This window comes from Vulpes lagopus, chromosome 2, assembly GCF_018345385.1.
Source record: "Vulpes lagopus strain Blue_001 chromosome 2, ASM1834538v1, whole genome shotgun sequence".
Lineage (NCBI taxonomy): Eukaryota > Metazoa > Chordata > Mammalia > Carnivora > Canidae > Vulpes > Vulpes lagopus.
The window spans coordinates 161,905,308-161,976,005 of NC_054825.1; the positions used below are offsets into that span (position 1 = coordinate 161,905,308).

At 47.1% G+C, this 70,698-nt stretch overlaps 2 protein-coding genes and 2 long non-coding RNA genes across 8 annotated transcripts; 2 read left to right on the forward strand and 2 right to left on the reverse strand.

The window, feature by feature from the left end:
- Positions 1-4,500: 4,500 nt before the first annotated feature.
- Positions 4,501-12,569, reverse strand: LOC121485031. Its single transcript, XR_005986184.1, has 4 exons — positions 12,389-12,569; positions 11,287-11,324; positions 8,295-8,373; positions 4,501-5,473 (listed from the first exon to the last, which is right to left on the reverse strand). It is a non-coding gene; the product is annotated as an uncharacterized LOC121485031 (long non-coding RNA).
- Positions 12,570-17,101: 4,532 nt separating this feature from the next.
- HAS1 (hyaluronan synthase 1) lies at positions 17,102-26,574 on the forward strand. Its single transcript, XM_041744569.1, has 5 exons — positions 17,102-17,409; positions 21,108-21,812; positions 23,219-23,444; positions 24,034-24,166; positions 25,892-26,574. Exons 1-5 carry the CDS (start codon positions 17,401-17,403, stop codon positions 26,565-26,567), a joined length of 1,749 nt encoding a protein of 582 aa, XP_041600503.1. The 5' UTR covers positions 17,102-17,400; the 3' UTR covers positions 26,568-26,574.
- On the reverse strand, positions 26,098-40,919 carry SPACA6 (sperm acrosome associated 6). 5 transcript variants are annotated; one of them, XM_041744571.1, is made up of 9 exons: positions 40,517-40,919; positions 40,146-40,223; positions 34,804-34,872; positions 34,216-34,239; positions 33,799-33,876; positions 33,573-33,680; positions 32,776-32,986; positions 32,098-32,136; positions 26,098-26,740 (listed from the first exon to the last, which is right to left on the reverse strand). In XM_041744571.1, exons 1-8 carry the CDS (start codon positions 40,728-40,730, stop codon positions 32,103-32,105), a joined length of 816 nt encoding a protein of 271 aa, XP_041600505.1. In that variant the 5' UTR covers positions 40,731-40,919; the 3' UTR covers positions 26,098-26,740; positions 32,098-32,102. The 5 variants fall into 5 exon arrangements, with proteins under 5 accessions (XP_041600505.1, XP_041600507.1, XP_041600508.1 ...); XM_041744574.1 differs by lacking the exon at positions 26,098-26,740 and adding an exon at positions 33,065-33,221 and having other exon boundaries at positions 32,032-32,136; positions 33,571-33,680; XM_041744573.1 differs by lacking the exon at positions 32,098-32,136.
- Positions 40,920-44,549: 3,630 nt separating this feature from the next.
- Positions 44,550-45,357, forward strand: LOC121484829. The gene is made up of 2 exons (XR_005986127.1): positions 44,550-44,816; positions 45,022-45,357. It is a non-coding gene; the product is annotated as an uncharacterized LOC121484829 (long non-coding RNA).
- Positions 45,358-70,698: the final 25,341 nt, after the last annotated feature.

Genomic DNA, 70,698 nt, shown 5'->3' on the forward strand with positions numbered 1-70,698 from the left:
TTTAATTCTTTTTTAATTAAAAAGATAAGTGCACCCTTGGGATGCCTGGGTGGTTCAGCGATTGACCAGCTGTCTTTGGCTCAGGGCATGGTCCCGCAGTCCTGGAGTCGAGTCCCACATCGAGCTCCTTATAAGAACCTTGCTTCTCCCTCTGCCTACATCTCTGCCTTTCTCTCTGTGTCTCTCATGAATAAATAAAATCTTTTTAAAAACCATAAGTACACCCTTATATTTATTGCAGTGTTATTCACAATAGCCAAGATATGGAAGCAAAGTGTATCAATAGGTGAATGGATAATGAAGATGTCGTATACTTATATAAAGGGATATTATTTATCCATAAAAAGGAATGAGATCTTGCCATTTGCAAAAATATAGATGGATCCAGAGGGTATTATGCTAAGTGAAATGTCAGAGAAAGACAAATACCATATGATTTCACTTAGATGTAGAATCTAAAAAACAAAAATGAACAAATAAAAAAGCAGGAACATACCCATATATACAAACAAACTGGTTGTTTTGGTGGGGGCGGAGATGGTGGTGTGGGGATGGGCAAGATGGGTGAAGGGGAGTTGGAGACAAAGGCTTACAGCTATGGAATGAGTAAGTCATGGAGATGGAAGGTACAGCATAGGGAATATAGTCAATGATATGTAATAGTGTTGTATGGTGACAGATGGTAGCTACGCTTGTGGTGAGCATAGCATAATGTATAGAGTTATTGAATCACTATGTTGTGTACCTGAAACTAATATAACATTGTGTGTCAACACACTTCAATTTAAAAAAATGTTTTGAAAAACCAAAACAGGAGGGGAGCTTGTCAGATGTATGCTTTAGGAAAATCATTGTCCTAGAGTTCTGCAAAGCGATAGATTTGAGAATGTTCCCAATTGGAGGCAGAGACTTTAGAGTGAAGGATGTAGCAAGAGATTAAAGGAAAGTTGTTGAAGACCAGCCCAGGACAGATCTAGGGTCATAGACAGGAGGTGTGGTCTGGGGAGAGATGTTCCTGTTACTATTGCTACATAATAATCCACTCTAAAACATTAGCAATGTCAAACAACCACTTTATTATGCTCATGAATTATGTGGGTTAGGAATTAGAACAAGGCACAGAGGAGATGCTTCTTTCTGCCCCCAAAGACCCAAAGGCTTTGGGGTGACTTGAAGGTTGGGGACTGGAGTCATCTGGATGTTCCTTCATCCACATATCTGGTACCTGGGTGGGATTGACTAGAATGCTGAGGACCTACACAAGGCCTTTCCAGCATGGCAATCTCAGGGTAATCAGATTTCTTGCACAAGATCACCTTCCTCCAGAACAAGTGTCCCAAGAAAGCTGGTTAGAAGCTTCATGGCCTTTTCTGGCTTAGCCTCAGAAGTCACGCAGTGTCATTTCTGCTACATTCCATTGGTCAAAGTTGTCCCAATCCCACCGAGATTCAAGGGGAGAGGGCACAGACCCTACCTCTCAATGGGAGAAATGTCAAAGAATTTTGTGGCTGTTTTCTTTAAAATCACAAGGGTAATTTGGTGAATTTGGGGGCTATGAGAAGAAGCAGAGTATATTCGGATGCTAAGGCTGCCTTAACAAAAACCACAGACTAGGCAGTTTAGACCATGGAAATTTATTTTCTTAGATTTCTGGAGGCTGGAAGATCAAGGTGTCAGCAGGGCTGTTTTTTTCTGAGGCCTCTCTCATTGGCTTCTAGATGGATATTTTTCTTCTGTGTGTGTCTGTATCTTAATTTCCTCTTCTTATAAGGACACCAATCAGGGGACGCTTGAGTGGCTCAGTGGTTGAGCATCTGCCTTTGGCTCAGGTCATGATCCTGGGGTCCTGAGATCAAGTCCTACATCTGGCTCCCTCTGCCTATGTTTCTGCCTCTCTCTCTCTGTGTGTGTCTCTCGTGAATAAATAAATAAAATCTTAAAAAAAAAAAAAAAGGACATCAGTCAGATTGGGTCAGGGCCAAATGCTCTGTCTCCAAATACACTCACATTCTGAGGTAGTGGGGTTAGGGCTTCAACATATGAATTTTGGAGGGACACAGTCCCTTCCATCACATGGAATTATCAGAGGAGGTAATGAGATAAAATTCTGGAAATAGGCCTAAAGAGACAAATGAACCCAGGATGATGTGCCTGGAATTCAACAGCAAGGTTTGAGCTGGAGGCAGGGATTTGGGGATTATTAATGAGGTGTGGTTGAAGCCTTAAGTGTGGATAGGTTCACCCAGAGAGAATGTAAAACAGGGGAGGAAGAGATTCTTTTCTGATTACTAGCATATGGTAATATGTATTACACAAGAATCCATGCTAACTAATGATAATTCTTGCTAACTAATCCGTGCTAATCCAGGATAATTTTGCATTATTTATCTTACTTGTTTTGCTCTAACATGTCCTCTGTGAACATTATTATACTTAATTTACAGATGGTGTAACTGAGGCATAGTAAAGTTAAAAGAGAGGTCAAATCCAGCCCTTCATCTATTTTTGATTGGCTCATGAGCCAAGAATGGTTTCTATATTTTTTAACAGCTGAAGAAAACCAAAAGAATAATATTCTGTGTCAAATAAAAATCATATACAATTCCAATTTCAGTGTCCTTAAATAAAATTTTTTTGGCACATAGTCATGCTCATCATTTATGTATTGTCAATGGCTATATTCGTACTATAACAGCAAGGTTGAATCGTTGTGATAGAGACACTATGGCCAAAAAAATATAAAATATTAACTACTGTGGCCCTTTACAGAAAATGTCGGCCAATCCCTGGGTTGGATGGCTTGATCAACTGCAGAACTAATAAGTGGTAACTTTGAATTTCTAGCCCAGGCCATTTGGCTTCACCATCTCAGGCACTGTGATTTATTGAAAGATTTTGCTGTTCACAAAGGCTATTTCAGATATCAGCTACCACAAGGGTCAGAGATTTTTGAAACATGGGCAGGAATTTGCCTGACCAAGGCCAAGCCCAATATCATTTCTCATTTGGCCTTACACAGATTAGATACTGAGGACACTCAGAAATCAGTCCACTTGAACTCCTTTTTCCCACCTTAGTCACTTTGCTTCTGTCAGTTTTGCAAATCCTGGTGTGTTAATCTGGGCCATTTGGTAGCAAAGAACAAAACTCACATATGCTTCAGTAAAGAGGGCTTATGGGAGACATACAGGGGCACCCAAGAAGCCCAGTTTCAGAAGAACACCAGACTTCCAAAGACCTGGAAATTTTTCTGGGAGTTAGTCTGTGGGGTCCCATGTCTCATTTTCTCTCAGCACCTAAATCCTTCTCTATGCATAGTAGTGCCCTCTGCCATTCTTCAGTTTAATTTCCAGTAAAACTATGACTTTCTTTTGATTCTTGGTCACATCCACACTTGTTACCCTTCCTCCCTTGGGGACCTTCTAAAATGTGTCTTATATGTAGGACCCCAAAGAAATTTCTATAAGACATAAATCTGAACATGCTCTACTTCCAATTAAAAATCTTCAGTGAGGGGCACCATGGCGGCTCAGCGGTTGAGCATCTGCCTTTGGCTCAGGGTGTGATCCCGGGATCTAGGATCAAGTCCCACATGGGGCTCCCTGTGGGAAGCCTGCTTCTCCCTCTGCATATGTCTCTGCCTCTGTGTGTGTGTGTGTGTGTGTGTGTGTGTCTTTCATGAATAATTAAATAAATCTTAAAAAAAATCCTTCAGTGATTCCCATTTCATCCTCATCTTCCTGGCTTGGGATGCTGTGTGTGAAGTTTGGAGCTGTGGTAGCTATCTTGCAGCCATTAGGTGGCAATCTCCAGGAAGAAAGCCACCAATTAGGGATGATAAAGTGGAAGGATTAAAATAAATGTGGTTCTCGATGATGCTTTTCAGACAGAACCTAACTTGCCAAAATTCTTGTAAAGTAGACCATAAATGTTGTGTTGGGTTTAGATGTTGTTAGGTGTAATTATAAACTGTAAATGACTTATAACTGAAAGCACCCTAATTGATTCAGGGTCTTGGGAATAAGGTTTTTAGGATGACTGTCTTTATTCTTCACAGGAGACCAGAACTTATGACTGTCCAGAGCCAGTACAACAGTCTGTGGAAAGTCCAGGTGGCAAATGTATCTCTATGACTGGGGAGCTCGACCATGGCACATCATAATCGTGGGGACAAGAGACTCTTTGGAGTGAGTTATAGAGGAATGCAAGGTGAAGAAATAAATATAGTGAATATACAGTATTCCTTCAGTATGTTTTGCCGTGAAAGAGAGCCAAGGAATTTGTTAGAAACTAAAGAAGGATGTGGAGTAGAAGAATATATTTTTTTTAAGATTTTATTTTTATTTATTTGAGAGAGAGAGAGAGAGAGTGAGCATGAGTCAGGGGAGAGTGGGGGCAGAGGCAGAGGAAGAGGGAGAAGCAGGATACCCAAGGAGCTGAGCAAGGAGCCCAATTCAGGGCTAGATCCCAGGACCCTGGGAACCAAAGGCAGATGTTTAACCGAGCCACCTAGGCACCCCTCAAAGAATAAATTTTTTATAAGATAAGAGGTTCTAGACCATATTGGGGTGCAGGTGAGAATGATGGAATAGAGAGAAAATATTGTTGCTACAGGAGAAAGGGGGAAAGTGAAGGAAGGTAGTTCTTGAGAAAGTGGGATGGGGTGAGATTCAGAAGACAAGTGGAAGGATAAGTCTTGGGAAGGGGTACTTGCTTGTTGGTCACGGAGGCAAAAGCAAAGAACAGCCATGCAGGAGCAGACAGAAGGGTGGATTTGGTGGAGTACAAAGCAAGGGCATCAGCTGTGAGTGGGCATGCTAGAGGAGGTTCAGGGCTTTAAGGAGAAAGCAGAAGGGCCAAAGGAATTATTATGGACTATGGGAAATGCGGGTAATAGGGAAGCAGTAGTCTTCCAGAGCAGTGATGCCTGGTCTCCACATGAAGAGACTGGTGCAGGCTATTCCATGGGACCCATCTTCAGGACTCAGCTCTGCCTCCTCAAAGCTGCAGCCCTAGATCTTAGGGCAGTCGCCTCCCCTCTCCAAGCCAAAGTTTCTTCTTCTGTCATTTGGTGATGATGATGTTTAGCCAGTTTGGAACTTGCTGAGCTCAGAGGCAAGAAGAGTGGGGATGCTGCAAAGTGATGGCCCGTCGTAGAAGAGGCTCAGTAAATGGGAGCCACCATGACTTGTACTGGTTGCAGATAGCAGGCTTCCTGTCCACCCTCAAACTGTGGTGGAGTAATAGGTGCACAGTGTATCCTCTCCTGTCATTGCAGAATCTTCCTTATTCATTGCTTTGCAAATGACTGCCTTAAAGATTCTTGAGGACAAACAGTTCTCAGGGTGTCTCTGTGGTTAGTTGGGGCAGAGAGGGGCGGAGGAATATCTGCAAGTTACTTTTCAGACTGTAGGGCATTGAAGTTCCATAGAACCATGAACCATGTATGTAACTTTAAATGGTCTGGAAGGTACTTTGAAAAGTAAGAAACAGATGATGTTAATTTTTAGAAAATATTTTACTTAATCTCCAGTAGCCAAATAACTGTCATTTCAATATGTAATCAATATAAAAATTACTAAGGAAATGTTTCACACTGTTTTTTTTTTAACATTCTAAGTCTTTGAAATCTTATGGGTGCTTTTACTCTTACAGCCCATCTCAAATAATACTAGCCATGTTTTCCTCAAAATATGGGGGTGAATGGCTGTTGTACTAGACAGCTCAGGTGCAGAGGCAGGATGACAGAGCAGGAGCAGACGGAGACTTTGGCTACAATCTGATAGCCAGAGCTGCTGAGTGACGGTAGGCAATTAACTTAAATGCTCTAAGTTTCAGGTTCCTCAAATGCAAAATAACTGTAAAAACCAAACATTATTCAGTACATATGGTGTGTCAAGCACTGGCTCAGGTTTTGTGGTATTAACCTATTTCATTCTCCAACAACCATTTGAGAAAGGCTGTCACAAAGTTTAGAAGGGAAGTAAAGCTCTTGGCAAGAGCTCACATGTATTTTGCACAGCCAATCTAACTAACTCTTATCCCCAGCAACGTATTTGTGCTATAATTACTACCATGCTCTTCTTCATTCCCAAGATCATCCCCACACAAGGGATGGAGAAGGGCACCCCTTCTGTATCTGGTCAGGATAACCAAAGAGACAAGAGCCTGACTTCCTCTAGCACAGAATCCACAAGATATAATGCTTGATGACACATTGTTATCTCTCACAGATCCATTTTGCCTATCTTTGAAAACCATCTGAATATTGTGCCTGACCTCTCCCAATGGCAGAGGAAAGGGAGGCTCTCATGCCCCTTTAGAGAGAGGAGGGTAGGATCTGAGACCGGGAATTTGCAAGGCTTGTAGCCCTCAGGCAGAGAGTCATGGGAGGAAGAAAGTCTTAGCTCATGTCTGTCTGACTGTGAGTCACCGGAGTTGTCTCTCATCAATCAATCATTAACTAGATGTCTGTACACCTTTGTTTTTCTTCACATTTTAAAAATTGTGGTAAAATAGCACATAATATTTACCATTTTAAGTACATATGTTAGTGGCATTAAGCACATTCGTATTGCATAACCATCACCACTCTCTAGTTCTAGAATTTTCTCATCACCCCAAACAGAAACTCAATACCCATCAAACAGCAATTCCCCATTCCCCAGCCCCTGGCAATGTGAATCTGCTTTCCAACTCTGAATTTGCCTGTTCTGGATATTTCATCTACATGGAATCATATAATATGTGACCTTTTATGTATGGCTTCTTTCTCTTTTCGAGGTTCATCCACATTATAGCAAGCATCAGTGTTTTGTTCCTTTTTATGGCTGAGTAATATTCCACTGTGTGGATGGACCACACTTTGTCTCTCCATCCGTCCATTCATTAATGGATATCTGGCTTGTTTCTACCTTTGGGCTACTGTGAAGAGGGCTACTATGACCATTTGTGCACGTTTTTGATAGAGTTTTTGTTTTCTCTATATACCTTTTGCCCAGTCTTTTCTCTTGGAGGGCAAAGACACTATCTTCCTTAGCTAAGTGATTTTGTCAGTAGGTGGCTTGTGTGTTAGCAACTGTGGAAATGTCTGTGATCATGTGATTTATAATTAGAAATATATATTTGGTCTTCACCCCTGTTTCCGGCACAGAGTTCCCAAATCTCTTGGAATTCCCTGTGATGGGAGTGATGAAGTTGATGTTATGTTAATGAGGTGATTTTTGAAAAGCACCTAAGGATGGAGGCCAGTCACCAGAGGAGCCAACTTTCAGTACCCACCCCATCTGTCACCTCCTGGGAGGGGAGAGGGGCCTGTAGATTTAATTCAGTCACTAATGACCAAATATTTTTTTTTTTAAGATTTTACTTATTTATTTATTCATAAGAGGCACAGAGAGAGAGGCAGAGACTTAGGCAGAGGGAGAAGCAGACTCCTCGGGGGAGCCTGATGTGTGACTCGATCCCAGGACCCTGGGATCACACCCTGAGCCAAAGGCAGATGCTCAATCACTGAGCCACCCAGGTGCCCCATAACCAAAGATTTAATCAGTCATGACTATGTAATGAAGCTTCTATTAAAGCCCAGAAGGGTGGGTTTTGGAGAACTTACAGTTTGGGGAACCAGAATGCTTTCACATGCCACCATGCTCGGCCCCCAAACTCCATGGGGACAGAAACTCCTTTGATTGGGACCTCTCCTTACATTTCACTTCATCTGGCTGTTGATTCATATCCTTTAATATCCTTGGTAATAAGATGGTAATCTAGTGAGTAAACAGGTTTCCTGAGCTCTGTGAACTACTCTCGCAAATTAATCGAACCCAACGAGGGGGTCATGGGAACCTGATTTATAGCCTGTTGGTCAGAAGCAGGTGACAATTTGGACTTGCACCTGGCATTAGAAACAGGCGGGCAGAGAGGAGGAGTCCTGTAGGACTGAGCCCCCCCGCCCCCAACCTGTGGGGTGTGACTCTAACTCAGGGTGATTAGTATTGGAATTGAGTTAAACTGTAGGACACCAGCCATTGCCAAAGAATTGCTTAGTGGTGTGGGGAAAACCCCACATGTTGAAATGAGGTTCAGATTCAGTCACTCTCACTTTCTGCTTCCTTGACCCACTCTTTGTCATGGCAGCCATGCATCCAGCCCCAAGTCTAAATCTCCAGTGGAGGAATTGGATTATAAATTTAATTTTAATCCATTTAAATCTAAAGAGCTGTATGTGGCTAGAGGCCACAGGCTTGGCTATGTTGCTCTAGGCTGACTGAGGGTCCCCCTCCCCCTCTCCTCACCTCATTCTGAGCTCATCGAGACTGTTCTGAATCCTGTCTGCGTCTGTATTCTGGCCACAGAATCTGGCGTGTACAGGCCCTAGGGAATATGAAGGAATGAGTACCCTCACACTCTCCTGTTTGCCTTTGTATTCCCAAATTTCTCTCTGCTTTTGACAAATGTATTTGTGAGATAGCCACTGGTGTTTTCTGATAACCTTTAAAACCAGAGAGACCTGTATGTCCTCAGCCCAAAAGATCACAAATCAACCTAACATGCAGGGCCCAGTGAAAGGAGCATGGGGCTAAGGGGCTGAATATGTAGATTCCTAGGAGGCTCTGGCTCAGCCACAAATGGTGCCAACACAGGCATCACATCATTGACTGTTTGGAAATCAGGAAAGGCTTGGTTCCTATTACTCAAGCGGCCCCTGATCCACTTCCCCTTCTGGCTCAGCTTCCCCCCTCAGCTGTGCTCCTTTGGAAATCATGGAAGATTGAGAAGTTTTGCCTCTTCAGAATATAGATCCTGTGAGGGGTAGAGAACAGAGAACCTCAGCTCTAGAGAGACTAAGGGGGAGAGCTGGGGACCCAGACTCCTGGCCCCGAGGACTTCATGGCTTTGAGCCTCTGCCTTCCCACCTGTAACATGGGTCTGTGAACAATCCCACTGTAGAGGATTGTCTGCAGAATGAAGGGAGATACAATATTCACACAACAAAGTATTCCCCTACAGAAATGAGAATGAGCCACTCATGACAACACGTGTGCACAACTGTGGATGAAACTCATAGTGTTGAGCAAAAGCCAGGCACAAGAGGTGCCTGGGTGGGTCAGTCAGTTGAGCGTCCGACTCTTGATTTCGGCTCCGGTGATGATTTGGGGGCCTCTGGGTCTCGGGGTCATGGGATCAAGCCCTGCCAGCAGGCTCTGTGCACTCAGTGGGGAGCCTGCTTGAGATTTTCTCCCTCTCCCTATGCCCCTCCTTCCACTCATGCACATTTGCTCTCTCTAAATAAATAAAATCCTTTTTTAAAAAAGAAGAAAAGCATAAAAGAGGATGCACCATATGAAGTTTTTAAATTTTATGTTAATTTTTTTCTTTGAGAGAGAGAGTGAGACAGAGAGCAAAGCAGGCTTCTTATTGAGCAGGAGGCCCAATGTGGGGCTTGACCCCAGGACCCCAGGATCATGACCTGAGCCAAAGGCAGATGCCTAACCACCTGAGCCACCCAGGCACCCTGCACTATATGAAGTTTTAAAACAGGGGTCCATTAGACTTGGGACACTGCCTCTGGCATGGGGGCAAAGGGGAGGGGGTGGGCTGCATGCACAGGGTGAGGGTTAGGGGATGGTGAGATGTCCTCCTTGATCTTGTGACCATTTGCTGATGCTACATTTATGATAAGTATGCTCTGTACATATATTATACTTTGGTAAAATTTTCATTGAGAGAGAAAAACAAAGGAGGGCAAAGAGAAGAAAGGAGGGAGGAAGAGGGGATGGAGGGGCCCAGGGACAGAGCGAAGAGAAAGGGTGAGGGAGTACTTTCCTGGCACAGGAGAGGTAAAGGTAAAGTGTGGGTTTCAGGGTTTTTTCAGGGTTTTCTGCAGCTGCAGAGTTGAGGTGGGTGCGTTGACATAGGGCTCAGTGAAGACAGTGAAAATCATTTCCAACCTTTCCCCACCCCACCTCATTCACACAGAGGGGCGCTGTGAGAAACACCAGCACCGCACACAGAAATATCTGGATTCCAAGCACAATCGTCAGTGACCTGAAGCATCTGGTTAGTGCCTGAGGCAGAGACCACCACAGACAAATGCCCACTATAGGCAGTATTGTTTCCACAGGCTACAGATGGCCTCAGTCCCCCAACCCTCAAAGTAGGCAGAGACCATGATTTCTGGAATCTGACATGGTGGAGGTCTCAGGTCTCAGATACATTCTCACAAAGAGACAGCTGTTAAAATTTCAGGAATTTTATAGCTATTATTAGAAATCTAGCATATAAAATTAAGTCACATTTTAAAAAGACAACAAATTCTTAAAATCCATCACTTCCTAATTTCTTTGCTATAGTGGATGAACAAATCAAGTTCCAACATCTTTGTTTCACGTTTGTCTCTCTCAGTAATGTAAGTAAAAATACCACCCAACATTCATGTCAGACCTATACTTGTTCATCAGTGACATGAGCTATGTCTTTGCTGGGTTAGGTAATAATCAAATATTCCTTTGCAGTCTGATATTGTGATATTACTGTTGGCGACAGAATTATAAAAATCAGTGCTGGGTTTTTCAAGAAATAGCAAGTCTCCTGAAACTACAGTTGTATGGATTTTACAACAAAGAGTATCGTGTATTGTATTAGTATTATTATTTTTAAAGATTTTATTTATTTATTCATTAGAGACATAGAGAGAGAGAGGCAGAGACACAGGCAGAGTGAAAAGCAGGATCCATGCAGGGAGCCCGACATGGGACTCGATCCAAACCCGGGTCTCCAGGATCCCGCCCTGGGCTGAAGTCTGCACTAAACCGCTGAGCCACCAGGGCTGCCCTATGTGTTGTATTATTATTGGTAACTGTGTGCCACCTATCGTTTATAATCAGAAAATCTTTTATTGTAAACACATTGTCTTTCTATACTTTTATATACTTTTTTTTCTGGAGCCAGATGCTAACATTTACCAGCACAGGGCAGTGCAGAAAGCACATGGACTTCCCATTCTGTAGAAGCCATGTTCAAATCCCAGCTCTTCTGCTACTTGTGTGACCCTGGATGGGTCACTTACCTTTTTTTTTTTTTTAATTTTTTGTTTTTTTAAAGATTTATTTATTTATGATAGACATAGAGAGTGGGAGAGAGAGAGAGGCAGAGACACAGGAGGAGGGAGAAGCAGGCTCTTTGCTGGGAGCCCGTTGTGGGACTTGATCCTGGGACTCCAGGATTGCACCCCGGGCCAAAGGCAGGCGCTAAACCGCTGAGCCACCCAGGGATTCCCTCACTTACCTTTTTGAATTTCAGTTTTCTCTTCTCTAACACAGGATCTGTAATAACCATCAGAGGGAGATCTTCAGTTAGAGCTAATGAATGTGAAGTGGGTGGCCCAGGGAGTGGCATAAATCATGGTCACCACCATTTTGGCTCTTTCCACCTGCCAGAGACAAGCATGCTCTCCCTCTGCTTTCTCCATCCTCTGAGATCCAGACCACAGTGACATGGCCCTTCCCCTCAGACCTGCCCTCGCCCATCCTCAATCCTTGTTCCCCATAGCACCTCCCTTTGGCAATCAGCAGATCAGGGGATCATTCAGCAGACTCTGCTCTGAAATCCTTGGACCATGGTTTTCAACCTTCACAAGCTAACAACCATCTGGGACATTTGTTCAAACCATTTCCAGGGGCCCTGAACTCACGGAGACAGAATATAAGGGGGTGGGATGACTGGGATGCTGGGTGGTGCCCACAGGCCCATGGGTAGGACTTCCCGAGGTGCTGCCCAGAGTAGCTGGTGGTCATGTGCTCTTGGGCACCTTCCTTCGTCATCTCTCTGAGTGCTCATTTCATCCTTTGGAAGATGGAACCCCTCTCTGGCATCAGAGGCACAGGGCCAGGATAAGAGCTGGGGTAAGCCCACAGCCTGGTGCTGGCAGTAGACAGCAAGTAGAGGCTGCGTGGTTTCCTTTCCTCATCTCCCAGCATTGCCGTCGGAGCCCCCAGAAGACGGGCGCCTGCAGCACTGACTACAGAGAGAAGGGCTACAGGCCTCTGCTCCTCCAACTTCTTCCATTTGGAGCCCACAGGGGCACCCCTTCATGGCACACTATCTGTGCTGCACACTGTCCACTCCACCAACTTTTCCAAGCTTCTTGAAATAGTCTGGAGTGGCCAGGTCTTTTCACCCTCCTCCAGAGATGAGAAAGCTGGGACCCAGAGATTCGCTCTGTGGCCAGCACAGTTCCATCCATGCCCATCAGTGTGGTCATGGGCTCTCCTTGCCTGTGGGTGGAAGAGGGACATGTTGCCAGGGTTGGACATGACTTGCCTAAGGCCAACAGCCTTGGAACCCAGGTGCAGCTGACTCCAGACCATGGGCCCCTCCCAGACCCTACCTGGCTGATTTCCCAGATCACAACTGAGGTGGCCAGGGCAGGCGGAGGGTCCCCTGTTGCCACCGGAATCATTCATGGAGATCCTCATACTGCTGGTTCAGGAATAGTTGACACGTATCTCAAATTGCAGTGTGCCAGGCAGATGCTCTTTCTCCCTTAATCTGAAGGGACAACTTGAGATACTCCTATTTTACAGATGAGGAAAGAGAGGCTCAGGGGAATGAAATGGCTCCTTGCCAAGAACACACAAGTAACTGCTTCCTCCTTGAGGGCCCCAGACTGTCCCTCTGACTCCACATCCTCCCATCTGTCTTCTGACTCAGACAGCTGTATTCCTTCCATGGAAGCTCACCAGGCCCTGGCCTGTGCTGAAAGTGGACTTAGGTTCACGGTGGACTGCTTCCAGAAGGAAGTGGTAGACACACAGAGCCAAAGCCATGTGAGCAGGAGTAAATTTTGGGTCTCATAAAATTTTCTGTCAGAGCTCAGAACAAAGTGGAGCCCCAGGCCTCCTCTTCAGCACCCAGGAGTGCAGATCCCTCCCTCTAACCCAGGAGTCCAGGTCCCCAGGCCCCCCGCCCCTCCTCCCAGACCCAGAGGTCCAGCCCCCAGCCCTTCCTCCCTCGGTGACCTCCTTTTCTGCTGCCTCCCAGCTGGATCACACTGGCTATGAAACTGCTCTTCTTGGGGCCTCAGGCTCCCTCTCTGTAAAAAGAGACCCCTCTCTTGCTTCCCTGGGAGAGGATAGAACTCTAGAAAAAGAAGTCTCCTCCTTCTTCTCCCTCTCCCTTCTCTGTCTCTCTGTTTCTGTTTCCTCCAGGGACACAAACAGGAGCAGCAGAGGAGGCTGGGATGAGGTGTCCCCAGCTGCCAGGACAGGGTTAAGGGCAGGCAGGCCAACCCCGCCCCCCACCCCTCGGTGGCCTCACAGCTTCCTCCTAGAGGCAGAAGGAGGACAGGCAGTCTCTGGGCCTCCCTCCCTCCCTCCCCCTCAGGATTTTTGCTGAATCTTAGAGGCCTAGGTGTTTCCCAGAATGAAGTGGGGAGTGGAGGAGGAAAGGCCCTGTGGGCTGCTGTGCTGCCAACAAGGCTGGGACCCAAGCCCTCTGAGTTCCCCGAAGTCCAGAGGCAGTCTGCTTCCAGATTTGGATCTTTGCTGATCCTGGGGCACCTGGCTAGGGTCCCTCCTCCTCCCTGGGGCTCTGAATCCCATCCCTCTCAGGTCTGCCACTTAGGGATGCCCCTCCAGTAGCTGGGCAGGGATGGGGGAGGGTCCCTGCACTGGGATCTCTCCCTTGTCCTCTCCCCTCAGCCCTGTCTTTCCTCCTCTCTCCATCCACCCAGTTCCTTCCTCTTCTCTCCTCTTCCTCCTCCTCTTTCTCTTTCCTCTCTCCATCTACCATTTTGTCTTCCATCAGGATCTCACTCATTCATCTGACACAAGTTTGTTGAACACCTACTATGTGCCAGCCTCAGGTCCAGATCCTGAGGAAACAGTCATGAACAGCAGAGACAAAGGCCACTGCCTTTATGGAGCCTGCCTCCTGACAAGAGGGACGCACAATATACGAGGAAGACAAAAGGTGGGCAACTTATAGTTCATGTAGGAAAGTGAAAAATGCAGTGCAAAATAGGAAAGAGCAAAGGGAGGTAAAGGGGAACAGGAGGGGGTGGCACAGTTTCCATCTAGACATCTTTGGCCAGGTAAGCCAGCCTCCCTCTTCCCCTCTCCCTTCTCCCTTCCTTCTCTGATTCCTCCTCTCCCTCCATCCTCCCACCCCTTGCCCCCATCCTCTAACTCTCCCAAAGCACTTCCTTCCCACTCAGGACACAGGGCAGATTCCCGCCCAGATGTGCCTGGACTCAGGTATTTAACAAAACCCCATCACTTCCTCAGGTTATTTCCTGGGGGCCCTTGTTCTCTCTAGCTCCTCAGGAGACAAGTAACCATGGAGAAGGGGGACCTGCCCCCGAAATGAGACAGATGTCTCCAGAAGGAGCTCGGTGAGCTGGTCTCCTTGCTCCTCTGAGTTCTCAGGGGCCTCTGCTCCAGCCCTGCAGCTACTGCCTGCGTCCCAGCTCAGACTTGCTCAGAGAAGACCCTCGCCACTCAGACACCCCTGCCACTCAGACACCCCTGCCAGGAGTCCCTGATCTCTCCATCCAGTTTGTCTGGCACAGCCTCCGCTCCCAGCCTTCCCTTGCACCCTCAGAACCAAATGTTGACCCCCAAATCTGCCCATCAAAACCCTGCATGGGGTGAACCCTGCTATGCACCCCACCCCTAGCCCAGTGCTTCACCCTTTATGCCTCTACAACATCAACCCACCTGTACTTTGCTGACCAGGACATTGCTTGCCTTGCCTGCCCTTCTACTCCACTTTTGAACCACCAGCCACATCCCCACCCTTACCTTGGCTAACTCCTCATTGGTTAGGATTCTGCTCCTCTAGGACATCACCTCTTCCAGGAAGCCCACCCTGATTCTCCAGCTGGGTTAAAGCATCCTTGCACTGCTCTTTGATCCTCTGTTTACACAGCTGTCTCCTTCGCAAGATTGGCATCTCCACAAGGGCAGGGCCCAGGTCTGAGTCATCTCTGTGTGCGTGGCATCACCCAGCCGAGAGCCTGGCCCACCAGCGGGGCAGGAGACATCCCTACAGTGAACAAATATTCTTTTCCTCTGCCCTTTCTCCACATCTGCCTTATTATCTCCCCACTCTTCACTCCTTCTGTCCTGGTTTTCTGTAAACCAAACTCTGATGTTTTCTGGTGAGGATGGAAATCTTGAGAGGGCCACTGTGTACCCAGGGCACAGAAGAGAAATCAGCCTCCACTGGAGTGGAGGGTTCTGGAAGAGATGGCTGTCAGTGAGGGGAGCTAGAGGTGATCCTGCCACTACCTCTTGCCTCCTGTGGGAGTGCCTGGTTTCATCTGTCCTTGTCTTGGCTACTACCAGCCATGGTCATCTCTCCCTGCAAGGAATTCTGGGACACTGGACATGTGAATCTGAGGGAGAACGGGGTTGGGAGCTTGGACTTTTGGAAGGGAGGAGGGACTAGAGGTCTGGGCTCCTGGATCTGAGGGAGGAGGGACTGGGGTTCTGGACCCCTGGGTCTGAGGGATGAGGGGACTGGGGGCCCCAACTCCTGGGTCTGAGGGAGGAAGGGGTTGGGAGCTGGACTCCTGGGTCTGGGGAGGAGGGGCTGGGGGCCTGGACCCCTGCATCTGAGGGAGGAAGGGGCTGGGGGCCTGGTCTCCTGGATCCTGGAAGAGGAAGCCATTGGGGTTTAAAGCCGTGATCCCTCCTTCCTCATTCACACTCTGGTTTTAGAAACATCTGGTTTTATACAGCTGCTCCACCCGGGCAGGGTGGGGTGGGGGTTGGGCAGCCAAATGCCCGGCTTCTGAGTGGAGCCTAGGCTGCCCCCACCTCCACCCTGGGGTAAAGGAATCTCCCTCCCCTCCTGCTCTGGGCTCAGCTCCCATCGGGGGATCCATCATCCTGACACAGCCAGACACCAGGCAGCCAGGCTCCTGGCAACAGCGTCAGAGACGCGGCCCCACCCTGGTGAGGTGGGCGGGGTGCCTCTTACTTGGGCCCCAAACTGGCCTTCTCCCTGACAGCCAGGCTCAGGCAAGACCCAACCTAGCCATGGTTCCTCACTCCCTGCCTCCCAGGGGAACCCAGGGAGTGAGGACTTGGTGTCCTGCAGGGGAAAGCTCCAGGAGAGGCTGGATGAGATGGACCAGCAGGGAGAAAGGAGGACTCGGAGGCAGAAAAAGGAAGAGAGAGAGACTTAGTAAGAAAGTCAGGGAGACCAAGTCAGAAATAAAGAGACACAGAGCCAGAGAGAAGCAGACAGAAATGGACACAAAGAGAGAAAGAGAGAGAAAGAGAGAGGGAGGCATGGAGAGAAACAGGAACCTACAGGGGGAGCAGACAGACAGGTGGTCAGAGAGGCAGAGCCAGAGTGACAGGAGCTCAGAGAGAGGAGGAGGTGGGCATGATCAGCTCCCAGAGGAGAGACAGAAAGAATTAGATATAGAGGTGCATTTTTTGTTGTTTTTAATCATGGAGAAAGGGGGCACCTGGGTGGCTTAGTGGTTGAGCGTCCCCCTTTGGCTCAGGTCCTGATCCTGAGGTCCTGGGATCGAGTCCCGCATCAGGCTCCCCTCAGGCTCCCTGCTTCTCCCTCTGCCTAGGTCTCTGCCTCTCTCTGTGTCTCATGAATAAAGAAATAAAATCTTGAAAAAAAAATCATGGAAAAAGAAGGGCATGGAAACAGTGACATTTATCACTGAGTGGGGATACTGGTCTCGAGATGCCCCAGGACCCCGTGTCTTTGGCCTCCAAACGAGGCCACTGCCACCTTCACTGTGACTCAGGTTTCCTGAAGGCTCCCCGGGGCAGCGGCGCCACTACGCTGTGAGTTCTCCCCGCGCCCTTAGGGGGACCCGTCTCGGCGCCCAGCCCCCTCCCCGGCCCTGGCACAGCGCACACATGCAGACCCACAAGCACTCACAGCTCTTTCCAGACGGCAGGCCTCGCCGCCAGCGCCCGGCCACACCCCCAAGCACGCACGTGTGCGCATTTCCTCCATCCCTAGGGCTTCGAGGGGAGCGGCTGGCGTGCGGGAGAGGGGGCAGAGGAATCGGCAGACGTGAGGAAAGACGCAGCGGGGGAGACAGCGAGGGAGAGGAAGGCAGGAATGGAGGGAAGAGAGCGCAGAGAGCGCAGAGCGGGAGAAGGAGGCCTGGGAGGGCAGGGGAGGGCGCGACTGCGGCCCTGGGAACCGAGGCCGTCGGGCGCGGGGTGGCGGGCAGTGGCGGGAAGCGGGTGGAGCTGCCCGGCTCATCCGTGACCTCAGAGCCCCTGGCCCAGCTCCGCCCTGACGTCAGCCCTCCTCCGCCCCCGCCCGCATCGGTCTTCAAATGACCCCCGGGCTCCCGGGCCACAGCGAGACCCGGGAGCGAGGAGCAGGAGAGGAGCGCACGCTGGACCCGCAGCGATGACACAGGTGCGTGCGGGCCTGCCGGCACCTGCGCGACCACGTGGGTGGGGACCCGGGCGCGCTGCTGTAGTGACGGCGACCCCCGCTGGGGCGTCCGGCTTCCATCCCCCCTTGTAGGTGGCCATCCCACCTGTAGTGTATGAGAGGGGACAGGCCCACGCTGATCCTGCAGTAAGCCCGCGTCCGTGTGCGGGGTGCGGCTGCGCGAGGCAGGGCTGTATTCGCTTGACGTGGGGCCCGGATTCCTTCTGTTATGGCTGTTCAATAACTATGAAGTTGAACCAAATGAAATCGCGGCTATCTGGTCACGTTTGCCCTTTGAAAATGGTCATTTCATATGGCTCAACCTTAACTGTTACCGTTTTCTGAAACTCTGTCCCTTTGCTGGGACCCAAGGGTGAGTGCCTAAGTGTTTGTGGCCCTGAGGGCATCCGATCCCTGGCTTAGCTCCTTTCTGCTCAAGGGGGTGTGTTTCCAAATTCACCTGTGTGGCTGTTGGTGAGTCTCAGGGTCACTAAGTTCTAAGAACAGAGGTTCTTAGAGGACATGAATGTTTTCTTTTGTGGGCACGCTGTGTGTCTCTTGGCAGAGACAAGAATATATGTGGGAATATATGTGTGGGGCTGTGTATGTGTGTTTCTGAGTGTTGACATTAGAGTCCTCCAGTGGCCCAGCTATCTCAGTGACCCCCAGCATGAATTGGGCCACTCTCCAGAAACTCAGGCAGGGCCAGGTTTGGATCAAAAGGACATAGAAGGAGAATTCCAGAAATAATAATAATATAATTATTAATATTGAGTGATTACTATGCTAAAAACTCTACCTTATAGAAGTTAAAACTGTGTCCTATAATGTGAGCCACTTACATAGTTAAAAATTTTTTAGTGGCCACATTTTAAAAAGTAGAAAGAAAAAGATGAACTTAATTTCAATAATATATTTTATATAACCCAGTGTATCAGGGGTCATCAAACTTTTTCTGTAGAAAGGTAGATAATCAATATTTAAGTTTTTTGTGTGCATATGGTCTCTCCTGCAACTACTCAACTTCGGTGTAGCATGAAACCAGCCATAAACAGTATGTAAACAGATGAGTGTGGCTGTGTGCCAATAAAACTTGATTTAAGGATGCTGAAGTTTGAATGTCATGTAATTTTCATATGCCACAAAATATTCTTTTGACTTTTTTCACCCATTCAAAAATGCAAAAACTAGAGATGCCCAGCTGGCTCAGTTGGTAGAGCATATGACTCTTGATCTCCGGGTTGTAAGTTTGAGCCCCACACTGGGTGTAGAGATTACTTAAAAATAAAATCTTTGAAAAAACAAAAACAAAAATCTTAAAAACTAGTCTTAGCTTGCAGAGCTGTAGTGAAAAGGGTAGCAGGCATTTGGCCCGAGGGATGTAGGGTGCTGACCCTTGCTATCTCAGACATATCATATGCATGAATAGATGCATCAGACCATATTTACTACAAAGTAACATAAAACTTCATAACAAGATTTTTAAAACTGTCATTTCAGTATGCAACAATACAAATAATTTTTTAAAGATTTTATTTATTTATTCATGAGAGACACAGAGAGAGAGAGGCAGAGACACAGGCAGAGGGGGAAGCAGGCTCCATGCAGGGAGCCTGATGTGGGACTTGATACTGGGTCTCCAGGGTCACACCCTGGGCTGAAGATGGTGCTAAACCACTGAGCCACCTGGGCTGCCCCAATACAAATATTAATGAGATATTTAACTCTTTCTTTTCTCAACAAAGCCTTAAAAATCCAGATGTATAGCACATCTCACACAGATGCTATATACTTTCATTGGAGATACTTGATCTGGATCTCTATTTAGGTTTCATAAGATTGACAGGTGAAAAAGAAGCTTCACACACCCTACTTGTTTCAAACATACTTAAAAACTTTCCAATATTGAATCAAGTATCAGTTTCTATAGTTAAATATTTAAATAAAATTAAAAAGTCAGCTCCTCTGTCATACTGGCTGCTTTTCAAGCACCCAGTAGCTACATGTGGCTGGTGACTCCTGTATTGGACAACACAAGTCTGAATCCTAATGACTCATTTAACTCATAAAGAAGCCCATGAGATGGAAGCTGATGACACAGGAGGCAGTTTAGCTTAGAGGACCATGGAGCCAGACTGCCTGAGTGGCCTTGGGCAAGAGAATCACCTCACCTATATAACAGGAACAAGTAACAGTATCTGCCACACTTGGAGCAGTACTTGATGTGTAGATGGGGCTAAATCCCCAATTTACAAGACGAGAAAACAGAGGCATGTCTCTCTCTGATTCTGAGGTCTTCCAGCAATGTGTATTAGGCACCTGGGCCTGTTGGAGACCTGAGCAGTGAAGGAGACCATGGCCATGCCCTTGGGAAGTTGGAGAAAAGACTCCCCCTACCTGTGAGCTTCATGACCTTGAGCAAGCCACTCTTCCTGACTAACCAGTCCTCGGTTTTGCTATGGGTATGATGGCACTGAAAACATTATCTGTTGCCTCCTGCACCCTCAGGCTCTCCTGGGGAGTAAAGCTTCAATATATAAGCTGATGGTTCAGTGACCAGATTCTTAGGGTTCAAACCCTAGCTTCTTTGCTATCCAGGTGTGACCTTGGGCAGGTTGCTGCATCTTTCTCTGACTCAGCTGCCTCATCTGTAAAATGGGGATGATTGTACCTACCTCATAGGGCTGTCGTGAGGACTAAAATAAATTAAATTAAATTAATAAAATAAATAAAATAAAAGGCTTATCTGGTACATACCATATTGCATTATTTTTAAGATGATGATGATTAACAATCTCAACCCTAAGAAACCTCTGTGAGATGAGTGATTATTTCATGTACCACTAAGAAGCAGGAGGGGAGGAGAATCCTTATTAATTAAACATTCCTTCAGTGTAATCCTCGTGGATTGAAGAGCTGTTTAAAATGTGAGGAAATGTCCCAGATCGAGCTCCTCTCCCCCAATTGGACACTCTGCGGAGAGCCTGGTTCTTCCTCTGCCTAGGTCTCTGCCTCTCTGTGTCTCTCATGAATATATAAATAAATCTTTAAAAAATAATAATAAAATAAAATGTGAGGAAATGGGTGCCTGGGTATCTCAGTGGTTGAGCCTCTGCTTTTGGCTCAGGTCATGATCCGGGTTTCTGGGATCAGTCCCGTGTGGGGCTCCTCCCAGGGAGCCCACTTCTTCCTCTGCCTATGTCTCAGCCTCTCTCTCTCTCTCAGGAATAAATTAAAATCTTTTTTTTTAAATGTAGGGAAAAATATATTAGAATCAATATAATATAATCAGGCATCAAGCCTTGCTGTTTGCCACAATTACTTTCATTGGTGAAAATAACTTTGCAGGGATCCCTGGATGGCGCAGGGGTTTAGCGCCTGCCTTTGGCCCCGGGCGCGATCCTGGAGACCCGGGATCGAATCCCACGTCGGGCTCCCGGTGCATGGAGCCTGCTTCTCCCTCTGCCTGTGTCTCTGCCGGCCCCCCACCCTCTGTGTGTGACTATCATAAATAAATAAAAAAAAAGAAAATAACTCTGCAGTACCCACAGGATTTTCTTTACAAAAAGGGCATGTTGTATTGACTTGGGGCGGGGCGGGGAGGCACTCGGGGGAGACCTAGGTCTTCGCTTCCCGGAGGAGGACTTCAGGACTCTTTCCCCTTTGCTATCCCCCGGCAGGAGCTGCCCAAGCCCACCCCGGCCGCCCGCCACTGCTCCGGCCTGGCCCGGCGAGTGCTGACCGTCACCTTCGCGCTGCTCATCTTGGGCCTCATGACCTGGGCCTACGCCGCCGGGGTGCCGCTGGCCTCCGACCGCTACGGCCTCCTGGCCTTTGGTCTCTACGGCGCCTTCCTCTCCGCGCACCTGGTGGCGCAGAGCCTCTTCGCGTACCTGGAGCACCGGCGGGTGGCGGCGGCGGCGAGGCGGGCGGCAGCGCGGGGGCCCCTGGACGCGGCGGCGGCGCGCAGCGTGGCGCTGACCATCTCGGCGTACCAGGAGGACCCTGCGTACCTGCGCCAGTGCCTGGCGTCCGCCCGCGCTCTGCAGTACCCGCGCGCGCGGCTGCGCGTCCTCATGGTGGTGGACGGCAACCGCCCCGAGGACCTCTACATGGTGGACATGTTCCGCGAGGTCTTCGCCGACGAGGACCCGGCCACCTACGTGTGGGACGGCAACTACCACCAGCCCTGGGAGCCGGCGGCGGCGGGCGCGGCGGGCGCGGGCGCCTACCGGGAGGTGGAGGCCGAGGACCCCGGGCGGCTGGCGGTGGAGGCGCTGGTGAGGACGCACAGGTGCGTGTGCGTGGCGCAGCGCTGGGGCGGCAAGCGCGAGGTCATGTACACGGCCTTCAAGGCGCTCGGCGACTCTGTGGACTACGTGCAGGTGAGTGCAAGGCGCCCGCGCGCACCGGCGCGCACCGGCCCGACCCCGGAGTGGGGCCGCCCCCTCCTGTAGGATTCTTGGTTGGGTGCAGGGATTGGAAGGGACCTCGTTCGGACTGTCTTTGTTTATCCAGCCATTCAGTGTAGGGACTCTCCGTCACTCGTTCATTCCTACATCCCTCCATCCGTCCACCCAGTAAGGAGACGGCTCATTTGTTTCAGTCATTCGTGTAGTGACTCATTAATTCCTCCCTTTCTTCATTCATTCATCCTCCAGCTGCATACTCTTCCTTTCACTCCGACTCACACATTCTTTTTTAAATTGTTGTTGACATCACTCATACCTTCTTACATCCATCTTCCCAGTTGGAGGTCATTCATTTATTTTATTCATTCATTTGTTGGATGCAGGCTCTTTCCTTCTCCCTCACCCACCCACCCATCCATCTAGTCATCCACCCAATCTAAAGATTTGTTCATTTATCCATCCAATGTAGAAGTCGCTCATTGCTTTGTTCATTCACCTTTTCAATGTAGAGATCTCTTCTTGTCTTCATCCAGTATAGGAATTGGTTCAGTAATGCACCACATTAGTTACCTATTGCTGCCTAACAAATGAAAACCACAAATTTGGCAGCTTGAAAGAAAACACTTATCTCCTAGTTTCCATGAATCAGGAGTCTGGGCAGAGCTTAACTGGCTCTTCTGTTCCGGTACCATCAGGCCATGATCATGATGTCAGCTGGAGCTGGGTCGTATCTACAGCTCAGGGGCTTCTCCCAGGCTCCTATGTTTGTGGGCAGGGTTGATCTTCTTGTAGTTGTAAAACTTCTTCCAGGCAAGCAAGAAAAAGTCTCTAACTTCTAGACCTTCTTTTATAAAGGGCTCACCTGATTAGGCCAGACCCACCCAGGAGATCTCAACAGATTAGGGATCTTAATAACATTGCAAAACTCCTTTACTATTTGTGTATTGGGTAATATAATCACAGGAGTTATGTGTCATCACTTTTGCCATATCCTATGGGTTAGAAGCAAGTTATAGATCTCACCCACATGCCAGAGGAAGGTATTGTACAAGGGTGTGGATCTTAGGGAGGCCATCTTGAAAGTGACTACAAAATTGGAAGTTAGGGCAGCCCTGGTGGCCCAGCAGTTTAGCGCCACCTTCAGCCCGGGGTGTGATCCTAGAGTCCCCCGATCTAGTCCCATGTGGGCTCCCTGCATGGAGCCTGCTTCTGCCTCTGCCTGTGTCTCTGCCTCTCTGTCATAAATAAATAAATAAAATCTTTTTTAAAAATTGGAAGTTATGTTCAGATTGGGTGCAGTGTCCCAGCAGTTACCTACCCTGTGATGTCCTCCCCTCAAGTACCAACCTGGCCTGATCCTGGCTCCTTCCACCCCACAGGTGTGTGACTCAGACACAAGGCTGGACCCCATGGCACTGCTGGAGCTGGTGCGGGTGCTGGACGAGGACCCCAGGGTAGGGGCCGTTGGGGGGGATGTGCGGATCCTTAACCCCCTGGACTCCTGGGTCAGCTTCCTAAGCAGCCTGCGGTACTGGGTGGCCTTCAATGTGGAGCGGGCTTGTCAGAGCTACTTCCACTGTGTGTCCTGCATCAGTGGTCCCCTAGGTGAGCAGGGGTAGGGCTGGGGAGGGCCATGGATAGAGTGGAGGGGGTGAGAGAGAGTCAGAACCGGATGTAATTGAGATTGAGGACAAAGATGGAGCTGCAACAGGGATGGGGGATAGGGATGAGACTGGAAGTTGGAGGTGGGATGGTGTTTGGTGAGGTTGGAGGAAGGGTGTGGATGGGGATAGGGCTTGGGGCTGAGGAAAGGTTTAGAGGAAGAGAATGGGTTGGAGTTGGAAGTCAAGAACAGAGCTGGGGCCAAGTTTGGGGTTGGTGGTGGGTTTTTGGAAGGAGATGAGTAGGGAATAGGGCTGAGAATGGATATGGGGTTGATGATGGAGTTGGGATAGTTTTGCTGTCAAAGTGGATATGGGTCAGGGATAGGATTGGGGCAAATTTTGGGATGAATGTGGGGTTGAGGAAGGATTGCTGTTGAGAATGGGATTGGGGCTGGAGTTGTCGCTGGAGACAGGGCTGAGGACAGGATTGAGATGGTTGAGGATGGGGCCAAAATTGGAGGTGAGTCGGGTTAGAGATAGGATGGGGGACAGTAGAGGCTGATGCTCCTGTTCTCCCCACCTCCACCCAGGCCTGTACAGAAACAACCTCTTGCAGCAGTTCCTCGAGGCCTGGTACAACCAGAAGTTTCTGGGTACCCACTGTACCTTTGGGGATGACCGGCACCTTACTAACCGGATGCTCAGCATGGGCTATGCCACCAAGTAAGCTGAGGGGATCAGGTGGTTGGGTGTGTGTGGAGGCCAGTGACTCTGTGTGTGTGTGTGTGTGTGTGTGTGTGTGTGTGTGTGTGTCTTTTGGGAATTCTCCAAACCCAAAGTATCTGGCAGGATAGTGGGCTCTACCAAGTGAGACATTAGGGGAGAATGGAAGATACTGGAAGAGGCAGGGGTGGCTGATTGTGTGACCCAGTGGACTCTACTAAGTGAGGCAAGGTCGGGGGTGGGGAATTCCACCTAGAAGGTACAACATGAGATGGGGCACAGTGGCTCTACGGCAGCCTCACAGATTACTCCGAGTGAGGTGGGAAGGGAGAGTGGGATCTAGTGGGAGAGTGAGCAAGAAGAATGGAGTACTTCAGGAAGAGTCGTAATCCAGTGAGACTGGTCAGGTTCAGGGGAAAGAGATTTCTACAAAACTAGGCCCCGTGAAAGGGCCGGAGAGAACTTAGGGTATACCAAAGGAACCCATGCATTCATTCACAAGGCAAATATTTATTACAAAGTGGGTTTTTAAAAGTTTAAGTAACCTCTATGCCCAGTGTGGGGCTTGAACTCACAACCCCAAGATCAAGAGCGGCAGGCTCTTCCCATGTAACGAGCCAGGCGCCCCTCATTACAATGTTTTAGGCTCTGGGGATGCAGCCATTAACAAGAGACACAAACTCATGCTTACGCATACTGCTTACTAGGGAGACCATGACTAAGGAGTATCCAGTAGTACACTGGATAATGCACATGCCAGGAAAGGGGAGGTAGAGTCTGGAAGCAGGGAATGAAATGTTAACTAGGATGCCCTTCCTAGGCATAGAGGTTGGATATGATGTGGCCGGAACCCTAGCAAGGGAGAGAGCATCCGGGAAGGAGGACAGAGTGGTAATGGAGTGCACTCCAGAAAGGCTTACAGGCCACCCAAGAACTTTGAATGAAGACAGGGAGCCATGGGAGGATTGTGGACAGAGGGGTGATGTGTCGTTTAACAGGATGCCTCTGGCAGCTGTTTTGGGTACGGACTGCAGGAGACCAAGGGCAGGGCAGGGAGGCTCCTGAGGATGCCTGGCAGCCAGGGTTAAGAGACTGGACAACAATGTCGAGTAATACCCTTGGGGAGAGAATAGTGGGACGCCTCCTAAGAAACGCAACTGTTAGCGGCCACCTGATGACATTCCAGGAGCAGGATTCTAGCCTTGTGTGGGCTTTGCCGCACACTGGGTGGGGACTGACTAGGATGTCTGCTGCGGCTGCAGGAAGGAGGCTTGATGGGTCCCTTGAGCTCTAACACATGGGATGCCCTGGGTAGGAACAGCGCCTGGCTTATTCCTCACCACAAGGCCTGCCAGTAAGAGCAAGCGCTAGAGTATTCGTAACAGATTAGTGATAGCATTAGTAATAGGTCAGTAACTGTGACGATATTAGTAATGGCAGTAGTGATATTAGTCATAGCGCAAACCGTAGTAGTTGCTAATATTTATTGAGCAAGTACAACATCTATCCTAAGCACTTGGCCTCTAATCCCGATTCAGTTCTCACAACAGCCCTGTTAGGTAGGAATCCTGGTCAGTCCCATTTTACTTAGGAGAACATGAGGCCCAGGGAGGTCAAGAATGCTTGCAGCCCAGCAGTTGTCCGGCAGTGGCCTCTTCTGGCTCTGGTCTCTGTCCTGGCCACCGAGAGGGCCGTCCTGATGCCTGTCCTGTCCCTTCCATCCAGGTACACCTCCCGGTCCCGCTGCTACTCTGAGACTCCCTCGTCCTTCCTGCGCTGGCTGAGCCAGCAGACACGCTGGTCCAAATCATACTTCCGCGAGTGGCTGTACAACGCGCTCTGGTGGCACCGGCACCACGCGTGGATGACCTATGAGGCAGTGGTCTCGGGCCTCTTCCCCTTCTTCGTGGCGGCTACTGTGTTGCGGCTCTTCTACGCGGGCCGCCCATGGGCGCTGCTGTGGGTGCTGCTGTGCGTGCAGGGTGTGGCGCTGGCTAAGGCGGCCTTTGCGGCCTGGCTGCGCGGCTGCCCACGCATGGTGCTGCTCTCGCTCTACGCGCCGCTCTACATGTGCGGCCTCCTGCCCGCCAAGTTCCTGGCGCTGGCCACCATGAACCAGAGTGGCTGGGGCACCTCTGGCCGGCGGAAGCTAGCCGCCAACTACGTCCCCCTGCTGCCACTGGCCCTCTGGGCTTTGCTGCTCCTGGGGGGCCTGGTCCGCAGCGTGGTGCATGAGGCCCGGGCTGACTGGAGCGGCCCTTCCCGGGCTGCCGAGGCCCACCACCTGGCCGCAGGGGCTGGCGCCTACGTGGGCTACTGGGTGCTCATGCTGACGCTCTACTGGGTGGGTGTGCGGAGGCTCTGCCGGCGGCGCTCAGGTGGCTACAGAGTCCAGGTGTGAGTCTGGGTGTGCAGGGTGCCCACCCAGGGGACTTCAAGGGAGGCAAAAGAGGAAACCAGCAGGGGCCCCAGGAGCCACAGACTTGCTGGGTGATTCTCTGGAGCTCAGTTTCCCTCCTCTGTGAAGCGAGGGGGTGTTGACCCAAGATTCTTGAGGCTGGGACTTCAGGGTCTCTGGGAAGGGGGTATTTATTGATCAGGGCATGGATTTTTAGGGGTGGGGGACAAGGGTCTCCACATGCTGTCCTGGGGCCTGCTTTCTCCCTGTTTTTATTTAATATCCATTTGTACTGTGTGACTAGGATATAATAAAGAATTTTATTTATTTTCTCCTGAGTCTCCCCCTTTTCTTTGAGACCTGAGGGGTTATAGGGCTGAAGGCTGGGGACTTGTGGCTCTGTCCTAGGTGCCAGCTGTTTGAACCTAGAAGGGTCCTTCTTCGGGAAACAGAAATAATAATCCCATGGGTCGGAGATGTGAGGGTGAAAATTCTCAGCACAGATACTTAATGGAGTACCTGCTATGTGGTGACACTGTTAGGTACTGAGGAGGGCCTTTTCCTGGTCTACTTGGCTGCTAAGAAAGGGAAGCCATACCTCATCTCCTCAAACCCCTAGCACCTCACCCTTACTTTGCTTTCCATCTCACTGAGAAAACAAAAGTGACAAGAAAAAAACCAGTCCCACCTGCATATCTTTCCACTGATCTCCATCTGTGCCCACACAGGCCACACCTTCCTCATTACTGAACGCAAACTGACTGTGCTCCAATGCAGCCCTTCAGGTCTACTCAAAGATCTCACTCCTTCCATTCTTCCCACATCATCAATTCTTCCCTCCCCACAAGGTCTTTCCCACCAGCATCCAAATGTGCTATCACTCTGTGACTTTTAGGACACCCTGTCTTGACCTATTTCCTCCTGAGCTACTGTCTTTTTTTTTTTTTTTTTGTCTTTTTTTTAAAGTAATCTCTCCCCCTCAGTGGGGCTCAAACTCATGACCAGGAGATCAAGATCTTTTGCATGCTCCACTGACTGAGCCAGCTAGATGCCCCATACTGTTTCATTTCTAACAGCAAAACTCCTTGAGAGCTGTTTATCTTTGTCTCCAATTTCTCTTCCACAAAGTTCAGCCACATTAAGTGCCTAATTCAATGGTCTTTAGTAACTTTATAGACTCCTGCAGCCATTACCATAATCTAATTTTAGAACATTTTCATCAACCCCCAAAAGGAACTCCACATCCACTGGCAGTCACTTGCATTCTTCACCCCGAACCCACCTCCATGCCCTAGGCAACCATAATCTATGCTTTATCTCCACAGATTTGTCTCTTCTGGACATTTCACATAAATGGAATCATGCAATATATATTTTTTTGTGACACAAAGTTCATCTGTGTTGTTGCATGTATCATTGGCTCATTCCCTTTTACTTCCAAATAATATTCCTCTGTAGGGATATATTACATTTGGTTTACACATTTATCAGTCAATGGATATTTGGGATGTTTCCATTTTTTGGCTGTTGTGAATAATGCTATAGACATTCACAGACAAGTTTCTGTGTGAACAGAAACTGTGTGTTAGATGTGTGTTAGATTCTCTGTGTGTTAGATTCTCTCAGGTGGGCTTCTCTAGGAGTGGAGTTGCTGAGTCATATAGTGGTCCTGTTTAATATCTTAAGAAACTGACAGGTGGTTTTCACAGTGCCTGTACCATTTTATATTCCCATTAGCAAAGTAGGAGGGTTCTGATTTCCCTATATTGTCACCAACATTTGTTATCACCTGATTTTGTTTAAAAAAGATTTTATTTGACACAGTGAACATGAGTAAGGTGAGGAGTAGAGGGAGAGGGAAAAGCAGACTCTGCTGAGCAGGGAGCCCAAGGCGAGGCTTGATTCCAGGACCCTGGGATCATGACCTGAGCCCAAGGCAGATGCTTAACCAACTGAGCCACTCAGGTGCCCCTCACCTGACTTTTTGATTATAGCCTTCCAGGGGGTGTGAAATGGTATCTCATTGTGGCTTTGATTTGCATTTCTCTGATGACTAGTGTTGCCTCCCACTGACTTTCAAATCCATGCCAATCACATGGCTCCCAGCCATGGCTCTTTGGAAATGGCTCCAGTCAAGTTTATCAGTGATGTCCATGTTGCTGAAACCAATGGCCAATTCTCAGGCCTCCTCTCTCATGATGCAGCAGCATCTGACCAGCTGATCACTCTCTTCTTGAAGTGCTTTCTTCATTTGGCTTTCAGGGATGCCACAGCTGCCTTCTCAGCTTCTCATGGTTCAAATGGCTTAACTTTGGAGAAACTTCCTCCTATCTACTTCTCTTATGGATTTACACTCATTTCCTCTGTGCATTCAGTGGCATGGCTCTGAAACTTGTATCTTCAGATCAGACCTCACTCCAGAATTCCCGACTTGTATACCCAATTGCCTCCAAGTCACTTCCTCATCACCAGACCCAACGCCTCATCTGTCCTCCTCTTCCTCCCTCCTTGAAACCTTCCAAGAAAACTGCTCCTCCCACAGCATCCATTATCTCAGTAAACAGAACTCTGACATTCTAGCTTCTCACATCAAAAATGCTAGAACTGCACTGCACACAACATATCCCCTACCATAGAGGACTATTTAATTTTTTAAATTCATTCTTTGATGATATCAATCAGTCATGAAACCATTTACCAAGTATGTACTGAATTACACATTTTGCCAGGTTTGCAAATGCAGAAATGAATAAGAGGCAGCCCCTGCCTTCCAGGAGCTCCTTGTCAAGTAAACAAAGAGTGTGATCCAGAGTTACACAAAGACACATGCCTCTGTGATTTCTATTTTCACAGCTGAGGGACAACTTAAATTATTAGCTATAAAAGATTATAAATTTAGATCCTCAGTTGCACTGGCCACATCTGACCCACTTCATGGCCACAGGTAGCTGGTAGCCACCGCAATGGACAGTACATATCTAGAACATTGCCATCATGGCAGAGGATTCTACTGGACCCTCTGCTGCCCTGACCATGGACACTGCCCCTTCTCTTTTCTTCCTCTCACACCTAACATTCCAATCCATCAGCAAACCTCACTGATCCTACCTTCAGGACAGATCTAGAGCTCCTCACTGTCAGGGGCACCTGGGAGGCTCAGTCAGTTAAGCATCTGCTTTTGGCTCAGGTCATGATCCTGGGGTCCTGGGATCAAGCCCCACATTGGGCTTCCTGCTTGGTGGGGAGTCTGCTTCTCCCTCTCATGCTCTGCTCTCTCTCAAATAGATAAAATTTTAAAAAAAGAAAAAAAAAAAACAACCCCAAACTCGTCACTGTCACCACAGTTGTCCCTGAGCTGCATCTCCTTCCCAGATTATAGCTGTCTAGATGATCACAGCACCTCATAGTGGTTCCTGCCCCCTACAGTTCATTGTCCATGCAGTAGCCATACAAATCAAATCAAATCAAATCATGACTTTCCTGGCCTCAAAAACTGCCCATTACTCTCATCTTAGAGGGAAATCCAGACCTTACAGTGGCCAAGGTCCTGCACATTCTGACTTCATTGTGTACTCGTTTCCAAAAGTCCTGCTCCAGATGCCTCCTGGCCATGTCTCCAATATTAGGTGCACTAGGGGGCTTTTGCCCTTGCTGTTTCTCATTTGATCCATGTCTTATTTTGTTTTTCTTTTTATTGTCTGACCATCCATTACAATCTAAACTCCACAGGCACCTGGCTAGCTCAGTCAGTTAAGCATCTGACTCTTGATTTCATCTCAGTTCATGATTTCAGGGATATGAAATTGAGCCCCATGTTGGGCTCCACAAGATTTTCTCTACCTCTGTGCACTGGCCCCTCAAAGAATCTAAACTCCTTGAGGGAGCAGATTTTTGTCTATTGTGATTTTTTTAAAAGATTTTATTTATTTGTTCATGAGAGACACAGAGAGAGGCAGAGATACAAGCAGAGAGAGGAGCAGGCTCCCCATGGGACTCAATCCCAGCACCCCGGGATCACAACCGTAGCCAAAGGCAGACACACAACTACTGAACCACCCCAGCACCCCATCTGTTCTGATTTCTTCACTGCTATCTCTACAGTGCCTTGAAAATGCCTGGCACAAAGAAGTACTCAGTAAAAAAAAAAAAAAAAAAGAAGTACTCAGTAAATATTCTCTGAATGAATGAATGAGTGAGCAAAGGGGAATATATTAGTGAACAAGAATGAGCAGATGCCCAGAAGCAACTTATCTTTTAGGTGAGAGGACACAAACCAAAATAAAAAACACAGGTTGACATCAAGTCCCATGAGTAAAATGCACAAGTGAAAACAGGGAGGGGGATGTCAGCTGACAGGGAGGGAAATGGTCAGTGAAGATGACATTTGAGCTGGGACCTGTGCGGTGAGAGGGAGGTAGCTTTGTGAGTTTCACAGTCAAGTCACATCAAGTATGAAGAACATCATGTGCAAAGGCCGGAACGTGGGACTGAGCTTTGCATGTTCAAGAGACAAAAAAATGACTAGTGGGGCCAGAGAGTAAAGAGGACAAAAAAAGGGAGGTGGAGTCCAGCTGCCTGCCAGACACAGAGTTGTCAGAGGGATGAAATTGGTTAATACATGTAAAGGTTTTTCAGAGGAAATCATAAGTGAGTTTAGACACAGAAGGGAGAAAACGTGATTCTAGGCAGGAAACAACAGCTAACCAGGTCCTGAAGAGGGTGACAAGAATCATGACAAATTTAAGGAATAAGCAAAGGCCAGACAAACTGCAGGGTGGAAAGATCTACCCATGATGCCTGCAGGGTAGAAAGACAAGGCTCACCAGATCAGCAAGGGCCAGAACCTGGGGCATCTTGGAGGCCCTAACAGGGAACTGGATTTTGTTCCAGTGGCAATAGAGAGCTAAAGGGTTTTGATCAAAGGAGTGACCCGATCAGACATACTTCAAAATATTCCCCTGGCTGCTATGTGGAGGATGGACTGTAGTGCACGGAGTCAAGGCAGGGAGGTGAGTGGAGATGCTGCTGGAATAACCCAGGCAGGAGATGATGGTAACTGGGACCACAGAGAGAGGGCGGCTGCACAAGATGTTTAGGAGTTAAAAAGGCTGAGGCATGGAAGTAGAAGTGGAGGAGGAATTAAACTCTTAGGTTTCCAGTTGAGCAGCTGGGTGGTTGGTGGTACCCTCAGTAGGAAAGCCTTGGGGAGGAACAGGCTTTCAAAGAGACAGCAAGGACTCCATTTGAGTGTGTGTTCCGCAGGTTGAAATGTCAAAGTGATTGCCAGAAATCTGGGGAGGGGCCTGAGCTTGTACCCAAAGTCCTCAGCACAGAACGTTGCACTGTGTCAGCTCTACACGTTACTGTTATTAGGGGAATATTCACCTATTCACCTGGGTATATTTGTGGTCTGGTGCCCCTCCTTCTACCTGCATTAGTAGTGAACACCTTCAAAGATGAGATAATCTAGAGAGCTGACATATATTCTTTATTATAGGAATGAAAACAGGATAAGGAAGTAAGAAAAAGATACCTTTGTTAATTGCCCTTGAAGTACCATCGAAAGAACATCCTGGGGAAACAAGGAGGTACTTGTGTTAGGGGGAAAGGTTGGGGACTAGATATCTGGGTCACAAAGGTAGATAAGGCCTGCACTCTTGGATCTGAGGGAAAAGGGCCTGGTGGCCTGGGGGCCTGGACTCCTGGGTCTGAGGGTCTAGACTACTGGGTCTGAGGATGGAGGGCACTGGGGGCCTAGACTTCTAGGTCTGAGGGAGGAGGGGCCGGAGCCTGGACTCCTGGGTTTGAGGGAGGAGGGGCTGGAGGCCTGGACTCTTGGGTCTGAGGGCAGAAGGGTCTGAGGGAGGAGGTGGCTGGGGACCTGGACTCCTGGATCTGAGGGAGGAGGGGCTGGGGGCCTGGACTCCTGGGTCTGAGGGAGGAAGGGGCTGGGGGCCTGGACTCCTGGGTCTGAGGGAGGAGGGACTGGGGGCCTAGCTTCTTGGGTTGGAGGGAGGAGGGGGCTGGGGGCCTAGACTCTTAGATCTGAGGGAGGAAGGGTCTGAAGGAGGAGGTGGCTGGGGACCTGGACTCCTGGGTCTGAGGGAGGAGGGGGCTGGGGGCCTGGACTCCTGGATATAAGGGTGCAGGACACCAGGTCTGAGGAAGGAGAGCAGATAGATGCTGGGACCCCCGGGTCCCTGGGACTTACCACACCACAAGGGTCGCACTGGCTGATGCTAAGGCCGCGGCGGCGGCGAGCAGACACTGGTTGCTGGGCGTCAGAGCCCCGGAACTGGCCAGCAGCTCGCCCAGGCTTGGGCTCCAAGATTCAATCATCTCCGCCTCCCGGGGCGCCCAGTCCAGCACTTTCCGAAAGGAGACCTGCAGCTTGGTCTCCCCACGCGGGGGCGCACCTGTCACTGCGGAGGCGCGCACGTCAGTCGCGCGCGAGCCCCACCCCTCGCAGAGGCCCCCTCCCCGCGCAGCCCCGCCCGCACCGTTAAGAAAGAAATAGACCCGCGCCACGGGGAACTGGTCGTGCGAGATCTCGCAGCAGTAGGTCCCGCGGTACTTGAGCTGCACCGGCCGGATCCGCACCAGGTTTCCTCGGGCCTGCAGGATGTCTCGGAAGTAGGACTGGTCCTGCGTCCGGACCTGCGAGACGCTCGGGCTGAAGCGGCGGGAGGAGAGGAGCCTCGCCCGAGCCCAGGTCAGATTCTCTGGGCCGGGCGTTGCCGAGCCACCGAGCTCAAGTCCCGCCCCGAGCGAGACCACGCCTTCTGGAGCCCTGGCCCCGCCCCACCCCTCTGTTTCGCTGACCCCTCACGCATGACCACGCCCCTCCAAGCCGCCTCCCGAGCCTTGCCTGCGCTTCCCAATCCCCGGACCTTCCCCGGGCACGAAGCCTGAATCTAGCCCGAGCTCCCCTGCGTCCTGACCCGCATTTTCTAGAAAACCAAAACCCGCCTCCCACATCCTTCGCGCTGGCCCCGCTCCGACTCACACCTCCTCCTGCGAACTTCCAGGAATACGTGATTTCCTCCTGAGGCAGCGAGAAGTTCACAGAGCAAGAGAACTTAGCCTGTTGACCTCGAGTCACTGTCAAGTCCTGGACTGCAGACAGGTCCGCGTCACCGCCGAGCCCGCCCCGTCCGGCCCAGCCCCTTTGCCGGCTCAGCTCCGGTCCCTCCGGTTCGTCCGGTTCCTGCCCCTTGCAGGCTCCGCCCCTCACCTGGGCAATCCAGCGAGAGTTCGCACACGTGGGAGTAGCACCCGCGGCAGCGGAAACTCCGGCTCGCCTCCTGGACCCCTGTGGGACGGAAGCGCTGCACCTGGGATCCATCCGTGTTCCCCGCCCTGGTCCCTGGGGCCAACTTAAGTGTGTTAAGCCTCCCGGGCTCTAACGGCCAGACAAGCCCTGGGCGCCGCCTTCCCTGTGCTCACTGGCTGGCTCTCAAAACTCTCCGGCCTCTCGGACTCCTATTGGCTCGCTTTTGCTTTCGGACCCGCCTCGTATGAGATTTGTGAGCAATATCTGGTTTAATTACTTTTGTTCAGGGCTCTTATTGGTCTTCCACTCGAAGTCACAGGTGTCGCGCCCAACCACCCGCCTTCCCACTCGGTTGCGAGCTTTGAACGAAGTGCTTACCGCAGGGAGGGATGCAGGCCTCGACTGTGGAGAGAGGAAGCGTTACTACCCTGGAGGAAAGCGCGTCCCCGAAACTCCCCCACGGGATAGGTTAACTGGGCCAGGTGGCGTGGCACCGCCCACCCTAGGGGCGGAGCCAAGCCTGCTGCTTTCCTCCTGCAGGCGGGGCCAGGACTGCTGCCCCCTAAGGTCACGCGCGGGCCTGAGGCTTACTAGGGAGTCGGGGCCAACCCAGGTGTAGTTCAGTGAGGGGGCGGGGCTATGCCCTGGGCTATGGTTTCAGGGGAGGCAGTCCGGTTGGAAAGGAAACGTCACAAAGTGCACGGGGCCAGACTGAGACCCAGGCTGATCTGGGACAGGACTATCGGAAGATGGGGTCCTAGCTGGAAACCTTCCGTTGAAGCAGGGACCTGATCCTAGAGAGGTCCTCGCAGGGGAAGATGCTGTGTCAGGAGTGACCCTCCAAGGGACGTGGCTCGGAGGGGCTGGGCCAAAGGGAGAGGATGGCTGGCTCAGGAGTTTTGTGTGTGTGTGTGGTGTGTGTGTGTGTGTGTGGTGTGTGTGCGCGCACAGCCCAGCTTCTTTTACCTTCTTTAAGCTTCTTAATGACTTCCTGCATTTTCTTCGCAGCGTTGGGAAAAGCAACCTTAAAGGAGCCTAGAAGGGGGAGGGGCCCTTGTAAGTAAAAACCCACCTCCAAGGCCGGTCAGTTGCTATTGCAGTGTTCGTCTCTTCCACAGCCACTCCCCATCCCCTCATCTCATCTCCCACTCTGTCTACCTGGAAGACTGACAGATCCCCAGGCCTCCTCCGGTCTGCCTCTGAACTCTGTGACTGAACTACTCTGCCTTCTCTGCATTGATCTTGTTGGAGGGAAAGGGGAGGATCGAGATCAAATTCCTCACCAAGTTCTGCTAGGCCCTACATGATCTGGTCTGGTTTCCTCTATTCCATCCGTTGCCCATCTTTCATTTCCCCTAGCATGAAAACAACCATATTCTTTAGCACCTCAGGACCTTAGCACATGGGGGCTCTTTCTAGCCCATCTTCCCCCCCAATCCCACTCATCCTTCATCTCCTACCTCGAGTCATCTCCTTTGAGATTTTCCCTGACCATAAATCTAATCTAATCCATGTGCCCCTATTTTTGTCTATCAAGGTGTTCCATCCATCCCAGAGTTCTCGCTAGTTTACAATTGTGTGTGTGTATATCACACAGTGATCATCTCAGTCTGTCTCTTCAGGGAATAAACATGTCATTCTTCAGTGCTGTATCCCCACAACCCAGAGAGGGCCCTGAGTCTTAGAAAGTGCTAAGTATATGTAGAATGAATTCCAGGATCCAGCTGGAATGGAGATCACAACTGGTGGCCCGTGGCTCCAGTCCATCCCTGGAATGTGTTATATTTGGACTGGAAAGTATTTTTTAAAATGAACCAGTTTCCATCATATAAAATTTGGGAAAGTCACCATAAAATGTTTGGCATCTCTTTTTAGAAAAGTGGAAGAGCTATAATACAAGAGACTATATTTTCATGAGGCAGCAATTAGCTAGAGCTTAGTGGCAGCCACCCCCTTTACACAGGGCATGCACCTGCCACTTCCACATGGTCTCCAGACTTTATTAATTTAAATTTTCTTTTACTGTCTTTATCTCTGTTCTTACGGGTGTTGGAGTTTTGACCATTGGAATGGCCTCCAAACTGTAAGGTTTTGTGGCTCTTCCCAAAGTGGATGGGTGGCCACTTATTTACCAGTGGAGGTGGTTCTGGAAATTAGAAATGTGGGAGATGTGCGGTGTCTGGGTGGCTCCTTCGGTTAAGCATCCAAGTCTTCCAACTCTTGATTTTGGCTGAGGTCATGATCTCAGGGTCATGAGACTGAGCCCTGCATTGGACTCCAAGCTCAGTGCAGACATGCATATAGTGTGCTCTCACTCAAATAAACAAACAAAAATTTTTTTAAAAGAAATGTGGCAGGTGTTATGCACCGAATTGTGTCCCTCTCAAATTCATAAATGCTGAAGCCCTAACTCCAGGACCTGGGGCTATGACTTGGAGATACAGCCTTAAAGAGGTAATTAAGTTAAAATGAGATCAGGGTGGGCTCCGATCCAGTATCACATTGCTTATAAGAGGAAATCTGGATACAGACACACAGAGGGAAGATCATGTGACCAGGGGGAGAGAAGATGGTCATCTACCAGCCAAAGAGGGAGGCCTCAGAAGGAACCAACCCTGTTCACCCTGACACTTTGATCTTGGACTCCTAACCTCCAGAATTGTGAACAAATACATTTCTGTTGTTTAAGCAACCCTGTATATGACACTTTGTTACAGCAGCCCTAGCAAACTAATACACAGGGATTGCTAGTTGCCTCCAAATACCTCTTTAGTAACATCACACTGCATTTCAGCTGGGAAAGCACCCCTGGCCCCACCAACCACCCAGCTAAAAGACTATATTCCTCAACATCCCATGCAGCTAGTTGTGGTCATGTGACCCAGTTGTGATCATATAACCAAGTTTTGGTCACCAGTGGAAATGGAAGTGTCATGTGCAAGTCATAGGAAGTAGCTTTGAGAAGAGAAATGGTACCATCTTATTGATCTTCCCCTTCCTCTATCCTGCTGCCTGAAACTTGGATTTGATGGCTGGGGCTCCAGCAGGCATGCAGAACCATGAAGATAAGGGCTGCATCCTAGGATAGCAAAGTAGGCAGTTGGAAGGGGTTTGGGTCTCCAAGAAAATGAAGTGGTGCCTCCATACAAAACTTAAGTGCCTGCCTACCTCAAGACTTCTAGCTTGCTTAACCATTGCACGTTCCTCTGTGATTTCAAACCACGCAGAAAGGGAAGGGAACTGAGAATATTGGCGAGAGGGTGGCTGATGTGATGATCCTTGGGTATAAACTAGAGCCAGGAAGTGGGTTCAAAGTGAGAGGTCAAGGACTTAGAGGTCTCTCTTTGGCCACAGGGCAGGCGTGTGGTCTGGAGATGGCAGGATGGCCAGAAGGATGTGGTCAGAGTGGGGTGCTCAAATGAGAGGCCAGGATGTTGGAAGAGTCATCCAAGGAATGTTTTTGTGCCAAACCTAGTGACTCACAGGGAGGATGAGTGTAGGATTATGCCAAGTGCGCCATGATTGGGGGGGAGGGGTGTGTGTGTGTGTGTGTGTGTGTGTGTGTGTTATATCTAAGCAAACCGTGGGAAGAAAGCAGGGATGGAGTGAAATGTCCAAAGAGGCCAAAGGGTGGAGGTTATATCAAGTGAACCACAAGGGGGCATGGGTGGATGTTGTGAAATCTACCCAAAAGAGGTGTGTATCATTAGGAACCTCAACTGTTTCTGACCATGTGGGTTTGAGTCCTGGCTCATCCATCTGTGAGAACACCTGCCTCCCATCTGAGATATCCATTTCAAGTCCTCTTCCTTACATGACCTTGTCCAAATATGTAACTTTCCTGATCCTCAGTTGGTAAAATGGAGACAGTATCAGTGTCTACCTATTAGGGTTGGCGGGAGGCAGAGGCGATTTAATGCCATACTATATAAAAACATCTTCATGCCAAACTATGTGCCATTTAATGGCTGCACGAGAGAGTATCTGTAAGTGCTTAGGATGGTGTCTGTCACACCGTGAGTGTTATAGAGATATTACCATTCTCCAAGTTTGAGATGGAGAAACTGAGGCACTTCCTACTCCTCCTCCCACCCCACCCAAGCTTGCCCCTTTCAGCTCAGCCCTCATCTTGGTCCACCTGGACCACTGCCACTGGTCCAAACCACCATGAACCTTCTCCACACTGGTCCGCTGCTTCTGCCTTTGGTCCACATGGCCTCAATCAGACCCTGTCTCTCTCTCCCTAAAATCCTCTGATGGCTTGAACATCAGTTCAAGGGCCGAAAAGAATGGTTCTCAAACTGTGTTCCTGGAGCTGCAGCAGCATCACCTGGGAACTTGTTAGAAAGGTCTACTTCCGTGGGACACATGGGTGGCTCAGTGGTTGAGCGTCTGTCTGCCTTCGGCTCAGGGCAAGATCCTGGAGTTGCAGGATCAAGTCCCACATTGGAATCCCTACATGGTGCCTGCTTCTCCCTCTGCCTGTGTCTCTGCCTCTCTCTGTGTGTCTCTCTCATGAATAAATAAATAAATTAAAAATCTTTAAAAAAAAAAAGTTCATTTCCCGGCCCTTACCTCAGACCCACTGGTCAGAAATGGAGGGTAGGACCCAGGAGTCTGCATTTTAACAAGCCATCAGGAGATTCTAACACACGCCGGGGCTTGAGAACCACTGGCCTATGAGCTCCAACAGGATGTGGTTCTTTGCAGCCTCTGATTTCATCTCCTCCTGCTTTTTCCCTCGTTGATTCCACTCCAGCCCTTGGCACTGGCTCTGCCCTCTGCCTGGAAAGCTCTTTCCCCAGATTATCTGCATGGCTGTCACCTGGTTCAGGTCTTTGCTCAATTAGACCTTCTCATTTGCGACTGCCCTGACCAACCTATTTACAATAATTATCCCACTGGGCACCCTGTTCCCTGCACTCGTTTTCCTCCATATCCTGGATGACCATCTGACACCCTAGTATTTCATTGATTACATTTATTGTCTGTCCCTCCCACCCCCCAATCCAAGCAACCTGAGGGCTAGTCGTTTGCACATTTGGTCACAGCTATATCCACATTGTTGTTTCTGGCACATTCAATGAATACCTGTCGGTCATATTGCACTGGCTTCCCTCGGCCTCCAGTCTGTCCTCCATACAATCCCGGAGGGTCTTTCTACACCCAGAGCTAAGCCTGCCCTTCCCTTGCTCACAGCCTTGCTCCTCCAGGACAGTCTCAAGTCTCCTTGACCTTTCAGCTAAATCCTGGGCCTGTGTGTCTAGCTGCCTCCTGGATGTCCCTCGAGTCCCACACACTGTCACTGTGTCCTAGCCCAGCTCACCATCTTCTCGCACTCCTGCTCTTTCTCCCTGGTTCCTCATCTCAGGGGAGCTGGACCCTGGGCACTGTCCATTACACCCCCACCCCAGTCCCCAAATGGACCATCAGACCCAAGGCCCTGGATGACTCTCCCCTTCATCCATGCCCACTTCTCCATCTTCACATAGGCACCCCCCGCCCCAGCCCAGGCCTCCCTCACCTCAGCCTCCACCCTGGCCTCCCAGCTTCTGCTGTCTCCCTGAGCCACTGTGTCCCACATACAGCTCTAAGGGGGTCTTCTACAGGCAGAACTGGACTTGTTCCTCCTTTCTTCAAAACCTTGTATGACAAGATGGCCCAAGTAGGGAGAAAGAGTGTTTTCGGGATTCCTGAGCACCTCCCCCCACCCCAGCACTGAGTTGCTCAGGCCTCTCCTTGGGGGTGGGGGATATGTAGCTGAAGTTCATGCTGACTCCCAATACCCCCTTCCCTCCCCCCCGGGGTGGACAGGAACCTCCCTGTTTTTCAGGATCATTGTCAGAAAGCTTGGTGGGCAAGAGCAGAAAACAAAAGGCATAACAGCAGATGTAGAAATGAGCCCTGAGCCCTGGACCTCTGACTGGCCAGTTCATGCCGCAAACAGCACTCAGCCTCCCCCCTCCCTCTCCCTCTGAGGTCTGTCTGGTCAGGAGGCTCCTCCCTCTGAGGGAAGCAGCAACACACCCAGAACCTCATAGCCAGGGAGAGGGGGAGCCACACAGCCAGTTCAGAGCTCCTCTACCTGATCCCAGCGAGGCTTCAGACTCTGGTCATTTCTGCGCTGTCCTTTGACCTCCCCACCAGCACCCGCCCATCCCTACTCCACAACAAGTAATCAAGTTCACTCAGCTTACCAGCACTACCTCCTCCCGATCCTCCCACATTCTGGGGCCCCCCTGCACACACATCCACCTCTTGGGGACTTCCACCCCACATCCACCAAAAACCATCCCCAGCCCACTCACCCTGGGCCATGGCCATCTCCTGGAGAGTGTGGGTCATCTGGGTGAAGGCATCATGCAGGTGGTTTCTCTCATAATCATCTGGGAGTAAGGGTGGAGGGCAGAGGCTGGCAAATGCATGCACCTCAACACCACATCCACAGTGTGGACAGTTCCTGTCTCTCTAAGATACCTTCCGTCTCCAAGTCTCTGTCCCCTCCCTACTGCTACCCCCCATCTCTGACCCAGTCTCAGCTCTCTTCTCCCCTCAAGTCCCTACCCCCGCACCCCTCTATTCTCCCCCCTTTGTGGGAATCTCAGTGGTTCTCAGCACTGTCTGGTATCACTCAGTGTTATCCCCCAGGACCCCGGAGGACGGTGGCAGTTCTCCTCACTGATTTCAATGTCTAGGAGGCCCCGAAAGGCAGTGATGAACGCCTTCTGACACTTCTCCAGCTCAGGCCCCTCTACACCAGCAAAGATCTGGCAGATGCGGACACGATCCTCATAGGATGTGAAGCAGAAGAGACAGGCCCAGGTGGGGCCCCTGAAGACCATGAGGGCCACCAGGGCAGATGGGACAGTACTGCCTTGGGCCAGCAGGGCCATAACTGAGGGTCTGGGTCCCCGAGCAAAGTGGGTGACCTTTGTGAGGTCACCACTGGGTGGGGGAGGGGCATGCAGTCTGGGGTCAGAGGTTGGATTTCCGAGGCTGGTCAAATGGCAAGCTCTGGATTTTCAGGGAGAAAGGGTGTGAGGAGTCAGGGGTCGGGCGGGCAATCCCCAGGCTTGTGGTTGCGCCAGACGCCAGGCTCCCAAGAACCTCACCTGTGACCCTGGATGTCCTCACAGGTTAAAGGGTCTCAGGGACCCAGAGGCCGGCAGTGTGGTATGTGGTGGCCTGACAGGCCCTGGTGTGGGGTGGGGGTGGGGATGTCAGAGTGGAAATGGCACAGAGATACTGAGAAAGCCCAAGAGACAGAAACTGAGACGTGGAGAGATATCAGAAAGCACAATAAGAGAGAGATGGAGAGACAATCTGAGAGGCTGCTGTGTAGACCCACAGAAGACTCCAGAGACACAGCGGAGATGGAGAGATAGAGAAAGCGAAGTAGAGGTTTCTTCTTGGGAGAGGAACTCTTTGAGGGCAGTGGGAAGAGGGGATGCAAGGACAGGACAGGCGAGAAGCCCAGCTCCTCCTCCCAGGGTCCCCCAGCATGGGGCAGTGGTCAGGGGCTGGGGTCCCCGCCGGGCGTCCCGTGCAGGGCGCAGCCTGGGGAAAGCTAGGAGGCCGTATAGTGATCTCCGTGGGTGTCCTCCTCAACTATACAACCTCCTACCTCAGCCCGGGGGGCGCGGCAGGTGGACAGACAGACGGATGGAGGGACAGATGGGGGCCAGGAGGGCCAGGGAGGGTGGGGAGGGCCGGGAAGACCCCAGCCGCGATGGTGAGCCCCCGACACAGACCCACAGACTCGAGCTTGTGTGCGGCGAAGGCCCCGCAAGGTCGGTTCTACGGGTGGGTGCCAGGACCCAGGAATCCGGGCCCCCGGCCCCCTCCTCCCAAGGAACCCAAGAATCAGTCCCTTGGCTCCTTCCTCAGCAGGGACCCAGGAGTTTCAGGCCCCTAGCCCCTTCCTCCTCAAAGGTGCATGGAGTCCTGGCCAGTGGACCCTCCTCTTTCAGACTCAGATGTCTGGGCAGCCAGCCCCCCTTCCCTCAGGCCCTGAGAGTCCAATCAGGCCTGCTTCCCTGGGGAAGGTGGAGCCTGGCTCCCTGGATGTGGAGTCAGAGGGAACCTCACCTGTTCCGGAGTTCAGTCCCTTGGGCAAGCAGCTCCCTACCTACCTGTCAGATTCTGGAATCCGGGACTAGGGCAGAGGCAGGGACAGGAAGCCTTCAAACCTTTCTGGATATTTTCCCCCTCTCTCATGTCTTCTTTTAGCCTCCCATCACTTATAATGAGGATGACTATGGTTCCCGAGCACTGACACTGCCCCAGGCCTGGCCAGGTGCTGTCCGCTGGCCTGGCGGCTGCAGGGATGAAGAGAACCTTGGCCAGAGTCGGGCCAGTGGGAGGGGCCAGGCCTGGTGGGCGGCGGCCAGGCACCCAGCGTCCCTGGCCCAGGGCTGAGCTGAGCTCGAGCACCTGCGGGTCACTGGTCAGTCCCTCTGGCCAGTGCTGGCTGTCCTGCTGCCTCGGTCCCACGCTCCAGCTCCATCTTCCCGGCTCTCTCCTGCTGCGCCTGGTCTCGGAGCCTGGTCTCGCAGTCAGCCCGCGGCTTACCTGGTCTCCACCTCCTCCTGCGTCTGTTTCGGGCTCTGCATTGCTCACGCTTCGGCTCTCGTCCTCCTCTCCCCTCCGTGGTTCCGGCGCTCTCCCTCGCAGATGGCCTCTCCCTCTCTCTCCTTTCTCATTCTTTTTCTTTCCCTTCTGTCTTTCTTCCTCCCTGGTCCACCTCCCTCCCTCGCTCTTTGTCTCTCATTCTCTCAGTCTCTTTCTTCCGCAGGGTCTGTCTCTGGCCGGCTCCCTTCTTTCTATCTCACATCTCTGTCTCGCTCTCTCTTTCCTCCGTGCTCTCCCCTCCCACCCTTCTTTCTCCCTCCCTTCTTCGCCCCCTCTCTGCCTCTCTCTCTCTCTCTCTCTTTCTCCTTCCCTCTCTCCCTCCCCCTCCCAGCTCAGAGCCAGGTCTGGAGCTGGGGGTGGGGTGGGGGTGGTTCGAGAAGGGGCCCAGGGCTGGGGTAGCGACCTGCTGAGGAGGGGGAGGAGAGGCGGGCAGGGGGCGGAGGAGAGCTGGAGATGGGGGGCCAGAGTCGGGTCCGGCTCTCATCCCCCCTTCCCTCCTTCCCAACCTCCCAGACCCTCAGGCGGGGGCGAGAGTCAGGCCAAGGTGGGGAGGAAGGGGAAGGGAGGAGGCTGCCCCCGCCCCCCCACAACCTGGCCCAGAGCCCAGGCCGGGTTCCCAGCATGCCCCGGGGCTGCCTGGGGCCTGAGGAGGGGGTGAGAGGGGAGCTGAGAATCTTAAAGATTTGCCGGACCCGAGCGTCTCCCCACTCCACCAACAGATTCCTCCTTGGGGAAACTGAGACCCAGACGGGAGGGTCAGGACTGGTTCAAGGTCACCGGACACGGCGTTGATGGAGACTCGAACTCCCCGGGCCCAGAGGCCCGATTTGGGGAAGGGGTTGGCGCTGGACTTCCCTCAGGTCTGGGTCCCCCTCCCCCTCTCTGCAGACCCTGGGGAGCCCCCAAGGGTCAGAGAGCAGACCCAAACAGTCTGGCACTATGGCAACCAGCTGGCCCCGCCCCCTTAACCCCCGGAGGGCTGGGATCCAGCTGGGGCTTAAGGAGGAGGTGGGGACGCCTGGGTTCGGGGGAGAAAGGAGCCAGAGGCCCGGACTCCGTCGTTCCGTGAGGGGTGGGGGCTGGGGTGTGGACTCGCAGGTATGAGGGAAGAAGAGGCCGGAGGCCAGGACTCTCTCGGGTCCGGGGGTAAAGGGGGCTGAGGGTCCGGATTCTGAAATTCTCAAGGAGGGGGCTGGGTTGCGGACTCCCAGGTCTGAGGGAGGAGGGGGCTGGGGCCTGGAATCCCAGGTCCCCAAGGGAGCCTGGATGCTGGGCCTCTCCTCCGCCAGACATCCCCTGCCCCCGCCGCTGACCCTGGCCTGTCTGGCAGCCCAGACAACCTCCCCCCCTCCGCCCCCACCTCGCACGGCTCACCCTTGACCCCTCAAAGCCCCGCAGCCCCATCCCTGCCCCTCCCCCTCCCCTCCAGCCAGACGTTAACCCTTCAGCTGCCGGAGGCACCTCCAAGGCCAACCACTCTCCCTCCACCTCCCCAGAGGGCTCGGGCGGGCATCTCGCCATAGCGTCCTCCAGCCTCCGTCCGCATCCAGCTACCCCGGCCCCAGCTCTCTCCTCCTCTGGAATCCGGGGCCGTTCCCCGCCCTCTCCTCCGGACCCCAGGAATCCAGGCCCCCCAGGCCCCCTCCAACCAGGATCCGGGAGTCTGGGTCCCCAGCCCCCTCCTCGTCCCAGAACCCAGAACCCCAGGCCGCCGCGGCCTCCTCCTCTTCCTGGGACCCGGGGTCCGCGCCCCAGCCCCCCTCCCCACCCCCACTCCCCAGCCAGCTTTCCGCAGACTCACGGCTCCGCGGCTCCCGCGTCGGAGGGCAGGGGCTCCCCGGCCAGCCCCCAGGCCGCGCCGAGCCGGGCCGCCGCCGCCCGCTCTCCATCCTCTCCCCGCCTCCGCCGCCCGACGGCCTCTCCCCTTCCTCCCGGCGGCCCCGGCATCCTCCTTCCCTCCTCCCGACTCCCTCCGGCCCGCGTCTCCGCCCGGGACCCCGCGGGCCGGCCCCCTCCCCGGGCGCCCCCGCGCCGGCCCCTCCCCGCCGCCGGCCCGGCCCGGCCTGCCTCCCCCGGCCCCGGAGCTGGCCCCGGTCCAGGGGAAAAAATTCCATCCAGCCCCGGGGAGGAGGCGCGGGCGGGGGAGGGAGCGCGGGGAGGCCGGCCGGGAGCGTGACGCAGGGCGGAGGGAAGGGACAAAAGGGGCCGGGGCGGCGGGGCGCCGCGCTCCACTTCTCCCTCCCTCCACCTCCCGCGGCCGGCCCGGCTCTCCCCTCGCCGCTTTCTCCCGCGCCCTCCACCTCTGCTCCCTCGCCTCCCGCGCGGTGCATTCTCTCCTCCTGGTCTAGGTCTCAGTGTCTCTCCTCTTCCTCCTCCCGCCCCCCTCCTCCCTTCCCTCCCTCCCTGCCGCAGCGGGGTCTGCTCCCCTCCTCGCTCTCCCCCTTCCTGCCCTCCCAGCCTCCTTCTCCTCCCTCCGCTTCGGTTCCCCCCCGCCCCGCCCGCTGCCCGCACTGGGGCCCCAAAGGTGAATCAGACCCATATCTCCCCTTGCAGACGGAGCTCACAGTATGATGGAGGAGACAGCCCCAGACGCAGGCAGTTCCAATCCAGGGCGATCGGGGTATGACAGAGCCGGAGGCCAGCGGCCGTGGGAGCCCAGGGGCGCAAGGGGTCCTTTCAGCTGGAGGCTGCGGAAGGGACCTCCGGGAATCGGGAGAAGTTAGATCTGGGTGGCTGAGAAGGGGGCTGGCCGCAGCAAGGGCGTTCCGGGAGAAGGCTCGAAGGCAGGGAACCGGGGGCGATTCCGGGAGAACCGCAAAGCAGTCAAGTCTGCCTCGAGCCTTAGAGGACAGGAGCCCGAGATGCGGCTGAGGTGGTGGGCGGGGCCAGGCTCGCGAGCCTTTGGAAGGCCAGGCTGGGAACTTTCTCCCGGGGGTGACCGGGAGCCATGGACGGTTGTGGTCGGATCTGGGCGTCAGAGAGTCCCCTCTGGGGCCCTGTGGGGGATGGATGCAGGGGGAGGATGCCCGAGCTGGGCCTGGGACCTTGCGGACCTAAAGGAGGGGGTGGGGCAGAGAATGTGAGGAGGCAGGTGGGGCTGAGCACCGACAGACTGTGGGGGTGATAGGGAGGGAAGAGGTGAAGAAGATACCACACCCAGGAGTCTGGCCCAGGAACTGAGGGGACGGAAGTTGTTCCCAAGGGGAAACCAGTAGGAAGGGGGGACAGGAGAGGACAGGTGCCGTTCGCAGCTTGGAACTCCGTGGACTCGTGGGCCAGGGGACATTTAGGGACGACATTCAGACAGTGGTGGGTATAGGGTTCTGGGGCTCCCAGTGAAAAATGCACTTCCCTTCCACCCTGTCCCCCAGGCACTCAGTACTGGCTGGAGTCGGCTTATGCTTACCAGTGCCCCGTGTATCTTTTCAGACAAGTTCTATACATCTGTGCACATATATTAAGCCACCTCCTTTTTGTTGTCCCCAGCTGGCATCACATTATCCTACTCTTTGCTTTTTTAAACACTCTATCTTGAAGATCCTCCTATATCCACGCTTACAGAGCTACTTCTTTCATTTTAGGGGCTGTATAGTATTCCATTGTGTATTTACTTATTTGTGCTTATCCAATAAGCACCAGGGTTTGGTTTTTTTTTTTGTTTTGTTTTTTTTTTTTTTGGTATACAAAAACTAATGCTTATGCATATGTAAATTGCTTTTTTTTTTTTTACTGATTTCTTCCAAGCCTCTGAACTCAGATATTTGATAAATACTTGCTTCTAGGGATCCCTGGGTGGCGCAGCGGTTTGGCGCCTGCCTTTGGCCCAGGGCGCGATCTTGGAGACCCGGGATCGAATCCCACGTCGGGCTCCCGGTGCATGGAGCCTGCTTCTCCCTCCGCCTGTGTCTCTGCCTCTCTCTCTCTCTCTCTATGACTATCATAAAAAAAAAAAAAAAAAAAATACTTGCTTCTAGGTCTTTTAAATTTTGCTATTAATTACTAATGATAGGAACAATAATTGGGCAGCCTCGGTGTCTTAGCGGTTTAGTGCTGCCTTCAGCCCAGGGCCTGATCCTGGAGACTCGGAATCGAGTCCCACTTCACGCTTCTCCCTCTGCCTATGTCTCTCTCTCTCTCTCTCTTTCTCTCTCTCTCTCTCTCTCTGTTTCTCTCATGAATAAATAAGTAAAATCTTAAAAAAAAAAAAAAAGGAACAATAATGATGACAACACATACAACACATACCCTTTATTGAATGTCTAGTTCAGGACCAGTGTGGGCTAGGTATTTGTTATACATTGGATCATTCAGTCATCGCAGCAGTCTTAACTATTGGAATTGTTTTATCTCCGTGTAAGGATGAGGGAACCGAGGTCCCACATAGTAAGTTAGCCAAACTCACAAAGTGAATGAATGGCAGAGTTAGGTTTGAACTCAGGCCTCTCTGACTCCAAGTTCTATGCCTTTTCTTGGGAGGTGAGCTGTCTCTGCAAAAAAAAATATGCAACTTACTCGAGATTAGTATTTGGCTCAGTTTAGACTGGTCATGCACACAAACCTACATAGGATAAAAAGGACTTTTGCCCCTTGATTTGGTATCCAGAATTACTGTCACTCTGCATTTACCCCAGATGCCCTGTTGTCGGGACCGGATTGTCGCCATGTCCTGGCTCTGATCCCGTCATGTTGTGATTCTCCATGTCTGAGTCTGGCTCTGGGAATTCACTGAGGGCACGATCTAGGTCTGAGTCATCTCTGTGTCCTCACTATCACCCAGCACAGGGTGTGGCTCAGAGTAGGGGCCTAGGAAAATGTTCGCTAATGAATGGAGGGATGGATGAATAACAAATGGCTCTATGGGTTAGGCTGGAACTGGAACTTGCTTAAGCCTCTGGGATAAAAGAACATAATTCCCATTAGTTCCTGAAACATAAGGCCTCCATTCCCATTGATTAGTGAGTCACAGGAACCACTGTTTCCATCATTCCCTGATAATACAGAGTTTGCAAATCCCTTGGTACCTAAGACTCAATTGATGCAATTCCCACCAATCGCTGAGACTCGGGACCCACCTTCCCATCAGCCCCCAGGACCGAGGACACTGTTCTCATCAGTCCCTGGAACTCGGGACCCACCTTCCCATCAACCCTGGAGGCACAAAGGCCCCATTATCATCAGACATTAGCATACAACCATCAGACATTAGCATACAAGTTCATTCTTGTTAATCCCTGATACACAACATCCCTAATTCCTATACCCCTAAAACACAGGGACCACTAGTCCCACCCACTCCTGAGATACGAATTTTGCCATTCTTATTATCCCTTGGGACAGTGTGCCAGTGGAAAATAGAAACAGCCCACCCATCATCACAAGTCCATCCCCAAGTTCCCAGATTAGGAACTGTTAGCCAGGAAGATACCTGCCTTAAAGTAGGTCTGAGTCAAGAACTCACTGATTAATACTACAGAAAAGAAGGCCTCAGGTCATGAAGAACATCAGAGTAGCAGAGAATCCTTCCATGTGAAGGATCAACCTCAAACCCAAGATAATCCTCCGGTACCTCCAGAAAATCCTTCCACATGGGGGTTAAACTCCAAACTCAAGATAATCCTACAGCACCACTTAATCCCCACAGGTGCAATAATCCTTAGACTGGCAGAGCATCCAAAATACCAGATGATCCAAATGCAACATGCTCCCATTGCACCATTAAATAATCCGAGATGGGGCAGCCCGGTGACTAAGCGGTTTAGCGCCGCCTTCCGCCCAGGGTGTGATCTTGGAGACCCGGAATCGAGTCCCCGCGTTGGGCTCCCTGCATGGAGCCTGCTTCTCCCTCTCTGTGTCTGTGCCTCTCTCTCTCTCTTTCATGAATAAATAAAATCTTTGGGAAAAATAAATAAATAATCCGAGATGGACACTTGCCCCTCACAGAAATTGAGGACAGCTGCGCCTTTTCTGTGTGTGTGTGTGGAGAAGACAAAGCTTTATCCCTTTATTAACCTTTTACTGGGCTGGGGGGGGCGGGGATTCGTGTGAATTTTGGGCAGAATTTCTCCACAGCCCATTTCTTTCCATTAAGGCCATTTCTTCTCTTCTCTTCTCTCTCTCTCTCTCTCTTTTTAATTTTAAGATTTTATTTATTTATTCATGAGAGACACACAGAGAAGAGAGGCAGAGACAAAGGCAAAGGGAGAAGCAGGCTCCATGCAGAAAACCCGAGGTGGGACTCGATTCCCGGTTTCCAGGATCACGCCCTGGGCGGAAGGTGGCACTAAACCGCTGAGCCACCCGGTCATCCCCATTTCTTCTATTCTGAATAGTGAAGGGCCTTTAGCTGCTCTGTTCTTTGCATCTCTGCAAAAAGGTAGAGAAGGTGGTTCTGAGAGGTTCAAGGAGATGAGTGGATGGGGCTCTTGTATACTTCCCGTTCCTCTAGTAATGGAGCCTCTTTCCTGTGAGAAATCCACTCTACAAGACTAGTAAGAATGTTCTAGCACTAATTCTCCCTCCCTTCCTCCTCCAAAACGTGTAGTCTGGGCATGTGATCCAACACAGACCAATCTGAACATTCATTCATTTGTGACCTCCAACCCCCAACAGAACTGGTTAGAATCCAAGATTTTACTTTTTAATCCTTTTTTGAGATTTTGTTTTCTAAGTAAACAAAAAGTAATATCTACACCCAATATGGGGCTCAAACTCACAACCCTGAGATCAAGAGTCTCATACTCCATGGACTGAGCCAGCCCCTTCACTCTTTTATCTTGACACCTTATTTCATGTCTTCTAAAATATACAAGCATTTGTACACACATAGAAAGTTTTTGTTTTCCAAGAATAGACATATTGTATATAGCAAGGTGTTTAAAAGCAGATTCTGAAGCCAGGCTAGCTGGGCTTAAATTCTGGCTCAGCCATTTTCCTAGTTGTATCTCTTTATACCTCAATTTTGTCATCAGTGAAATAGGTGTGATAATTCACAGTACCTACATCACAGGGTTGAGATATGAAAATTAAAGGAGTTAATATATGTAAAGTACTTAAAGTGGGATCTGACACATAGTAAGCCATATAGAAGGATTATGTTGTTATTATTCCTACATAAAATAGCTAGCTCTTTATTTAATTTCTGCATACACATGCACAGCATTTTATAGAAATGGGACAATTTATACCTATGGAAATATTTTTACTACATTCTTCTTCCCCCTCCCCTTCTCTTTTTTCTTTGCTTTCCTTTTCTTACCTTTTCCCTTCTTGTACACTCCCCAGGTGCCTCTCCACCCTGAAACATGTATGGTATCTGTCACGGATTGAGTTATGCACCCCCTGCCCAAATATGTTCAAATCCTAATCCCCAGTATCTGTGAATGTGACCTTATTTGGGGGTCTTTATAGATGCACTCAAATTACAATGAGGTCATACCGGAATAGGGGAGGCCTTAAATCCAATGGCTGGCATCTTTATAAAGAGAGAAAGATTCAAAGATACAAAAGAGACACAGAAGGAAGAAGGCCACTTGAAGGTGGAGGCAGAGATCAGGATGATGCATCTGCAAGCCAAGGAAAGCCAAGGATTGCCGGCCACCACCAGAAGTGGGAAGAGGTCAGGAAGGAGCTGTCAAAGGGAGCTGACACCTGGTATCCAACTTCTGACCTCCACAACCATGAAAGAATAAACCGCTGTTGTTTAAGCCACCCAGTTTGTGGTAATTTGTTACAGAAATTCTAAAAAGCAAACCACATCCATGTTAATCTGTTTCCATACTAGGTGCTTAAGTAAACACACATACGCCCACGCATATGCGTGTGTGTGTGTGTGTGTGTGTGTGTGTGTGTGTATTTGGTTTACATTAAAATTCCATTTTGGCCTCTGCTCTTGTTCAAATTTTTCTGACTTCAGGCTTCGTTCAGTCTTTTGCGGGTTGAAACACTGAATGCCAGATTGAAGGTTATTCTTAGTATCCCTGAGCTTGCTGGATTCAATGAGTATGTGATCAGTTGGGTTACCATTGCATCTAACCAGCATAATAGCGTTAGGGATATTGAACAAGCCAGGTGGTTCCTAACTTAAGATCGTAATAGTCACTTTCAAATTTGAACACCCTGGTGTAATATGGAGTGAAAATCTTGTTTGTTCATTCATTCAAGGTTAAAATTTTATCAGTCAGCTGAAGTGTGTGTGTGTGTGTGTGTGTGTGTGTGTGTGTGTGTGTGTAATCACATAATTCCAGGAGTAAGATGCTGAAATAATTAATGATGATTGTGAAAGCCTGTAGACTGTAGGTTAGGTTTTTCAGGAAAAGGTCTCTAAAAAGAAATTAGGGTTTAGGATATTAACTGGGAGTTGCTGAAAGGTTCAACAGCCTGAAGGGGTTAGGTGGAGGGAACTAGGATATCTTAGTGGGTCCCAAAGGCAGCGCTAGAGCTGAATGCCCCCAGGCATGTGTCTCAAATTGTGGCAAGGGGACCAGGTCTTTATATTATACATTGACCAGGTGATGGATGTGGGCTGTCCCCAGGAAAGGGCTGTGACCATGGTGGGGCAGCTCCCTTCCCCTGAGGGCAATCTGGGAGGTGGGGAGAGGGTAACCACACAAAACTTCAAGACCTCAACACCCCCAGCAGCAACCTGAGACGGGAAATCTGTCCATTACACCATGACTTTTACATGCCCAAAATAAATCTTGAGAACTTCTGTGTAATTATACAAGTCAAGAAATAGAGTATGTTGGTGTGAATATTAAAGGTGTTTTATTTAGACACCATTAGGAAGACAATTTTTTCCTCTTGGAATTGACAAATGTAAAATATAAATAATAACACAAGGCAAAACAGCGAAGATCAGAATGAATGGAAATTCAGACATCGTTTTTATGGCAGGCTGCCTTCTTTGAAGAATTGTTTTGTATTCTACCATTCACTCTATTTTTAAAAATCTAGTAATTACAGTCGATTTTTTAGTTATTTAACTGTATTTTCAAAAGTATTACTTCACATTTGTAAAGATGAATTTTAAAGATTTTATTTATTTATTTGAGAGAGAGAGAGCACAAGAGGGAGGAGCAGAGAGTGGGGGAGACAGACAAGCAGACTCCATTCTGAACCTGTCCTGGGGGCTCCATCTCAGGACACTGAGATCTTTTTTTTTTTTTTTTTAAGATTTTATTTATTCATTCCTGAGAGACACAGAGAGATAAAGAGGCAGAGACATAGGCAGAGGAAGAAGTAGGCTCCGGGTAGGGAGCCTGATGTGGGACTCAATCCTGGGACTCCAGGATCACACCCTAAGCCCAAGGCAGACACTTTTAACTGCTGAGCCACCCAGGCATCCCAGGACCCTGTGATCTTGAACTGAGCTGAAAGTGGAAGCTTAACCAACTGAGCCACACAGGTGCCCCATGAAGATGAATTTTAAAAGTTTGACAATTTTGGTGAATTAAATTTCTTGAAGTGGAAATAAAACTCTAAAATCATGTATAACAACTATGATAAAACACTTTGATCCAGACATAATAATGAATGAAAAGAACAGGAGAAAAATGGAAAGTGTTAGAAATGAGATGCCCTAAATACATGTTGTTCTCACTAATCAAACTTCAAAACAACATATTTTATAAGAATGCTTTTGAAAGATTATATATAAAGTTTTGAGTCTATTGAAGCCAAAAGCTTAAATCAAAGCTGCCAAATTGACTGCAAAATACTATCAGCCATTTTCAGAAGTGGACGGTGAATGATTCTCAAAATTTACCCAAACTATAATTCCTACAAGTTCTTTCTAGAAAACATGTTTTGAATAATTCTGAGGGCACCTGGGTGGCTCAGTCAGGTAAATATCCAACTCTTGATCTCAGCTCAGGTCCTGATCTCAGGGTCATGAGTTCCAGCCCCACATTGGACTCCATGCTGGGAATGGAACCTACTTTTAGAAATAGAAAAAGAAAAATTATTCTGGATCTTATTAAATTGTACAGAGAATTACTGTATGTACTATATGTACTATTATATCTTGTACATGAAACATTTGGATATGAAGAAATAATCAGGTGTCTTTTTACCTGATTTAAAATAAATTTAACTATATTTCCAGTAGGTTGCTGTAATATTTCTGGGTCTTATGCATAGTTAACAAGATAGTGAATATGGTTTATGAAATGTATGTAAAGCAGAAAATCAGTGTTGTCATTAATAATGGAACAAAAATGGTGAAGGCTATGAGGGAATTAGAAATTACAGGCTTATTGTGATTTGTTCACACTCTTTAGTTGTGTGTCTGAAAGTGACTGGAGTTTAATACCAGGTAAAAGAATTACCAGCCACAAGCAGAAAGATGGCTGACTACTCTGTCATCATTCTTCTTCAGCCAAAATCAAACTCATGACATACAAGAGTCTCTGGAATTATATTCATATAGAGTATTCAAACAAAATGGCAAAGAAGCTCTTCCATGTTCAAATACCTACTTGAGCAAAAGAAGAGGTTTATTTATTTTTATTTATTTTTTTTTAGTAATCTCTATATCCAACATGGGGCTTGAACTTATTACCCTGGGATCAAGAATCACATGCTCTTCTGATTGAACCAGCCAGGTGCCCCAAGAAGAGAATTGATAGTATACTCTGCAATGACTGTACTAAAGTAGCAAGACTTACAACTGAGAGTTGCTTGCAGACCTATTGGTTTATTTGATAAACCTACTAAAACAGTAACCAAACCAATGTGCTTTGAGAGTGGAGGTATTTCTTTCTTCCTTCCTTTCTTTTCTTTCTTTCTTTCTTTCTTTCTTTCTTTCTTTCTTTCTTTCTTTCTTTCTTTCTTCTTCTTCTTTCTTTTTCTTTCTTTCTTTCTTTTCTTTCTTTCTTCTTCTTTCTTTTCTTTCTTTCTTTCTTTCTTTCTTTCTTTCTTTCTTTCTTTCTTTCTTTCTTTCGATTTTACTTATTTATTTATTTGAAAGAGAGAGCACAAGTTGGGGGAGCAGCAGAGGGAGAAGGAGAGCATCTCAAACAGACCCTACACTGCATACAGAGCCCAACACAGGGCTCAATCTCACAACCCTGAGATCATGACCTGAGCAGAAACCAAGAGTCAGATGCTTAACCAACTGAGTCACCGGTGCCATGAGAGTGGAGGTATTTCATAGTGATACATGTTATAAAAAGTTTGCCATTGTTCTCCTCCTACAAGGTGCTGAAACTGGTGCATAGTTATTGAGAACTGAGCTACAGATGGAAATTCAGACACCATTTTTATAGTGTAGGTAGCCTTCTAAAATGGTCCCAATGTTTTCTACTTTCTGATATTCAAGCCCTTGGACAATCCAACTCCCCCTTGAGTGTGTGGGTGGCATCTAGCAACTTGGTTATAACTAATAGAATATGATAAAAGTAATGGGATGTCATTTCATTTCTAAGATCAGATTACAAAGGCCAAAGCCTTCTATCTAGCAAATTCTCTCTATTGCCTTCTTTGGTTTCATGTACTAATAAATTAAGTGGCTATTTTGTGAGCTCCCATTTTGGAAACGCCCATGTGTCAAGAAACTGAGGGAATCCTCCAATAGCCAGCAAGGAACTGAGACACTCAGTACAGAATCCAATATGTAATGTTGAACAAAACCAGTGAATGAACTTGGAAGTGAGTCACTCCAAGTAGGGCCTTCAGATGAGACTTTAAGCTTGGACTAACACCTTGGTTATAGCCTAGTGAGAAACTGTGAAACAAAAGACTAAGGTAAACTATGCTTAGATCCTTGACTCATAGAAACTATAAGATAATAAATGTGTTGTTTCTTTTTTTCTTTTAGTTAAGTAAGCTCAATGCCCAATGTGGGACTTGAACTTAAGAATCTGAAATCAAGAGTCACATACTCTAAACTGAGCCAGCCAGGTGCCCAAATAAGTGTGTTTTTAAGCGCTTAGTTTTGGGATAATTTGTTACACAGCACTAGATAATGAATACAATTCTGATATCCTGGAAATCAATGACCTTATTCCATTGTCATATTTCTCATTCAAGACTTAAGAACAGATTATTCCTGAATGATTATGCAAAATAGCAAGTGCATGCAAAAACCTTAGGAAAAAAATATGTGAAAGGGCAGGGCTTTCTCATTTTTGGTAATGTCAGGCTGGGTTATTTAGATCAACCCTTCTGCTGAAAACAACTAAAAGCACTGGATAAAATACTAAAAAGTTCTTGCAAAATCATGAAAGATGTGACAATCTAGTGAGGATTTCTCATCTAAGGTTTATTTGTTTGTTTGTTTATTTTATTTATCCATGAAAGACACAGAGAGAGAGAGGCAGAGACATAGGCAAAGGGAGAAACAGGGTCCCCATGGGAAGCCCAATGCAGGACTTGATCACAGGACCCTGGGATCATGACCTGAGTCAAAGGAAGACACTCAACCACTGAGCCTCCCAAATGCTCCCCCAGCTAAGATTTATTAAGTGAGAAGTAAGAAAAGCATTCCAAGGTGCTTTTGACCAATGAGCATTTGCTTACTCTATGACAATGAGTTGTAGTTTTCAACAGGCACCTGGAATGAAGGGACCCTAAAGAAAGCAGTACCACACTAGTACTAGGGCAAATGGAAAAGCATACTTAGACCCCCTCTGGAGGAAGTTACTTAAATTGCAAAAGGAAAATGATCTCAGAGTAAGAACATGGTAAATGTATAGATCTATCAGTCAGAATCTCAGTAGGAAACTAATGGACCATGAGGCGCCCAGTTAAACATAAACTAATAGAGGCATAACTAGTTACAGAGGTGTGACAGGATTAAGAGGTCCAGGAAGGGATGTCGAGAGATCTAATACAAGCAACAGTAGGGAGCTAACACTACCCCCCCCCCCCCCGACCTGATGGGACAAGGAAGGGAAGAATGGTACCTGAAGCCAGTGAAACCTGTAGCCTTGGAGGATGGGTCTATTAGTCAAGGTTGTCTGGAGAAACAGAACCAATAAGGTATAGATACGTAGGAAGAGATTTATTACAGGGAATTGATTGGCTCATGCAATTGTGGAGGCTGGGAAGTCCCACAATCTGTTCCATCAAGCCACACATTAAAAATATTCACAAAAATGTAGAACAGTGCCACTCTTTTCATTGACTTTTGTTTGAAAAGATAGGTGCTTTTCATTAAATATATTGTGTTAACGTGTACCTTTAAAATGTGATTTTAAATGAATTAATTCATAAGTCTTTTGAAATTTTCTCCAATTTTATTTCTATTTACTTATTTATTTAGTCATTTATTTTCTGAGAGAGAGAGGGAGAGACAGCGTGAGCAGAGGTGGGGAGGGGCAGAGGTAGAGGGAGAAAGGAACCTAAGCAAGCTTCACACTCATCGTGGAGTCAGCCACGGGGCTCGATCTCATGACTCTGAGATCATGACCTGAGCCAAAATCAAGAATGGGATGCTCAAATGACTGAGCCAACCATGCACCCGCCATTTTAATTTCTAAAAAGGCAATTATTCATAGATATAACCTGCATAAGCAAAAGCTCTTGGGGCCCTCAATACTTCTTTTTTCATAACATAATGGAGTCCTGAAACTAAAAATTCTGAGACCTGCTTCCTCACACAGTTACACCAGATGTACATGTACAAATGTTCACTGCAACTTTATTTGTCATGGCATCAATGTGGAAGTGATCCAAATGTCCACTTAGAATCAGATGGATAAACAAAGTGTGGTATGTCCACACAATGGAATACTATGCAACTAGGAAAAGAAATGAACTAGAGGTACACAACTACGTAACAACTCTCACATGCAAAATGTGGGAGAAAAGATAGAAAAGAATGCATAGTCTTGTGTCATATAAATATATAACCTTGAAAATGGGCAAAAGAAAACTTGTAAGGGATAGCCTTAAAAAGAAGAGTGAGGGTGAGATTATCAATAAGTTAGAATGTTTCCAACTTCTGGAGGGATGGAAGAGTTATTGAGAACACATGGAGGAGATTCTGAAATATTGTGTATATTTTATTTCTTGACCTATGTGTCTATAAGAGTGTTTAAAGTTATTCATGATATATGTATGAATACATTAGTTGCATGCATCTTTCTCTAGGTAATACTTCACAAAAAATACAGCTGAGAGAAACAATCTTTTTTTTAAAAAAAAAGATTTTTATTTATTTATTCATGAGAGACACACACACACACAGAGAGAGAGAGAGAGAGAGAGAGAGAGAGAGAGAGAGGCAGAGACACAGGCAAAGGGAAAAGCAGGCTCCATGCAGGGAGCCCGACGTGGGACTCAATCCCAAGACTCCAGGATTTCACCCTGGGTGGAAGGCAGGCACTAAAACAACTGAGCCACCCAGGGATCTTGAGAGAAACAATCCTACATCTGCATCAGAAACTGTTGAAAAAGCAGTAAAGATTCAGTTTGTGGTTCATCTTTAATGAAATTACACCATTGCCTTTTGATCAAATTTTCCTGAAGAGGAAATAATTCTTCCCTTTAATCACTTTCTCTTAGTGAGGAAGGAAAGCTTAATAATGTGGTGGTAAGGTCACTATCATGGGGAGCCTTTACTGGCAAAGTGAGCTTTTATTTAATATCAGAACTGTGCAGTACAGTGAACAGAGAAAAAGAAATAGCAGCTAAAAATGCCAAGAAATCATTGTTCCCATGCTCTAATGTTGAAATGTCAAAGTTAGACCACCATGCAGTTTTAATTTTAACTCTTTATGTTGAACTAATTTTAGTGTTTTGAAAAGTTGCAAAAATAGTACCAAGAGTTCCCACATACTTCTCTAACTTTCCCTAATGTTGACTTCTTATGTAACTGGTGCCAAGAATACACAATGCGGAAAGAATAATCCCTTTAACACATAGTGTTGGGGAAACTGAATATCCACATGCAAAATAATGAAATTGGACCCTTATCTTCTACCATACACAAAAATCAATTCAAAATGGGTTGAAGAATTAAGCATAAGACCCGAAACTATAAAGCTCCTAGAAAACATAGGGAAAAACTTTATGACATTGGCCTTGGCAATGAATTCATGGATATGACCACAAAAGCACAGGCAACAGAAACAAAAACAAACAAGTGGGACTACATCAAACTCAAAACTTCTGCACAGCAAAGGAAATAATCAACAGGGTGAAAAGACAACCTATGAAATGGAAAAAAAATATTTACAAACCATATATCTGATAAGGAGTTAATCTTCATAATATAGAAGGAACTCCCACAATTCAAGAGTAAAACAAAACCAAACGAACAACAACAACAAAAAACCCAAAACTGCCTTAATAACTCAATTTTATTTATCTATCTATCTATCTATCTATCTATCTATCTATCTATCTATTTACTTATATTTCATTTCTTTATTTGAGAGAGAGAGAACAAACATGAAGAAGGGGAGAAAGAGAGGCATAAGCAGACTCCCTGCTGAGCAGGGAGCCCAACATGGGGTTCAATCCCATGACCCTGGGATCATGACCTAAGCCCAAAACAGACACTCAACCCACTAAGCCACTCAGGTGCCCCAATAATTCAATTTAAAAATAAGCTAAATATTGAATAGACATTTTTTCAGAAGACACAAATGGCCAACAGATACATGAAAAAATGCTTAACATCAATAATCATCGTGGAAATGCAAATCAAAACCACAGTGAGCCATTACTTCATACCTATCAGGATGGCTATTTTTAAAATATTATTTATTTATTCATGAGAGACACAGAGAAAGAGGCAGAGACATAGGGAGAGGGAGAAACAGCCTCTCTGTAGGGAGCCTGATGTGGGACTCAATCTCAGGAGACCAGGATCACAACCTGAGTCAAAGGCAGACACCCAACTACTGACCCAACCAACCCCAGGATGGCTATCATAAAAAAATAAAACAAACAAACAAAAACAACAACAAATGTGGGTAGGGATGTGGAGAAATTAAAACCTTTGCATTCCATTGGTAGGAATGCAAAGTGTGCAGGTGTTAATGAAAACAGTATAGAGGGATACTTGGGTGGCTCAGTCAGTTGAGCATCTGACTTTTATTTCAGCTCAGGTAATGACCTCAGGGTCTTGGGATTGAGTCCCACATCAGGCTTCACAGTCAGAGGGGAGTCTGCTTGAGATTCTCTCTCCCTCTGCCCCTTCTCCTGCTCAGGGTCTCTTGTTTCTCTCTCAAATAAGCAAATAAATCTTTAAAAGAAAATGAAAGAAAACAATATGGAACTTTCTTGACAAATTAGAAGTAGAATTATCTGTGATCCAGCAATCTCACTTCTAGATATTTATCCAAAAATATTGAAATTGGGATCTTGAAGAGTTATACACTCCCATGTGCACTGCAGCATTATTAATAGTCAAAATGTGTTAACGTCCATTGACAGGTAGATGGATTTGAAAAAACAACTGAGGTATGTACATATGATGTAATATTATTTGGCTTTAAAGAAAGGAAATCCTACAATATGCAACAACATAGATGAACCTTGATGACATCATGCCAACTGAAATAAGCCAGTCGTAGAAAGAGAAATACTGAATGATTCCACTTATATGAAGTATCTAAAATAGTCAAATTCATAAAATCAAAGAGGGGAATGATGGTTTCCAGGAGATGAGGAAGGAGGAAATGGAAAGTTATCAACTGACATAAATTTCAGTTAAGCAAGATGAATGAATTCTAGAGTTCCATGGTACAACACTACCTATAGTCAACACCACTGTATTGCACACTTAAAAATTTAAGAGGGTAGTAGATCTCATGTTCAGTTTATTGCAATAAAATAAAAATTTTCAAAACTCAGGAAATTAGCATTGGTATTTTATTTATCCATGAAAGACACAGAGAGAGAGAGGCAGAGACATAGGCAAAGGGAGAAACAGGGTCCCCATGGGAAGCCCAATGCAGGACTTGATCACAGGACCCTGGGATCATGACCTGAGTCAAAGGAAGACACTCAACCACTGAGCCTCCCAAATGCTCCCCCAGCTAAGATTTATTAAGTGAGAAGTAAGAAAAGCATTCCAAGGTGCTTTTGACCAATGAGCATTTGCTTACTCTATGACAATGAGTTGTAGTTTTCAACAGGCACCTGGAATGAAGGGACCCTAAAGAAAGCAGTACCACACTAGTACTAGGGCAAATGGAAAAGCATACTTAGACCCCCTCTGGAGGAAGTTACTTAAATTGCAAAAGGAAAATGATCTCAGAGTAAGAACATGGTAAATGTATAGATCTATCAGTCAGAATCTCAGTAGGAAACTAATGGACCATGAGGCGCCCAGTTAAACATAAACTAATAGAGGCATAACTAGTTACAGAGGTGTGACAGGATTAAGAGGTCCAGGAAGGGATGTCGAGAGATCTAATACAAGCAACAGTAGGGAGCTAACACTACCCCCCCCCCCCCGACCTGATGGGACAAGGAAGGGAAGAATGGTACCTGAAGCCAGTGAAACCTGTAGCCTTGGAGGATGGGTCTATTAGTCAAGGTTGTCTGGAGAAACAGAACCAATAAGGTATAGATACGTAGGAAGAGATTTATTACAGGGAATTGATTGGCTCATGCAATTGTGGAGGCTGGGAAGTCCCCACAATCTGTTCCATCAAGCCACACATTAAAAATATTCACAAAAATGTAGAACAGTGCCACTCTTTTCATTGACTTTTGTTTGAAAAGATAGGTGCTTTTCATTAAATATATTGTGTTAACGTGTACCTTTAAAATGTGATTTTAAATGAATTAATTCATAAGTCTTTTGAAATTTTCTCCAATTTTATTTCTATTTACTTATTTATTTAGTCATTTATTTTCTGAGAGAGAGAGGGAGAGACAGCGTGAGCAGAGGTGGGGAGGGGCAGAGGTAGAGGGAGAAAGGAACCTAAGCAAGCTTCACACTCATCGTGGAGTCAGCCACGGGGCTCGATCTCATGACTCTGAGATCATGACCTGAGCCAAAATCAAGAATGGGATGCTCAAATGACTGAGCCAACCATGCACCCGCCATTTTAATTTCTAAAAAGGCAATTATTCATAGATATAACCTGCATAAGCAAAAGCTCTTGGGGCCCTCAATACTTCTTTTTTCATAACATAATGGAGTCCTGAAACTAAAAATTCTGAGACCTGCTTCCTCACACAGTTACACCAGATGTACATGTACAAATGTTCACTGCAACTTTATTTGTCATGGCATCAATGTGGAAGTGATCCAAATGTCCACTTAGAATCAGATGGATAAACAAAGTGTGGTATGTCCACACAATGGAATACTATGCAACTAGGAAAAGAAATGAACTAGAGGTACACAACTACGTAACAACTCTCACATGCAAAATGTGGGAGAAAAGATAGAAAAGAATGCATAGTCTTGTGTCATATAAATATATAACCTTGAAAATGGGCAAAAGAAAACTTGTAAGGGATAGCCTTAAAAAGAAGAGTGAGGGTGAGATTATCAATAAGTTAGAATGTTTCCAACTTCTGGAGGGATGGAAGAGTTATTGAGAACACATGGAGGAGATTCTGAAATATTGTGTATATTTTATTTCTTGACCTATGTGTCTATAAGAGTGTTTAAAGTTATTCATGATATATGTATGAATACATTAGTTGCATGCATCTTTCTCTAGGTAATACTTCACAAAAAATACAGCTGAGAGAAACAATCTTTTTTTTAAAAAAAAAGATTTTTATTTATTTATTCATGAGAGACACACACACACACAGAGAGAGAGAGAGAGAGAGAGAGAGAGAGAGAGAGAGGCAGAGACACAGGCAAAGGGAAAAGCAGGCTCCATGCAGGGAGCCCGACGTGGGACTCAATCCCAAGACTCCAGGATTTCACCCTGGGTGGAAGGCAGGCACTAAAACAACTGAGCCACCCAGGGATCTTGAGAGAAACAATCCTACATCTGCATCAGAAACTGTTGAAAAAGCAGTAAAGATTCAGTTTGTGGTTCATCTTTAATGAAATTACACCATTGCCTTTTGATCAAATTTTCCTGAAGAGGAAATAATTCTTCCCTTTAATCACTTTCTCTTAGTGAGGAAGGAAAGCTTAATAATGTGGTGGTAAGGTCACTATCATGGGGAGCCTTTACTGGCAAAGTGAGCTTTTATTTAATATCAGAACTGTGCAGTACAGTGAACAGAGAAAAAGAAATAGCAGCTAAAAATGCCAAGAAATCATTGTTCCCATGCTCTAATGTTGAAATGTCAAAGTTAGACCACCATGCAGTTTTAATTTTAACTCTTTATGTTGAACTAATTTTAGTGTTTTGAAAAGTTGCAAAAATAGTACCAAGAGTTCCCACATACTTCTCTAACTTTCCCTAATGTTGACTTCTTATGTAACTGGTGCCAAGAATACACAATGCGGAAAGAATAATCCCTTTAACACATAGTGTTGGGGAAACTGAATATCCACATGCAAAATAATGAAATTGGACCCTTATCTTCTACCATACACAAAAATCAATTCAAAATGGGTTGAAGAATTAAGCATAAGACCCGAAACTATAAAGCTCCTAGAAAACATAGGGAAAAACTTTATGACATTGGCCTTGGCAATGAATTCATGGATATGACCACAAAAGCACAGGCAACAGAAACAAAAACAAACAAGTGGGACTACATCAAACTCAAAACTTCTGCACAGCAAAGGAAATAATCAACAGGGTGAAAAGACAACCTATGAAATGGAAAAAAAATATTTACAAACCATATATCTGATAAGGAGTTAATCTTCATAATATAGAAGGAACTCCCACAATTCAAGAGTAAAACAAAACCAAACGAACAACAACAACAAAAAACCCAAAACTGCCTTAATAACTCAATTTTATTTATCTATCTATCTATCTATCTATCTATCTATCTATCTATCTATTTACTTATATTTCATTTCTTTATTTGAGAGAGAGAGAACAAACATGAAGAAGGGGAGAAAGAGAGGCATAAGCAGACTCCCTGCTGAGCAGGGAGCCCAACATGGGGTTCAATCCCATGACCCTGGGATCATGACCTAAGCCCAAAACAGACACTCAACCCACTAAGCCACTCAGGTGCCCCAATAATTCAATTTAAAAATAAGCTAAATATTGAATAGACATTTTTTCAGAAGACACAAATGGCCAACAGATACATGAAAAAATGCTTAACATCAATAATCATCGTGGAAATGCAAATCAAAACCACAGTGAGCCATTACTTCATACCTATCAGGATGGCTATTTTTAAAATATTATTTATTTATTCATGAGAGACACAGAGAAAGAGGCAGAGACATAGGGAGAGGGAGAAACAGCCTCTCTGTAGGGAGCCTGATGTGGGACTCAATCTCAGGAGACCAGGATCACAACCTGAGTCAAAGGCAGACACCCAACTACTGACCCAACCAACCCCAGGATGGCTATCATAAAAAAATAAAACAAACAAACAAAAACAACAACAAATGTGGGTAGGGATGTGGAGAAATTAAAACCTTTGCATTCCATTGGTAGGAATGCAAAGTGTGCAGGTGTTAATGAAAACAGTATAGAGGGATACTTGGGTGGCTCAGTCAGTTGAGCATCTGACTTTTATTTCAGCTCAGGTAATGACCTCAGGGTCTTGGGATTGAGTCCCACATCAGGCTTCACAGTCAGAGGGGAGTCTGCTTGAGATTCTCTCTCCCTCTGCCCCTTCTCCTGCTCAGGGTCTCTTGTTTCTCTCTCAAATAAGCAAATAAATCTTTAAAAGAAAATGAAAGAAAACAATATGGAACTTTCTTGACAAATTAGAAGTAGAATTATCTGTGATCCAGCAATCTCACTTCTAGATATTTATCCAAAAATATTGAAATTGGGATCTTGAAGAGTTATACACTCCCATGTGCACTGCAGCATTATTAATAGTCAAAATGTGTTAACGTCCATTGACAGGTAGATGGATTTGAAAAAACAACTGAGGTATGTACATATGATGTAATATTATTTGGCTTTAAAGAAAGGAAATCCTACAATATGCAACAACATAGATGAACCTTGATGACATCATGCCAACTGAAATAAGCCAGTCGTAGAAAGAGAAATACTGAATGATTCCACTTATATGAAGTATCTAAAATAGTCAAATTCATAAAATCAAAGAGGGGAATGATGGTTTCCAGGAGATGAGGAAGGAGGAAATGGAAAGTTATCAACTGACATAAATTTCAGTTAAGCAAGATGAATGAATTCTAGAGTTCCATGGTACAACACTACCTATAGTCAACACCACTGTATTGCACACTTAAAAATTTAAGAGGGTAGTAGATCTCATGTTCAGTTTATTGCAATAAAATAAAAATTTTCAAAACTCAGGAAATTAGCATTGGTACAATACTACCAACATTATTATATATTTAAATAATATTTTTTTCTTTTTTTTAAAGATTTATTTATCTGAGAGAAAGAGAGAGCACATGTGTGCACAAGAGGGGGGAGGGGCAGAGAGAGAGAGGGAGAGACTCTCAAGTAGACTCCTCACTGAGTGTGGAGCTGAAGCAGGGTTTGATTTCATGACTGTGAGGTCACAACTTGAGCCAAAACTAAGAGTCAGATGCTTACCCAATTGTACCATCCATCTCTATATACCATCTTTTTTTTTTTTTAAGATTTTATTTATTTATTCATGAGAGACACAGAGAGAGAGAGGCAGAGACACAGGCAGAGGGAGAAGCAGGCTCCCTGTGGGGAGCCCCATGCAGGACTCGATCCCAGGACCCCTAGATCATGACTTGAGCCAAAGGCAAGATACTCAACCATTGAGCCACCCAGGGGTCCAGTACCATCTTATTTTTAAAATTAAAATGTAAAAAAAAATTTTTTTAGAGGTGGATAGGGCAGATGGAGAGGAAAAATGTTAAGCAGGCCCCATGCCCAATGCGGAGCCCTACATGGGGCTTGATCTCAAGACTCTGAGATCATGACCTGAGCTGAAATCAAGAGTCAACCTTCAACCAACTAAGCCACTTCTAAGGCACACTCTAATTCTTTTTCTTTCTTTCTTTCTTTCTTTCTTTCTTTCTTTCTTTCTTTCTTTCTTTCTTCTTTCTTTTAAAGATTTACTTATTTATTTATTTATGATAAAATTGTTTTAATTATTTTATTTTATTTTATTTATTTATGATAGGCACACAGTGAGAGAGAGAGAGAGGCAGAGACACAGGAAGAGGGAGAAGCAGGCTTCATGCCAGGAGCCCGACATGGGACTCCATCCAGGGACTCGATCCAGGGACTCGATCCAGGGACTCGATCCAGGGACTCCAGGATCGCGCCCTGGGCCAAAGGCAGGCGCTAAACCACTGAGCCACCCAGGGATCCCTCTAATTCTTTTTCTAATTAAGTTTGTAGTTTCTTTATAATACTCGTCCAATAAGAATCATTATCAAAGCATTAATATATTTAAAATAACAATGAAAAACCCATACACGTCTAGTTAATATATTTAATGAAAAACACATTTTCAAAAATAAAAATCAATGTAAAGAGATGTTTTACATTTTTGCAAGTCTCTTTAATATCTGGCTTAATGAGAGATAACTGAATTTTCATACCTGCTTCTTTATTCAATTTGTTGTGATATGTTTTTTTTTATTTGCCTTGTATTCAGTGGTATCAGTGTATATATAGTTTATGCAGGTATTATTCAGTTGATGAACATTCCATTTATCTCCAGTTTTGTGGGTTTTGTTTTGTTTGCTACCATGAGTAATGCTACCATAAACATCCTTATATGATCATCCTTATGTATTCCTATTTCTGTCTCAGTGGGATTGAGTCTCTGGAATAGGATGATTGAGATTAAGTGAATGTGTAAATGTAATGCTAATGGATGATGCTGTATTGCTTCCATACGTAAGGGTACTTTTCCTCACATTCATGTCAGCTGAGGGTGTTCAAATTCTTTGTATTTTGCCATCTAAAGTGACATCTTGATTTTACTTAGATATATATTTTTTTAAACTTCTGGTTAATTTGAGCAGTTCTTTCATATTTAGCCTTTTGGGTTTGCTTTTCTATGAATTCTCTATTCTCATTTTTTAAATTTTTAAATTTTTATTTATTTTTTTACATATTTTTATTGGAGTTCGATTTGCCAACATACAGTACAACACTCAATGCTCATCCAGTCAAGTGCCCCCCTCAGTGCCCGTCACCCAGTCACCCCATCCCCCTTCCACCTCCTCTTCCACTACCCCTTGTTCATTTCCCAGAGTTAGGAATCCCTCATGTTTTGTCACCCTCTCTGATTTTCCCACTCATTTTCTCTCCTTTCCCCTAAATGTCTTTCACCTTTCACTATTTTTTATATTCCCTGTATGAGTGAAATCATACAATGGTTGTCCTTCTCCGATTGACTTACTTCACCCAGCATAATACCCTCCAGTTCCATCCACATCAAAGCAAATGGTGGGTATTCGTCATTTCTAATGACTAAATAATATTCCATTGCATACATATGCCACATCTTTATCCATTCATCTTTCGATGGACCCCAAGGCTCCTTCCACAGTTTGGCTATTGTGGACATTGCTGCTATAAACATTGGGCTGCACACTGCACACAGGTGTCCTGCCATTTCACTGCATCTGTATCTTTAGGGTAAATCCCCAGTAGTGCAGTTGCTGGGTCATAGGGTAGCTCTATTTTTAACTCTTTGAGGAACCTCCACCCAGTTTTCCAGAGTGGCTGCACCAGTTCACATTCCCACCAACAGTGCAAGAGGGTTCCCCTTTCTCCACATCCTCTCCAACATTTGTGGTTTCCTGCCTTGTTAATTTCCCCCATTCTCACTGGTGTGAGGTGGTATCTCATTGTGGTTTTGATTTGTATTTCCCTGATGGCAAGTGATGCAGAACATTTTCTCTTGTGCTTGTTGGCCATGTGTATGTCTTCTTTGGTGAAATTTCTGTTCATATCTTTTGCCCATTTCAGATTGGACTGTTTGTTTCTTCAGTGTTGAGTTTAATAAGTTCTTTATAGATCTTGGGTGCTAGCCCTTTATCTGATACGTCATTTGCAAATATCTTCTCCCATTCTATAGGTTGTCTTTTAGTTTTGTTGACTGTTTCTTTTGCTGTGCAGAGCTTTTTATCTTGATTAAGTCCCAGTATTTCATTTTTACTTTTGTTTCCCTTGCCTTCATAGATGTATCTTGCAAGAAGTTGCTGTGGCCAAGTTCAAAAAGGGTGTTGCCTATGTTCTCCTCTAGGATTTTGATGGATTCTCGTCTCACATTTAGATATTTTATCCATTTTGAGTTTATCTTTGTGTATGGTGTAAGAGAATGGTCAGTTTCATTCTTCTGCATGTGGCTGTCCAATTTTACCAGCACCATTTATTGAAGAGACGTCCTTTTTCCAGTGGATAATCTTTCTTGCTTTGTCAAACATTAGTTGACCATAGAGTTGAGGGACCATTTCTGGGTTCTCTATCCTGTTCCATTGATATATGTGTCTGTTTTTGTGCTGTACCACACTGTCTTGATGATCACAGCTTTGTAGTACAACTTGAAAACCGGCATTGTGATGCCCCCGGCTCTGGTTTCTTTTTCAATATTCCCCTGGATATTTGGGGTCTTTTCTGATTCCACACAAATCTTAAGATTATTTGTTCCAACTCTCTGAAGAAAGTCCATAGTATTTTGATAGGGATTGCATAGAACGTGTAAATTGCCCTGGGTAGCATAGACATTTTCACAATATTAATTTTTCTAATCCATGAGCATAGAATATTTTTCCATCCTTTTGTGCTTCCTCAATTTCTTTCAAAAGTGTTCTGTAGTTTTTAGGGTATAGATCCTTTACCTCTTTGGTTAGGTTTATTCCTAGGTATCTTATGCTTTTGGGTGCAATTGTAAATGGGACTGACTCCTTAATTTCTCTTTCTTCAGTCTCATTGTTAGTGCATAGAAATGCCACTGATTTCTGGGCATTGATTTTGTATCCTGCCACATTGATGAATTGCTGTATGAATTCTAGCGATTTTGGGGTGGAGGCTTTTGGGTTTTCTATGTACAGTATCATATCATCTATGAAGAGGGAGAGTTTGACTTCTTCTTTGGCAATTTGAATGTCTTTTATTTCTTTCTGTTGTCTGATTGCTGAGGCTAGGAGTTCTAGTACTACATTGAATAACAGTGGTGAGAGTGGACATCTCTGTCATGTTCCTGATCTTAGGGGAAAGGCTCCCAGTGTTTCCCCATTGAGAATTATATTTGCTGTGGGCTTTTCTTAGATGGCTTTTAAGATACTAAGGAATGTTCCCTCTATCCCTACACTCTGAAGAGTTTTGATCAGGAATGGTTGCTGTATTTTGGTTCTTGTTTTTTTCTCTTGTTGATGTAATCTATCATGTTGGTTTTTTTAAGACTGTTGAACCAACCTCGCATCCTGGGGATAAATCTCACTTGGTCATGATGAATAATCTTCTTAATGTACTATTGGATCCTGTTGGCTAGTATCTTGTTGAGAAGTTTTGCATCTGTATTCATCAGGGATATTGGTCTATAATTCTCCTTTTTGGTGGGGTCTTTGGTTTTGGAATTAAGGTGATGCTGGCCTCATAAAACGAGTTTGGAAGTATTCCTTCCCTTTCTATCTTTTGGAACAGCTTTAGTAGAATAGGTATTATTTCTTCTTTAAACATTTGATAGAATTCCCCTGGGAAGCCATCTGGCCCTGGACTTTTGTGTCTTGGGAAGTTTTTGGTGACTGCTTCAATTTCCTCCCTGGTTATTGTCCTGTTAAGGTTTTCTATTTCTTCCTGTTCCAGTTCTGGTAGTTTGTTGTTTTCCAGAAATGCATCCATTTCTTCTAGATTGCCTAATTTATTGGCATATAGCTGCTCATAACACATTTTTATTTTTTATTTTTAAAAATTATTTATTTATTCATCAGAGAGAGAGAGAGAGGCAGAGACACAGGCAGAGGGAGAAACAGGCTCCATGCTGGGAGTCTGACGTGGGACTCGATCCCAGGTCTCCAAGATCACACCCTGGGCTGAAGGCAGCGCTAAACTGCTGAGCCACCAGGGCTGCTCTCATAATACATTTTTAAAATCGTTTGCATTTCCTTGATATTGGTTGTGATCTCTCCTCTTTCATTCATGATTTTATCAGTATGAGTCTTTTCTCTTTTCTTTTTAATAAGGCTAGCTACTGGCTTATCTATCTTATTAATTCTTTCAAAGAACCAACTCCTGGTTTTGTTGATCTGTTCTATAGTTCTTCTGGTCTCTATTTCATTGAGTTCTGCTTGAATCTTTATTATCTCTCTTCTTCTGCTTGGTGTAAGTTTTATTTGCTGTTCTGTCTCCAGTTCCTTTAGGTGTGAGCTTACCTTGTGTATGTGTTTTTTCCAATTATTTGAGGGATGCTTGTATTGCAATGTATTTCCCTCTTAGGACTGCTTTTGCTGTATCCCAAAGATTTTGAATGATGTATCTTCATTTTCATTAGTTTCCATGAATCTTTTTAATTCTTTTCTAATTTCCTGGTTGACCCATTCATCTTTTAGTAGGATACTCTTTAACCTCCACGTATTTGAGTTTCTTCCAAATTTCTTCTTGTGATTGAGTTCTAGTTTCAAAGCATTGTGGTCTGAAAATATGCAGGGGACAATCCCAATTTTTGGTATCAGTTGAGACCTGATTTGTGACCCAGTATGTGGTCTATTCTGGAGAAAGTTCCACGTGCACTTGAGAAAAATGTGTATTTAGTTGCATTTGGATGGAAAGTTCTGTATATATCTGTGAAATCCATCTGGTCCAGTGTATCATTTAAAGCCTTTGTTTCTTTGGTGATGTTGTGCTTAGAATATCTGTCATTTGCAGAAAGTGCCATGTTGAAGTCTCCTACTATTAGTGTATTATTATCTAAGTATGTCTTTACTTTGATTATTAATTGATTGATATACTTGGCAGCTCCCACATTAGGAGCATAAATATTCATGATTGTTAGGTCTTCTTGTTGGATAGACCCTTCAAGTATGATATAGTGTCCCTCTTCACCTCTTACTACGGTCTTTGGGATAAAGTTTAATTTATCTGATATGAGGATTGCTACCCCAGCTTTCTTTTGAGGATCATTTGAATGGTAAATAGCTCTCCACCCTTTCATTTACAGGCTGGAGGTATCCTTAGGTCTAAAATAAGTCTCTTGTAGACAGCAAATAGATGGGTCTTGCTTTTTTATCCAGTTGGAAACCCTGTCTTTTGATGGGATCATTTAGCCCATTCACATTCAGAGTAACTGTTGAAAGATATGAATTTAGTGTCATTGTAATACCTATTTAGTCCCTGTTTTTGTGGATTATTTCTTTGGGCTTCCTCTTTCTTTTACAGGGTCCCCCTTAATATTTCTTGAAGAGCTGTTTTGGTGATCAAATATTCTTTCAATTTCTGCCTATCTTGGAAGCTCTTTATCTCTCCTTCTATTCTGAATGAGAGCCTTGCTGAATAAAGTATTTTTGGCTGCATGTTCTTCTCATATAGTACCCTAAATATATCCTGCCAGTCCTTTCTGGCCTCCCAGGTCTCTGTGGAGAGATCTGCTGTTAATCTATTATTTCTCCCCATATAAGTTAAGAATCTCTTATCTCTCACTGCTTTAGGATTTTCTCTTTATCTTTGGAATTTGCAAGTTTCACTATTAAATGTTGAGGTGTTGAACAGTTTTTATTGATTTGGGGAGGGGGTGACTTCTCTATCTCCTGGATCTGAATGCCTGTTTCCCTCCCCAAATTAGGGAAGTTCTCAGCTATGACTTATTCAAATATACTTTCTGGTCCTCTGTCCCTCTTGGCATTTTCTGGAACCCCAATTATATGTAGATTCTTCTTTCTGAGGCTATCATTTATTTCCCTTAACCTTTCCTCATCGTCTTTTTATTGTTTTTCTCTTTTTTCCTCAGCTTTCTTCTTTGCCATCAACTTGTCTTCTATGTCGCTCACTCTTTTTCCCCACTTCATTAACCCTAGTTGTTAGGACATCCAGTTTGGATTGCTTCTCATTTAACTGATTTTTAATTTTGGCCCGATTAGATCTAAATTCTGTAGTAACAAAGTCTCTAGAATCCTTTATGCTTTTTTCCAGAGCCACCTGTAGCTTTATAATTGTGCTACTAAATTGGCTTTCTGACATTAAATTGTAATTCATATTCTGTATATCTTGGCAGAGAGTACTGTTTCTGCTTCTTTCTTTTGTG

Coding starts and splice junctions, on each gene's coding strand:
- SPACA6 (XM_041744574.1), bottom strand. CDS start 40,730: ATGGCCCTGCTGGCCCAAGGCAGTACTGTCCCATCTGCCCTGGTGGCC. Junction 33,877..34,215: donor GGCCTGCATCCCTCCCTGCG/GTAAGCACTTCG, acceptor TCCGTCCCACAG/GGGTCCAGGAGGCGAGCCGG. Junction 33,222..33,570: donor GGAAGTTCGCAGGAGGAGGT/GTGAGTCGGAGC, acceptor AGCGTCTCGCAG/GTCCGGACGCAGGACCAGTC.
- HAS1 (XM_041744569.1), top strand. Junction 21,813..23,218: donor ACTCTGTGGACTACGTGCAG/GTGAGTGCAAGG, acceptor TCCACCCCACAG/GTGTGTGACTCAGACACAAG. Junction 23,445..24,033: donor CTGCATCAGTGGTCCCCTAG/GTGAGCAGGGGT, acceptor ACCTCCACCCAG/GCCTGTACAGAAACAACCTC.